Consider the following 72,089-nt stretch of genomic DNA (forward strand, 5'->3'; position numbering starts at 1 on the left):
ACAAATGCATTTTTCCCGTTGGTGTTCTGCTGCCGAAGTCAGTGATTTTGAGGGGTTGTGCAACTTAATTGTTTTGGAACAATTTAAGAATTCGGTTCCTAGTCGTGTTGCAGTCTATGTTAGTGAACAAAAAGCACAGACTGCAACCAAGGCGGCAATGCTTGCAGACGATTATGTGTTAATGCACAAGCATACTTTTGATCAGTACGAGTACCAGCCAAGTTACAGTATGCCAAATGTTAATGTTTCTGATGTTGGTTTGCGCCAGAGTAGAGGATTCCAGTCAGAAAATAGAAATAGTTTGCGTGTCAATATTGTCATAAACGGGGTCATTGGAAAGCAGACTGTTATGTGCTTAAATCTAAGCCTAAATTTTTTTCAGGTGCTTCAGCTAAAGGTACGGGTTTAGCGGCGCCTGTGCGTTCATCTGACGCAAGTTCACTCGATGAGAATACTTCTGGACAAAGTAAAACCTTGTGTTCTGCAGTACTGAATTCATACCAGCCTTTTGTTAGAACAGGGTTTGTGTCTTTGGTAGGCAGTGCTGTAAAAGTGCCTGTAAAAATTCTGAGAGACACAGGAGCATTTGACTCCTTTATTCTGGCCGAAGTACTGCCCTTTTTTTCTTCGGAGTCCGAATTGGGTAGTTTAGTGCCAGTTCGGGGAATGGGGTTAAATGTTTTGCATGTGCCATTGCATAAAGTGATGCTTGATCTGTTTCAGGGTGAGGCCGCACTGGCTGTGCGTCCGGCGTTGCCGATTGAAGGAGTTACTGTTATTCTTGGTAACAAATTAGCAGGTGATCGGGTTTGGTCCGATATTCCATCGTTGGAGACTGTGGAGGAAAAATGCTGGGTAGGTCAAGAGCTGGATGGAGACGGGTTGGATTTTCCTGAAGTTTTTACGGCTTGTGCGGTTACGCGTGCCATGTCGCGCATAAAAATTGATGAGAAATCTACCGCACTATCTAGTGTGAATAAGCCGTTGAAAAGAATGTACTTGCCTTTGGCTGATTTTCCGTTGTCTGTATCTTACAGTGAGTTGGTCTCAGAGCAACAGGGGGATTCCTCTTTATTGAAGCTGTTTCAACTCGTGAAACCCGACGTTGAGATCGAGGATAGTGCCAGCGGATATTTTCTCCAGAACTCATTGTTAGTGAGAAAGTGGGTTGATCATAAAGGTAGAGTCCTTGGGGAACCTGTTTTTCAGGTTGTGCTGCCATTAGGATTTCGTGAGGCGGTTCTGAAAGTGGCACATAATGAGTCTGGGCATGCGGGCGTTAATAAAACATATGACAGAGTGTTGAGGCATTTTTTTTTGGCCTCGTGTAAAAAAGGATGTTGCCGCTTATATTAAAACTTGTCATACATGTCAACTTACAGATAAACCGAATCAAAGTTTGAAACCTGCTCCGCTATTTCCTATTCCTGCGGTGGGCCAGCCGTTTGAACATCTTATAATTGACTGTGTAGGTCCTTTGCCTAGATCGAAATCAGGGGCAAATTATTTACTAACAGTGATGTGTCAGAGCACTCGTTATCCTGCGGCATATCCCTTACGCACGATAACTACTAGGTCTGTGGTTCGTGCACTTTCTCAGTTTATGTCGATTTTCGGCATTCCAAGGGTAGTTCAGTCGGATCAAGGATCTAACTTCTCCTCTCATATGTTCGGTCAAGTTTTAAAACAACTTCGTGTCCGTCATGTCCAAGCCTCGGCCTATCACGCTCAGAGTCAGGGAGCGTTAGAACGTTTCCATCAAACGTTAAAATCCCTGTTACGAGCATATTGCACTGAACTAGGTGGGGACTGGGAGGAAGGTCTTTCCTGGTTAATGCTTTCAGCTAGAGAAGTTACACAAGAGAGCTTGGGGTTTTCTCCGAATGAGCTGGTGTTTGCGCATAAAGTGCGGGGTCCGTTAGGAGCATTGGCAGATGGTTGGAAGGATGTTGAACCTCCTGTAAACCTGATAGATTTCGTTAATGGGTTTCGACATCGCCTTTATACAGCTGGAATGTTAGCGAAAACAAATTTGGCGTCATCTCAGGAGAAAATGAAATCGTGGTATGATAGGCATGCTGAGTTACGCACGTTTAGCCAAGGGGACCAGGTGTTGGCTCTGTTTCCTGAAATTAGTTCTCCGTTTCAGGCAAAGTTTGCAGGCCCCTATACGGTTGTAAAGAAGGTGTCAGAGCAAAATTACATTATTGCAACTCCTGAACGTAGGAAAAGTACACAGCTTTGTCATGTGAATTTACTAAAACCTTATTTTACTGGTGTGCTTCAGCCTTCTGCGTGTAGTGATCCTCCTTCAGTAGTTCAAGCTCATGCGGCATGTGTTGCGGTCTCTACAGGTTCAGTTAAAGCTGACGATAGAGACATTGAAAAAACATTGGATGAGGTAGAAGAAATGTCTATAGGTGGTTTTAATAACTCGCAGACTTTGGCTGAATTGAAAAAACTGTTTGCTCATTTGCCGGTGGCACGTGCGGAGCAGTTGACAGAATTAATTAATCGGTTTTCCTGTTTATTTTCTGATTTGCCTACGTGCACTCATCTGATAGAACATGACATTGAGGTGGTCGATGGGAAACCAATAAAGCAGAGATTCTATCGGGTAAATACAGACAAACAAAAGCAAATGGAGGATCAGGTCAAATATATGTTGGAAAATAACATTGCTGAACCTAGTTTTTCTAGCTGGGCTTCTCCCTGTATACTTGTTCCTAAGTCGGATGGTACTATGCGTTTCTGCACTGATTTTCGTAGAGTTAATTCTGTTACAAAGCCAGATTCGTTTCCCCTGCCGAGAATGGATGACTGCATCGATCAGGTGGGGGCTGCGAAGTTTGTCAGTAAGTTTGATCTCCTTAAAGGCTATTGGCAGGTGCCCTTGTCTAGACGTGCTCGTGAGATTGCTGTGTTTATTACTGCAAAGGGTTTATATTCGTATAAGGTGATGCCGTTTGGGATTCGGAATTCACCAAGCGTGCCGCACAAGCCCTGAAAAGTGAAGCCAAAACGTCTCGATCGCCCCACAGTGACTGGTCCTAGTATAGGTCATAAGCCCCGCCTCCCCGTGTTATTCAACGGGACGTGAGACCAACTAAAAAATTAAATTACACTTCAAATATCTTTTTTCCAAAGATGGTTTCTTTCATTTGCTGTCGTTTTTATCATGCTGATGTAAGTTCAAGTGTTTGTTTCAAAAATAAGTTGTTTTTTAGTTAGTTACATGATGCGGTGGTGTAACGTCATGATTGACAGCTGTGATTGACAGGTTCTCGAGCGAAGTAGTCACTGAAGCACCAACGGACATTTTTTTCGGGATCTTCGGAGGACTGAGGAGATTGTATTTACTTTATTTTAACAAGCCTCTTGTCGTACTGCAATCATTTTTTAAAAAAGTGTGCAGAATCCACTCTCCCTGAGTGCGTTCTGCGAGAGTGAGGGCGGAGCGTTGATTTCGCGGCTTTACTTCCTGCTCACTACTGCGCATGTCTGGTCCCGAGATCGCTACTGCGCAGACTCAAGTTCCAATATGTCAGCGCCATATCAGGACTCTGGCGGCTTCAGTTCTCATCAATGGAAGAGAGCGAAGGGGCGTCGTCCATCTTTTTTTACAGTCTATGGAATTCACCTGTGACCTTTCAGCGTCTAATGAATCACGTTGTAGGTGACATGCAGGGTTGCGCTGTATATCTTGATGATGTAGTCATTTATTCAAACACTTAGGATAGTCACTTAGAACGTATGCAGGAATTGTTTACTCGTTTGGCGGAGGCAAAGCTCACGGTCAACCTTGCAAAGTGTGAGTTTGCGAGGGCGACCGTGACCTATCTTGGCCGAGTAGTTGGGCAGGGTCAGGTGCGTCCGGTGAATGCAAAAATTCAGGCGGTGGAACAGTTTCCAGTTCCAACAACTAAAAAAGAGTTGATGCGTTTTTTAGGCCTGGTAGGTTATTACAGAGCATTCTGTAGAAACTTTTCTAGTGTTGTGGCACCTCTCACTGATTTGTTGAGGCATAAAGTCTATTTTTTTTGGTCTCCTGTTTGTCAAAGTGCCTTCCAACATGTTAAAACGCTTCTATGTACCGCTCCGGTGTTAGCGGCGCCGTGTTTGGACAGATCATTCAAATTGTATGTGGATGCGAGCCAGGTAGGGGCTGGGGCGGTCCTCATGCAGGAGGATGACTGTGGCATCGAGAGGCCGGTTAGTTTCTTTTCGAAGAAATTTAATCGTTACCAGGGGAATTATTCTGTGATCGAAAAGGAGACGCTTGCTTTGATTATGGCTTTAAAACATTTTGATGTTTATGTTAGTGGCAGTGCTCCTGTGGTGGTCTTTACCGATCATAATCCTTTGACCTTCTTAAATTCCTTGCAGTGTCCAAACCAAAGATTGATTCGATGGTCATTGTTTTTGCAGTCCTATTGTTTGGACGTTCGCTATGTGAAAGGAGTTGATAATGTAATTGCGGATGCGGTGTCCAGAGCGCCGCTAGGGTAATTGTTTTTTTGTTCCTACAGTTGTCTGCCTCTTCTGGATTCTTAAAATTGCTTTCTAGGTACATCGATTACTGAACCAGAAGTAGGAATGAAAGATGCTGAGGAATGGAACAGTAATGGCTAGATTAAGTATTTATTCATTTATTTTTGAATGTTGGTTGGGGTAATTGTTTGGGCTTAAGTTGGAGTAATTGTTGTTGTCGGGTTTCCTTTTGGGGACCCCTTTCTTATGGGGGGGAGTGTGACGGCCTGCATACCTGTCTTTGTTATTCTTTGTTTCAGTAGGGTGGAGCTGCGATCCTGAGGGTGAATGGAGGACACCTGTGTTTGGAGTTTAACGTCCTGTTAAAAGCTTCCTACTCCCTGCCTTACAGGGAGAGAGAGTGGTTCTCTCCCCGGCGTGTCTTCTCCTTTATGTTTTTGTTATTGCCGGCATTTTGTGTTTAGTTTTGGTTCTGTTTGGTAAATAAATTGGTTATCTTTTATTTAAGTGTTTCTGTTTTACTTCTTTGTCATAAACTCTGAGCCGGGTTATGACACTATCTAGTGCAAGGATTTCATCAATATGCTGATTGAGGACTGTTGGGACACTCCAGGCACAGGATGGATCTGTCGGGAGAGACGGAGTCGTTTGCAACTCAATGACACGTCTGTACCATTAGCTTCACAGGACATACAGTACTGTAGATACTTTCAACTACATACTGTTTATCTACTAGTGTATTCAAATGTAACTATGCCATGTTTGGTCTCATCTGACAGCTTATAAACTGAACTGAATGGTGATGAATTTAATAGAGGTCTGAAAGTAGTATTGCTTAAACATGCATTGAGGAGAATATGTTAATGTTCTTCTCCCCCTCTTGATCACCACACATTTGCCAGACAGCAACATAGTGTCGGCCCAGATCCGTTGCTGTCCGTGTATCTTTTGGTTTCCTGTCAGTCGTTTATGGTGTTGGTATTCCACATGTTTAACAATGCTTTACTCAGGGTATATGAAGGAAAGATAACTTCATCTGGGAGAAAGGCTTTAACCCAGTCACTCCCGCTCACCGGTACGTAACCTCACACTGAGGTTCTTCTACACAGCATTGCATTATTTGTTACAACTAAGTTTTCTATACAGTAAGTTGTTCCATTCTTCTGTCTGTATTTAAACATGTAACTTAAACAACTTTACCTGCTTTAAAGGCTTTGAGAATCTTTTCTTTTACACTGATAATGTTGAAAGCTAAAATGATTGAAACTTTTGTTAGTGTTCAAGTTAAATCATGTTTTCCTATTAGAAAGACTTTTACCTTTAAAGAATAAAGGTAATTTATTTCCGTTCTTCATTTAGGGGTAAAATGAAGTGAATACGTGAGTGATATACTGTAATCGAGCATCTGACGCCGCTCACACTGCTAAGAGCAAGGGTTAGATGAATATGTAAATATGTGCTGTGCACTTTCCTCTCAATAACAAAATAAACAACAAAATTGAGAAAACAGCAAGCATTTTAATAAAGCATAAGAAGAGCATCTGATCATAGAAACATGGATATGTAACAAGCTCTGCAATTCTACACTCCACTAAAGTCTCGTCACATTTATTTATATATCACTTTATACAATAGACTGCTTAAAATCAAGCAGCTTTACCGTATTTACTAATTTTATAATTATAATGAATAATATTAACATGAAAAACAGTGTCAGTGTCTTGTTTCATCGGAAATACAACTTAATTTTCTATGGCAGTGTTCCAGTGCGCTCATGTTTTCACTCGCAGACGTCTGACCTCGACAGACTGAACAGGAGATATGAACCAGAAATTTTTTTAATATAGAAGGCGGAGCCTCAGCCCACACCTATTACATAATCACCACTGACCAATGGGAGTACAAAGGTGTTTACCAGCCGGAAGTTTTTCCCGGAAGTTCACTTTGGCAAGCTGTTTCAAACTCCCAAAACGAACTTCGTTTTTTAAGCCTGATTTTGTTCGAATTGACATCACATCAGTTCATTCTTCAATTTCACTTGAAGTAGGCCTATATCGAGGCCTCAAATAAGCGTTAGGTGTAGATTAGGCAATCGGCACTGTGATTGACATGACCAATTAAATCTTTAGAATCGGCTGCCGGCGGAGTTTCCACTGTTTTTTGGGGGGTAAAAAAAAATCTCGCCTTTACAGACTACTGTACAGCACTATGCAACGCTTTCAATATTCAATTTAAAAAGTGAAGTGAATATTCAATAAAGTTAGTACATTTCCATGTGATGTTAAGCTAAAAAAACTAAATTTTGTTTCTGGATGCTGTACTATTTGTAAACCACTACATTACAGTACTAATACAGAGCAACACAATATCAGACATCACAATAACAACTTGTAAAAAATAAAACAGATGTGATCAATCAATGTCATAGAAAGATCAAAAGCAAAACAGAGATTCTGTGAGAAAAAGTGGCCACACACTGAAAGTCTATTAAAACATTTTTTTTCTGTAGTGCATAAAGTGCAAAGTGAATTTAAACCAAATGAATAAGAGCAAACGTTTCAGCACACTGCTATCTTCAGTGCTCACTCTGCAACACACATTCACCCTTTTGTTGGTAAATTAGCAATTAGGGGTCATCAGCTGAAATAAAATCAGCTGCTTTTTACAAACCTCACAGTTAATGCCCTCACAGAACAGCTTTACAAAAAAAAAAATATATATATAATACTGAATACATAACACTAAGCCTATCAACAGTCAAGTCAGATTCAGAGGTCAATAGACTCCCACACCGGCTAAAACCCTCTGGCCCTGCCCTGCTTCAGTAGCCACACCCACAGCTCTCACTATAGGCTGAGCTGAAAGAGAACAGATATGACCGAACCGCTCTCAATGGCTGCATCCGAAAACGTAGGCAGTGACTTGTTGACTCGCTGCCCTATCAGGCAATGACTTTGCAGGCAGTGTTTGTGTATGAGGGCCGCTCACGAAATTGATTTCGGACAGACTTCTGAGCCAGCATAGCGGTTTAATGATCAACAGCAAAATAGAGTGAGCTTTGGTGAAAATTAAGTGAATATATAACCTGTCAATCACAGCTGTCAATCATGACGTCACACCACAGTTTTTAAAGCTTCGAGTAAGTAACTAAAAACAAACTTATTTTAAAAACAAACAAAAAATATATTCTTTGGAAAAAGATATTTGAACTGTAATTTAACTGTTTAGTTTGTCTCACGTCCCATTAATTAACATGGAGAGGGCGGGGTTTATGACCTATGCTAGGACCAGTCACCGGGGGGCGATCGAGGCGCTTTGGCTTCACTTTTCAGGGCTTGTGCAGCACGCTTGACTGTCACAGAATGGAAAGCACAGGATTGTGGGAAATCAAAGGCAGTGTAGGCAGGGGCGTAGCAACCGGGGGGGACGGGGGGGACGGGGGGGACACGTCCCCCTCACTTTTAGAAACAGGTGATTCTGTCCCCCGCATTTTTTTTTTTTTTTTTGACCCAGCGCCAATATTTCTGCCCGTGTTCTCTGATTTGTTACTTAGACTTGAGTGAACTAACATTCAGCCAATCACAGCGCGAATCATCTCTTGGGCGTGTCTGCCATGAGCTTCAAATCTCTTGTTGCTCTTGCGAATTTTCGTTCGTTGTGTTTAGTTACTTTGCTGTTTGGCCGTCTGGGGTAAAATGAACCCCAGAAAAAAGCAGCTGCAGAGGACGATTACATCCTTTTTTCAAACACGCACTGTAAGTATGTATGTCGTGATGACATGAATCACACGTAAAGTTATTTCCTTGTTGATTTAATCAACTGTAACGCAGAGTAAGACCGTCTATGAGTAAGACGTGTACGACAACAGAACCCGTATGGACCATAGAGTGTGTCCGGAACACGTGTGTTTTTTTTTTGTTTTTTTTAAGGGAAAAGTGAGAGAGAATTGTAGGCCTACTACTTACCCAATCGGACAAATGCCCTGATTAAAACAATTTTTAATATAAAAAATAACCAGGGAATCACCGAAAACGTGAGGATGATTCTGTTTTATTTAATTTGATGTAAGTGGCGATTGATAGCCCATAGTTGATAATAATATAGGCTAATGTGCGCTGTTGAGGCTCGCGCAGTTATAACATATTTTAGTTAAGAAACAATATATAGCCAAGGCTACACACTACCAGCTGTTTTCCTGAATGCCATCAAAATTGAAACCGTGACTGGTTTCATAACAGTTCAATAAACAAATAGTTAAAATTAAGTCACTTACATTTTAGACGCATTGACTGTTTTTGTTCTGTTTCAGCAGCGAAAAGAGTTCCAAACAAAGATCGCAGCAGAACCATAGCGCATCTCACAGCAACACTTGTTGCATTACTGAATGATTCAGCGTTTTGAACGAATCGGTTGAGTCAAAGATTCAATTACCCATTCATAAACTGCCTCATTCTGAATAAATCAGCCGTTTGAACGAATCGTTTGAATGAATGACTCAATGACTCGCTCATTAAGACGGTCGCCTGCCGCCTCCTACTGGCGGTTTAGTTTCATAATGTATCATTCTTTTCAACATTCCTTATTTGTATATTCAAAAATATTTAAAATAATCTCATTTAATACGTTATAATTTTTCAATGTAAATTATTTAATTTGATTGGTAACAGCCTAGTGTCTTATTATTCTAATTGAATATATTGATCAAATTTAAGAATTTGAAATGAAAGATGGAGCATGCATTTAGGCTAATAAAATTAGGGGGGAAATGCCCTTTATAAAGGTATAAAAAATTAGTGTTTTCAAACAGTGATGTAATGAAACATTGACAATTTAAGTTTGAAGGGAGTAAAGTCTCTGTTTAGGCTATTAAGGAAATGTAATTTTGCCAAAAGAAGAACTTTTATTTTAAATGAATGTTCATTTTAAATCAGCCTACTTCAGTGTGATATGTTACCATATTAGCATGCTTAACACTGAGAATTTGAATAATTGTAATGTGATGATCAGATGCAGATATCTAAATCAGAGAATATCATCGGGCGGTTTGCGGGTGGATTATTTATTTTTAACAGTGGATTTGGGTGACTCAAAGTGCACCAGATTAATGAATTTATCTTTAAAATGTACCAAATTTTCTTCCGGGGGGGCATGCCCCCGAACCCCCCTAGAGGTACTAAGCTCCACCCACAAAAATAATGTGGGAAACACATTAGTGTATATGATGATCTACAAAAAATACAAATTTAATTATCTTATTATTCAAATACATTATTAGGATTTTACCACCTCGGCCTCATTTTGAGCCAGGAAAAACACTGTTATGAAAATCACCTTTGGGTCACAGCTTTTGTCCCCCCCACTTTTATAATGGCTGCTACGCCCCTGAGTGTAGGGGTGCTTCTCAATATCCCTCCTCGTCTCCTCTCTCCTCTGTCCTCCATCCTATGACCCGGAAACCGATCGAGCTCAGCCATCTTGAAGGACATCTCAATTCTCTAATTGCAGTTAATGACGCTGTGGAGTGACGTTCGAGTGATCAAGTATTCCAATGTAAATAAGCTTTCCTTCGATTCCTCCGTCCTCGCTTCTTTTCCTTGCAGCCTTCCCTCGCATCCTACAGGGGGTGGAGCTGAGACGCCAGGAAAGGAAGAGAGGAAAGGAAACGAGGATGCACAAATAAGAATTGAGAAGCACCCCGGGATACATCTATTCTGCCTTCAAAAATCAATCAGATGAATAGAATTGGTGTAATGAACTCTGTACTTTTAATGTCACCAAACAAATTATGTCGGTAGAACCGTGTAAGCCAAATCTGCGCGGATTTAGCAGAAATGCTCAATTTATGTGTCATCGTGTTCTACTAAATTACAGCGTATTGCGCAGAATCTGCGCATTTTTTGGCTTACTTGAACACACACGTCACTAAGCAACAAATAACGGTGCGCTTGTTCACTTGCATTGTAGCAATAGCGAAGATTAAAAAGCATTTGGTTAACAGAAGAGACATTGTTATTTTCCAACATCCTACATGTTCGTTGTACTGTATTGATCTGTCCACCTAAAACTATTTTTTTTTTTTGTAAAAGTAAAGAAAAAGATAATGATTGAGGAGACTGCTGATGACATGATTTTGTATGAATAAGAAATGAATGTATGAAATCCAAATATATATATATATATATATATATATATATATATATATATATATATATATATATATATATATATATATATATATACATACATATATATATATATTAGGGCTGCACGATTTGGGGAAAATGTCAAATTGCGATATTTGAGGTCAATATTGCGATATGCGATATAATAAACAAATAGTTTCATGAGTCAACTTGCTTGGTTCTCAAGGAAAATAAATGCACACACAGATTAGTGATAATCAGCCTAAAGAAAAAAGTTCGTTAGTCAAGAGCAGTGAGTGTTTTTCTCTGTTCCCTTTGTTCTTTGATTAACTTTAGAGACAGATTTTTTTTATTATTGCATTTTAACAAGAACAAAACATAATTTACATACAAGAGTACATATTACCATACATGTCAGGGGTAAAGAAAAATAATAATAATAAAAAAATAGAAAAATAAAAAAGAATAATTTTAGCGACAGATATAATTAGTGGCTACTGTGTACTGTCCCTTTAAGACCAGCCGCTGTCAGAGACGCGGATCTCACACGCGCCTCATTCTTTCACGAGTCATCACAACTCTTCACGTTCATCATAATATTACTCTTATGTTATGAAGACACTCGACAAAAAGACATTTTGGCATAATTGTGTGTGTTATTGTTCGTTCAAGCTCGAAAGAGAACTGTATTCTGTCATGCTGTTTTGTGCGCACGCACGATATTAGCGCGAGTCTTTCTGTCTGTCACAGTCACAGGCAGCGCGTATGGCAAGCCGTTTTAACTTTTATTCATTTCCAGGATATGAATTGTTGATATCAAGAATTACATTTTTGATATCAACAATTACATTTTTTGATATCAAAAATGTAATTGTTGATATCAACAATTTAATTTTTGATATCAACAATTGAATTCTTGATATCAACAATTTAATTGTTGATATCAAAAATGTAATTCTTGATATCAACAATTGAATTCTTGATATCTGTAATTATATTTTCACTAGTGAAATGTCACCATAGGCTGCCATTCAAAATCAATTGTTGATATCAAGAATTGATTTCTTACTAGTAGAAATATAATTTTTGATATCAATAATTACATTGTTACTAGTAAAAATGTGAATTACTGATATCAATAATTCAATTGTCACTAGTTGAAATGTCTATTCTTGATATCAACAATTTAATTGCTACTAGTAAAATGTTTCATTTTTGATATCTGAAAATGTATTTCTGATATCAATATAATTTCAGATATCTAAAATGGCTTTCTTACTAGTAACAATCACATTCATGATATCAGAAATTATCATTGTCACTAGTGAAAATGGAATTATTGATATCAAAAATGAACATTGTTACTAGTAGCAATTAAATTGTTGATATCAAGAATAGACATTTCAACTAGTGACAACTGAATTCTTGATATCAAAAATAAAGGTTTTTACTAGTAAGAATTGTATTTCTGATATGTGTATTCAGAATTTTAACTAGTAAGAAATACATTTTGGATATCTGTAATAGTTTTGTCGCCCTTTTAACATTTAAAACATGTAGGATATGAATTGTTGATATCAACAATTCAATTGTTGATATCAACAATTCAATTCTTGATATCAACAATTCAATTGTTGATATCAAGAATGTAATTGTTGATATCAAAAATACAATTGTTGATATCAACAATTTAATTGTTGATATCAACAATTGTATTTTCACTAGTGAAATGTCACCATAGGCTGCCATTCAAAATCAATTGTTGATATCAAGAATTGATTTCTTACTAGTAGAAATATAATTGTTGATATCAAGAATTACATTGTTACTAGTAAAAATGGCAATTACTGATATCAATAATTCAATCGTCACTAGTTGAAATGTCTATTCTTGATATCAACAATTTAATTGCTACTAGTAAAATGTTTCATTTTTGATATCTGAAAATGTATTTCTGATATCAATATAATTTCAGATATCTAAAATGGCTTTCTTACTAGTAACAATCACATTCATGATATCAGAAATTAACATTGTCACTAGTGAAAATGGAATTATTGATATCAAAAATGAACATTGTTACTAGTAGCAATTAAATTGTTGATATCAAGAATAGACATTTCAACTAGTGACAATTGAATTCTTGATATCAAAAATAAAGGTTTTTACTAGTAAGAATTGTATTTCTGATATGTGAAACTGGAATTTTAACTAGTAAGAAATCAATTCTTGATATCAACAATTGATTTTGAATGGCAGCCTATGGTGACATTTCACTAGTGAAAATACAATTACAGATATCAACAATTATAGTTTTTACTAGTTGAAATTCAATTGTTGATATCAAGAATTATCATTTTAACTAGTGAAAATGTAAATGCTGATATCAAGAATTAGCATTGTTACTAGTGGAAATGTAATTCCTGATATCAAAAATAGCCATTGTTACTAGTAGAAATCTAATTCCTGATATCAATAACAATCATTTTAACTAGTGAAAATTTAGTTGTTGACATCAAGAATTCATATCCTGCAAATGATTAAAAGTCAAAACAGCTTGCCTATTGCCATTCCCAGGATATAAATTGTTAATATCAAGAATTATAGTTTTTACTAGTTGAAATTCAATTGTTAATATCAAGAATTATAGTTTTTACTAATTAAAATTAAATTGTTGATATTAAGAATGAACATTTTTACTAGTTGAAATGTAATTCCTGATATCAAAAATTGCCATTGTTACTAGTAGAAACATTATTCCTGATATCAAGAATTATAATTTTAACTAGTGAAAATTGAATTGTTGATATCAAGGATTCATATCCTGGAAATGAATAAAAGTTAAAACGGCTTGCCATACAGCGCGTTCATTTTGGCATACATGTGTGTTGTTCGTTCTACCGCGAAAGAGAACTTGATTCTGGCACGCGTCTATCTGTGTGTGTGTGTCAGGAGGACATTCACAGGCAGCTCGTTCTTTTATGTCTTATCGCGCATGAATGGTTTAAATGCATTTGCATTAATAATTGTGTTAACAGCGCTAATTTGTTTATTTAATATAAAATCGCAGCATTTTGCGTCATATAATCGCGTAGGCTTGACATCGCGATTGCGATTGCAATACGATTAATCGTGCAGCACTAATATATATATATATATATATATATATATATATATTAGTATATATATATATATATATATATTAGTATATATATATATGCGGTACTAATATATATATATATATATATTAGGGCTGTCAAAAGATTAATCGCGAATAATCGCATCCAAAATAAAAGTTTGTGTTTACATAATATATGTGTGTGTACTGTGTATAATTATTTTGTATATATAAATACACACACATGCATGTATATATTTAAGAAATATTTGCATACATATACTGTTTATATATTTAGATATAATTTATATTATATATAAATATATTTTTTTTATATATAAATTACGCATTTTTCTTAAATATATACAAGCATGTGTGTACGGTGACCGGGAGGGGACATGTTCACTTATTTTTGTCGTGGCCACAACATAAACTCGTGGGAACGTGATATTAAGTCGTGGCCACGAGATCATTTTGTTGAGGTAACGACACCATTATGTCGTGGCCACGCGATGCAAAGTCGTGGCCTCGAGATCATATGTTGAGGGAACGATATATTTTTCTCGTGGCCACGAGATCATTTTGTTGAGGTAACGACATCATTATGTCGTGGCCACGCGTTGAGGGAGCCACAGCGGCCAATACTGTAACCGTACCATAGACTGGGCTACAGCAGAGATGGAGATGACAGAAGAAATAACATTTTACTTTAAATTAGGAATGTCATATAAAGACATAGTGCGGTCTTTGGCATTAAGACATGGGTACGTTATAAGTGAGAGACACATGAAGCGCATTCGTAGACTTTGTCGCACGCATATTTAGGGACCGTCTCAAAATTACATGCGACATTGGCATAAACATTTCTAACTTCAATAGCATTTGAAGACAATGACTTACAGTCATAAGACCAACTGTACACTGTTCACCCAGGTCTCATGTATGATGCACACCTTTTAGATTTTTGATATTTATGACAAACTGCTAAATCATATGCAAATATTGTAGGCCTATTTCACTACTGCCACATACCTGACACCTAGATGAACAATGTACAGTTGGTTTTATGACTGTAAGTCATTATCTTCAAATGCTATTGAGCTTTAAATGTGGTCATATTCTGTATATGATCCCACACAGTAGTGAAATACATAGCATTATTTGCATATGATTTAGCAGTTCACTGTCATACATATGTGACCTTGACCAAATAGCTGTTAGAGATGTCGACCAAATTGACTACGCCACCCCCACTTTTCTGGGATGGGGGACCCTAACAATGATGGTTTTAACACAGGCAGTTCAAATAAATGAACCAGAAGCCGGAGTGCAAAAATTTGATAATTTATTAAAATGACAGATACAATCCTTCATAGATATGGTAGTTGGAATAACATGATTGGTAGCACTGTTGTTCAAAAAAATATTTCACAAACTTACGAAAATAAAACAAACCAAAACCTCAAAAAGAAACAAACACAAATACCACAACAACGCCACTAAATTTAAGAAAACATTAAACAAAAAGCAAAAATGAAAACAATGCACCAAACAATCAGAATTAAATTATTTAAGAAATATGATAAATTAAAGAAACACAAATGGTGTCCCAGATAGCAAACAGTCATTGAAACTATGTTAAATCAACATTCCTTTTTCAACAATAAGTCATTGAATCAACATCGAAATCTGATGTTGATTCTACATCATTTTGCACCCTGTTTTAATATTGAAACAATGTTGAAATCCTGTCCATAGATCAACGGAATTTCAATGGTATTTCAATTATCAGGAATATTGAAACAATGTTGAAATTTCAACTAAACTAAGGATCAACGTGAATTCAATGGAATTTCAATCGTTTTTAAATGTTAATTTTAAATGTAATGCCATAAAATAAATAGCCTGCTTTATCTACAGCCAGTAGTAATAGAACATTTGAAATCTCGTATAAAACACTGAACACACCACACTGAAACAAATTCATTTTTATTAGCCTTTTTATTTAATTATTTGTACTCTTTATTTACACTTCAATGTCCTCTGATGCCGAATATTTTGTCGTCCAGTCCCTCCTGCCCGGTCTGGCCTAGCGCAGCCACTTTTGCACAGCCTGTGGGTGACGGCGGCTGTCCCCATCTGCTGAGTAGAGCATCTAAAACAGAAAATAAAATCACAATGCAAAAAAATAGCATTTAAGTTAAACAGAACACATATTTAAACACTTGGAACAAATTCAAATTCAATATAGGCTAAATAACTGGATACTTATAACTAAGTAAATATGTAGCCTATTGATTAGAGTTACCAGACAAAAGATTTTTTCCGGTTGACTAATTGCACATTTATATTAATTTCTGCTTAAAAGGGATACTCTACCGAGAAATGAAAATTCTGTCATTATTTACTCACCCTCATGTTGTTTCAAACCTGTATGAATTTCTTTCTTCTGCTGAACAGAAGAAACTGGCAGACAGTTTTAGATACCATTGCCTTCCATAGTAGGAAAAACAATTTACTATGGAAGTCAATGGTATAAAACTGTCTGGTTACTGACATTATTCTAAACATCTTCCTTTCTGTTCAGCAGAAGAAAGAAATTCATACAGGTTTGAAACGACATGAGGGTGAGTAAATAATGACAGAATTTTCATTTTTCGGTAGAGTATCCCTTTAAATACTGGGTGCATGGAGGAATAAAGCATACGCCCGAGCACATGCGTAAATCTCACCGCAAATCTCAGGCAAAAACAGGCTAATAATAATAAATAGGCTATGTCATTGAAATTACAGAGGCATTTTAATTGTTTCTATATGAAGTATTTGGGGCTAAGCCCCCCCTTGTCGCCAGGCCTGGTTGGCACTGACAGTGCGCGCGCGCTTCCCCGCGCTCAGAAAAGGTGCAGAACAGAACGCCAATGAAATGTTTTCCTCAAAAGCAGATCTTGGAGAAGATCATCAAAAATCGTGATATCGCATAAGCACTAGTATAAAACGACTGTTATCATTTCTGAAAACAAACAATTGAGTTACAAAACTGTATCGCACGCATATCGCAGCCCTGCTCGAGAATTATTAATATTTTGTATTTGTATATTACGACGAGATGGTCTAATCGGCATTTCGGCGGTGCTGTGTTAATAGATGTCACTAGCAATGGGTACAGACATATATTTTGAGCTATCACAAAAATAGACTGGACTCGGAGGTTTTGCTAACTTTATAACCTAGAAGAGTTTGGCAGATTTTGACACATGGTAAAACAAAAATCTATTTCAGTGACCAGCACTGCGGTTACTACACTAACCATCATGTTAACGATCAGCCTAACAGTATTTGATTAAGTACAATTCATTCATATCGAACATTAAGCAAGCTTACCTGTACGCTTGTGCCAAGGGTCCAGAAATGAGCTGTGTCCGGTGCAGTACGTTGGTGTTGATCTCTCGGTCAACCAAAAATCGATGGATTTTCAATCATATTTCCCGGTCAACTATATATCGATGCATTTTCAATCATATTTCCCGGTCAACTATATGCCGATGACTTTTCAACAATGATCGTTTCCCAGTCAACTATAAATCAATGACTTTTCAACACATTCAGCAATCGCCCGGTAAACCAAATATCAATGCTTAATCAATCATAAAGATAACTATAGATCAATGTTGTTCCAATATTGTTGCCATCAACATTATTAACATCAGGTTTTCATCGATATGGTAATGGTGATTCAACATTTATTTTACATTGAAATTTCAATATCAACCATAATGATGATTCAGATGGAAAAACAATGTTTATTCAATGTTGGCTTGCTGTCTGGGGTATCTAACATTTAAATCAATTAAGCTGAAAAATTATAATGTAAATTAAATTATATAACAGAAGACAATGATAGATATGACACTCGAAATAAAACAAATCAAACTAAAATCATAAACTGGAAAACACACCACATGGGAGGAAACAAAAATAAACCCAATAAAAAAATCAAAACCAATCAACCATATATCACACATATAAATCAATAAGACCTCCCATACAGTGGTACACCAGTAAATAAGACAGAAAGATTTCAAAAAATGAATACCAAACCGCTACAACAATGACATGATTATCCAATTAACGAAAGAAAACAAAATCTCAATTTCAGTGGGAAAAGAAACGATGACCACCACCCAAAGAAGGTTTTGAAACTCAATACACTATAGTTCACTTGGTTGGCTGAGACATAACGGTCTCAATGAGAGGCAAAAGTGAGTTGTAACGGTCTATTCCTTACAGCGTCCGTCAATGCAGGCACCAATGATCGTCGAGCCTTCTCAGATCAACAAGTCATCGGCACAGGAATGATCCTAAAATACATTCACAGGTAGCCAAGCCCAACCGCAGAGTGACACGCACACTGCATTCTCCGATCAACAGGTCATCAGCGCAGGAATAATCACTGAATTCAGGTACAGCATTAACACACAAGCAGTTCTTCCAACGCGCCAGTAAAAGGAGAGACCACGCACACTCGTGCATCAAGCAGAGAATGAGAACAAACGCTCTTTCATTGACACCCGCGAGACTTTAAATGCGGCCGACCTAATCACCTCACCTGCCCACTTAAAGGCATAGCATACTCATTCTGGTTACACATATCAAAAATATTAAAGGTGTGCATCATACATGAGACCTATATGAACAATGTACAGTTGGTTTTATGACTGTAAGTCATTGTCTTCAAATGCTATTGAGCTTTAAATATTGTCATATTCTGTATATGATCCCATACAGTAGTGAAATACATAGCAATATTTGCATATGATTTAGCAGTTTATTGTCATAAATATCAAAAATATTAAAGGTGTGCATCATACATGAGACCTGGGTGAACAGTGTACAATTGGTTTTATGACTGTAAGTCATTGTATTCAAATGCTGTTGAAGTTAGAAACGTTGCATGTAATTTTGAGACGGTCCCTAAATATGCGTGCGACAAAAAAAGTCTAAGAATGCGCTTATCTTTATAACGTACCCATGTCTTAATGCCAAATACCGCACTATATCTTTATGACATTCCTAATTTAAAGTAAAATGTTATTTATTCTGTCATCTCCATCTCTGCTGTAGCCCAGTCTATGGTAGGCTACGGTTACAGTATTGGCCGCTGTGGCTCCCTCAACGCGTGGCCACGACATAATGATGTCGTTACCTCAACAAAATGATCTCGTGGCCACGAGAAAAATATATCGTTCCCTCAACATATGATCTCGAGGCCACGACTTTGCATCGCGTGGCCACGACATAATGATGTCGTTACCTCAACAAAATGATCTCGTGGCCACGACTTAATATGACGTTCCCACGAGATATTTTGACGTTCCCACGACTTAATATCACGTTCCCACGAGTTTATATGTTGTGGCCACGACAAAAATAAGTGAACCGAACATGTCCCCTCCCGGTCACCGTAATGTGTGTGTATTTATATATACAAATTTAATTATACACAGTACACACACATATATTATGTAAACACAAACTTTTATTTTGGTTGCAATTAATCGCGATTAATCTTTTGACAGCCCTAATATATATATATATATATATATATATATATATATATATATATATATATATATATATAAGTTGTGACGTAGTTAATCTGAATAATTTCTTCTTTGTTTGGCTAGTAGAAGTTCTGAATGGTCGGTAACTTAAAAATTTAGTAGCCAAATTGGCCGGTGGGGGACAAAGGTAATTTCAAACCCTGGTTATATCATTAACACACGGAAACTCAAAGGTCTTCACCACAACCTGTCAAAATAAAAGTTTGGTTTAACGTGATAAATTTAATAATAATACTAACACTAATAATAATAAATTATCAAAAATATTTTTTTTAAGGAGTAATTACACTTTTTCTAATTGCTATGTTGTAATTTTAACAGTATAAAGCTCAGTTGTTTGACAAAAAAGTTTAATTTCATATAAGATCAATTAAATGAATGTTTGATTGATTGCTTCACAACACAGAATTTGTGGAAAACAAAAAAATTCATAGATAATATGTATTGTATTGCTAAAATTGTTGTTTTTATTCATATTCAAGGATTATAGACAATGGCAGACAGCGACCAAGGCAGCTCTGGCATAATGCCAATAACACTTCTACAAATGACTTTATTTACAGTTATTGACGTAAAAATTCCTAAAGTACTGAAAAAGGGTACCGTTGGGTACCGGCACAACTTTCAGGTTAAAATGTGAACGGTGCATCATTAATCAAAAAGTTAATGACTAGTGAGGGATTTTTGTCAGAAGAAGAGAAGAAGTGGGACACAGATAACAAAGGGAAACACTATTACAACATACAAAATGTGTTTCTGATAAATGTGACCGTAATGTAGGCCTACCAGAAAATGTTGAGCATGTCATTCATTTTGTAGTGTAATAAATAAAGTGCAGAGAGGATAATTTTACTTGACAAATATATATATTAATATATATATATATATATATATATATATATATATATATATATATATATATATATATATATATATATATATATATATATATATATATACGCCATAGACTGTAAAAAATATGGACAAAGCGTCTGTGACGTCACCCATAGAATTTCTGAAGAACGGTTTTGAGGCGGTTTATGGGGGGTATGGGCGGCGCCATCTTCGACAATCTTATACAGAGCAACCCATTTTATGTACTATATTTCAATACAAATGTTCAGAAAGGATACAGAGGTGGTATGATGCGTTGTGTCAGATCATGGCCGAGACGTCAAATTTCAGGAATTCCACTCGGCGCAGCCTATGCTCGTTATCAGCTGTCAATCAAGCTCATACATTTTATATCTAAATACGATCTAAACTAACGAGTTAGAAAAAAATTCACCCCCCTCACAGTTGTCAGGCACTCGGAACCTATTGAAAAATACAATAAAAGTCCATGGGACCAACCTGTAAAAACATGAATTTATGCTGTGAAAACGGACATTTTAACATGGGGGTCTATGGACATTTGCTCCCTTTTGGGACCTGCCCCTAGCGGATTTTCGATGTAGTGCAGTTTTTCGCACTTCCGGGTAGGCTTCATTTTTCAGATTAGAATGTTGCCGCTTGGTCTGCGCTCGCTGCGGCTGCCTCACAGGGGGGCAGGGTTTAATATTTGATTGAAGGTTCCCCGGGCGCCGCCATTGATTAGCGGACCCCCACCTGCTGTTAGCATTCCATTGACTTTTCATTCCATTCCGAATAACTTTACATCTGAGGCGTTTAAAGACTCCATTTGTCCATTTTTTATTTCTAAACAAACACGAAAATGTATAAAAGGCTCCATTACCTTGTATCTTACGTTATGGCCCCGTAGATGCAGTTTTTGTAAAATAGGCTAACGATTGCGTCATAACCTGCGACTCTCTGTCGCACAGTAGAGAATTACCATATGGACAGGAGGAGAAGCTCGCGCGCAATCGGGGGGACGAGGAGGCAAAATGATTAATCAGAATACTTAGCAAAAGTTGCTCCTGCTCCTAGCTCATGGACAGCTCCTACTCACACTCTCCGTCTCTGCAAGTTTCGGAAGGGAATGATTCAGATTTCTCTTGGCACAGCTACTAGAAGACAGACAGGTTGCTCACGTCACATCTACGTCATCAAGCTCAGTTTGAGTCTGCGCAGTACGCTCAGCCATCAGGAAGTGAGTGCTTCTAATTGACTTCACTTGTCTCCGTTGAATCCAATGGGGTCACTGTGTCCAGTTTATATAATGTCTATGCTGCCTCCTCTCCCCCTCCCTCTCAAACACGACACTGGCTTTGAGCGTGACCGGCTGATGATTGGCTGTTCTGCCTTAAGTCCCGCCTCTCTTGGTGTGTTAGATTTATCGGTCAGCTCGCGCTGAGGCGGCGGGAACTTATGCGGGGAGGTTATGGTTATTTACATCTCCCTTTTCCAGGTAGTTTGAATGAATGTTTATGCTTTCGAGGTTTTTAAATAAGCTTGATATGTTTTTGGGAAGATGTTCTGTTTATGTTTTTGTAAGAATTGATAAATTAGGAAATTCCAGACAGTCTGTTTTGGGGGTGACCAGGCCCTGAGAGGACAAAAGGACCTCTCTGGAGATTACCATTTGAACTGGCCCTCGTGCACCATTGAGACGAAAGTCTCACCTCTGAGTCATCTTAATCTATATCTCCTTCCCTCTCCCTTCACCCCCTCTCTCTCATGCTCAGATGATCACCTGATTTCACCCAAGAAAATGTATAGTTTAATGTGAATGATTATCACAGAGTATTTTCATGTTTGGTATCGTTTAAAATGTCTCAGTGCGACTGGTACAATTCTCTCATTTCGGAATAAGTAAAACAAAAGGTAATAAGGTTTTAAGAGTTTACACACAAAGAGAGGTGGTCTCTCAAGCAAATGGTCTCCCACCCCCATGAAGGTGCGACCTCTGAATGCAAATTTCTTTTGTTAGTACATGTTTCCTTGTGAAAGGTTTGTGTATCCTCCTGGGACCCAAGAATAGACTTTTGTCCACTGTAGTGGACATTATATTTTAGTGAATTTCTCTGACGTCATACATGTCACATGACACAACCTGGGTGTCCTGTAAAGAGCACATTCAGGACTTTTCAGAGACACCAAATGTTTGGAGGTTTCACCATGAAAACAACTTCTCCTTGGTCTTTAAAAATGTCTGACATTAATTTAGTGATCAAATGTAGCATTCTTATGGAAATATGATAATATATTGTAATTATAATTTAAATTGGACTACTTTTCAAATTGTATTTCATAAAACAACATCTCAGGAAAATGTTAAGGGGTTTCAAATAAAAAAAATATTTTCTGTTACAGAACAGGGCGTTGATTTCAAACGTGTCCACTGTAGAGGACACCAGGACTTAAATCATGTTTATCAGGCATTTTGTGAGACACAACAAGTGAATATGGAAATAAATTATACATCAATATTCCTATGAAATATTAGATATTATTATTAAAATGTTGCCAATTATTACTCCAATTATTACACTTCTTTTTTCATTAAATGTTGCTCCAAGAACACATTAAGGTGCAAATAAGATACAGTTTATATATACATTGCATTGAATGGGAATATTAATTTATGGACATTTTACCCACATATTGCATAATGTAAAATGGTGTATCAATTCATTCCATTATTTCTTTCATAACATAGTTGAGAATAATCTTCATACAAATTTTGGTTGAAAAAATCCTGAAACCCCCAACTTTATTGGTGATTGAAAAAAAAATCCCATTGTTTTTGCCTATACATATAATTTCATGTCATTTTATTTTTTAAACAACTTAGTCCTGGCGTCCACTACAGAGGACATGGCATAACTTATGAATAAAATATTATTTTGCAAAAATGTTTTTTTACCATTTGTTTATTGTGATCTAAACAGTGTGATGACATGGAAAAAAACTAAATTCAAAAAACTTTTTTTTTCTGGGTCCCAGGAGGGTATATAAGGAGATGCAGCAGAGAGTTCGGGGCCTTTTCTGTACTTCAGATTGGTCCGTGAGGCTGAGAGAGATAGATCTCTCAGCCTCACGTATTTCTTAAAGTTGGGTTGCATCTTCTCTCTATTCCAGAGCATTTGATGTTTTGTATCGATTATCTTTGAATTGATTATGAAATTGGCATGATACATTTACCTGACATAATAAATCCTAATGTGATTATTCCAACTGATTTTGACATTGTTCATTTAAAGGCAGGGTAGGTAGGATTTTATAAAAACAAAAAATGCAAATTTGTTTAAACTTTCTATATATATCAATACATAATTAAAATGTAAGTACTCTGAAAAAAAGAGTATAAAAATCAAGTGACTCTAGACCGTTTAATCTGCATTAAACACAGCTCATTATTTCCATTCGGGACGAAACAAAGGATTGGCTTAGGCGACTGTCACTCTCTCGCAACCATGGCAACCACCCTTTTGCCACGGGATCTGCCCACTTGCGCGCGCACGTTTGATTTGAGGAATTCAAGAGGCATGGAACCTGGGAATAGCAAAACAATGGCAGAGAAAGAGCAATCAAAATTCACATTACCGGCATGCAGTTAGTGAAGGCAAAAAAAGAAGACAGTACAAGAAAAGGTAATGAACAAAAAGTCTTTGGATAAACAAAGAAATAAAACGCCTGTCAATATCGTCGTGGCTTTCCAGCGACCACCCCGTCCTCGGCCTCTACTTCCTCGGACCCTAGTTGCACGCCACGGCCTCTTGCACGACCTCCTGCTTCGCCCTAAAATTATTTTTATTTTACAAAAGGGCATTTTACAAACCTACGTTTTGCGCATGTGCTCCTGCACGCACTTTTCCAGTCACAACACAGCAATCAAAGGAGGACGCGCTGAAAACTGTAATGCTGTTCTCTTTCTTCATAACTCGTACTGAGAAGGTTTGAGTTGCAAAGGAATTTGTGACTGTTTCACCTGTTCAACCACATCAAAGTTTCGTAATTAGTAAGTCCGTGCTTTTTCTCTTTTTGTTCTTATGTGCTGAAGGGCCGCTGTGCCTTGGTGAAACGGTGTTTGTACGTGAAGAGCTCTTTTCCAAAACGCCATAAACCTAAAAAGCTGCCTCAAAGATCCAGCAAAAGTAATGATTATGAATATGTAAAATATTGCAATAAGACATTTTAATTGTTTATTAATTTCTGTGTCGGCTGCAAAGATGAAGTTGACGATAGACTCGCGATCTTCGCAGTAGGCTAGTGAACGCACCAGAGAAATGCACATTTATTAGGCTACATAGTTTTATTTTGTTTTGGATGGTTTTGTTTAGAACCAGCTTAATGTAAATATATTTCACATTTTTTAGGCCTGTGAGGCGAGGCTACTGTTCGGTTCATGATGATATAATCTCCAGTTCAAGCACCTTGTGTTGTGATTGATAGCCTATATTTATTTTTATGTAGGCTATGTAATCCAGAAAATTGGTTAATGAAAAAAATATTAAAATTAAGATACAATTAATACAAAACGAAATTCGTTTTAAAGAAAGGCTTTGTGCTTTCTGTTTTGAGGTCTCTGTGAAAGTTTGAAAGTCTTAAGTGCCGCTTTTCAGAGCGCTCTCGCGTCCATAATGGAGAACTGTCACGTAATATTGTTTTTTCCTCATAAATGCAAACACGAAAAATAAAAGACAAAAGACGTTTTTAAAAAGACAAACCATACATTTTTGAAAAAAAAAATTATGGATTTATAGCGTTTTGGGGAAAAATGGATGGATTTATACCATTTTGAAAATGTTTTTATTTTTATTTTGAATTGATCATCAACAATATTGTTGTTTGATTTAATAATCACTGTTGCAAGAAGTGCCTAGTTAAGTTTTTTTTTTTTTTTTTTGTAAGTGGAAAAAGTAGGGGCTGCCAAAGATTCTGTTTAGTTAGCTCCTTTTTTGTTTTTTTTCTATAGCCTACAATAATATAGGTCAAATGCAGCAAGTCAAAAGACCAACTGGACCTTCTTTGCCAGTTTGCACACATTTCTTTGAAGGGTGGCAAAAATATCGCCTGAATATCGATATCTAGATATTGGAAAAAAATATCGAGATATTCATTTTTGTCAATATCTCCCACCCCTACATGCAGAACACCATACTGTATATGTTATGAATCTTACACGAAATTCATCTTCATCACAATGTAACTGATGGTAATGTAAAAAAGTGTATCAATGCAACCTGTTTTTATAGCTTATATAACTAGCTCGTTAGCGAATCAAAAAATATATATTTTAAATTTAAACTTTACCAATATCAATATGTTAGGTTGATAGTGAGTACTAAAATACATCTTATTTGTTTATATTCATAAGCAATTAGCATTATATTTTTTTATTACATGTGATTCTGACATGATGTCACTACATGCACTGTGCTCCTTCCTCTCCACTCGTCTTATAATGCGTGTTCAGCTCAGCGGTCAGAGTCGCGCGTTCATGTGTTTTGGGGGCGTGGCTTTGTAAGGAGCCCAGAAGGGAGGGGGTGGAGTGAATGGAAATAATGAGCTGTCTTTAAAACAGTCGTGAGAGGTCTACAGACACTCGATTTTTATACTTTCTTTTTCAGAGTACTTACATTTTAATTATGTATTGATGTATAAATAAAGTTTAAACAAATTTGGAAAATAAGGTTTTTAGACAAATCCTACCTACCCTACCTTTAATGGTTAAAAGGAATAGTCAAACATTCGCTCACTTTTAGTGAGGCACAGGTATTATTAAAACCTTTCATTTATGGAGTCAGATGAAATAAACGAGTAAATATATGATTAATGTATTACAAATTTAACCAACCAATACTTTGCATGAGTGAGGACAGAACACGTGATTCCTTCCCCGTGTATTGGCGAACCGGCAGATTGGACCAATATAGCGGGCCTTACATTTTGTTGACATGTCGAGTGTTTTCGGTTATATATATATATATATATATATATATATATATATATATATATATATATATATATATACACACTACCAGTCAAAAGTAAAATCTTGGTAAGATTTTAATGTTTTTAAAATAAGTATCTTCTGCTCACCAAGGCTGCATTTATTTGATTGAAAACACAAACAAAAACAGTCATGTTATGAAATGTTACAATTTAAAACAGCGGTTTTCTATGTGAATGTATAGTAAAGTGTAATTTATTCCTGTAATCAAAGCTGAATTTTCAGCATCATTACTCCAGTCTTCAGTGTCACATCTTCAGAAATCATTATGATTAAGAAACATTAATGATTATATTATTGTTGAAAACATTTTTTACATTTTTATTTCATGATGTTATGATGAAAAGAAAGTTCAAAAGAACAGCATTTATCTGAAATCTAAACCTTTTGTAACATTAAACACTACCCTTCAAAATTTGGGGGTCAGTAAGAATTTTTATTTTATTTTTGGGGGAAATAAATAAATCAATACTTTTATTCATCGAGGATGAGTTAAACTGATCAAAAGTGACAGTAAATACATTTATAATGTTAGAAAATATTCTATTTTAAATAAATGCTGTTCTTTTGAACTTTATATTCAAAGAATTTTGAAAAAAAAAATGTACACAACTGTTTTCAACGTTGATAATGTTTTTTGAGCATCAAATCATCATAGTAAAGCGATTTCTGAAGGATCACGTGACACTCAAGACTGGAGTAATGATGCTGAAAATTCAGCTTTCATCTGAGGAATAAATTACATTTTAAAATATATTAAAATAGAAAACATTCATTTTAAATTGTCATAATATTTCACAATATTACGGTTTTTTATTTTTTATTATTATTTTTTTTTATCAAATAAATGCAGCCTTAGCAAAACTTATTTTAAAATGCACGAGTCACAACACAAGCTGTAAATACTTCAGGAAAATTTATGCAAATCGTCGGAGTTCTCTGAGACTGGAATGGGCACCTCAGGAGGTGGGATCACCTCTCGCCAGACTCTACCTCCAGCCAAATTGTTACCCAGGATGACAGTAACCCCATCCACTGGCAAAGACGGACAAATTCCCAAAGATACTTCTCCACAAATCAGGTCGGAAGTCAAGTGTACTCTATGTAGAGGAACAGAAAGAGTGTTTAATCCAATGCCCCTGTCGCAACAAAGTTAAGGGAGTCACCACACACCACAGCAAATTAATAAATGAATTTATGAATTCGTGTAAGACAAAACGACATTAAGGATCAGTATAAATGACAATCAGTGTGTCAGTAGTTGTGTGCAAATGTATATCACTCATGAAAAGTAACAGTCCAACCACCCCACAGGAGATGGAACAAAAGTCTCCATATACCTGACATCTCTTCAGTTCTTCAAGCCAACAAGAGTTCCAATACAGCGCAAACGAAACCAGCCCAAGCTCAGCCCAAGCCCGCTCTCATCTCTGTCCCAGTCTTAAATAGAGCGTCATGATTACGTCCAGGTGTACAACCATACACTTCAGCCAATCATCTGCAACTCAGAGATAACAGGTTAATCACTGAAACGGTCACACATAATATATTAGGCTACTTAGGCCTATATATTAAAGATTATTAAAGTATTTCTGATTCTTTAGCAAGTCTGTTGTGTATTTTCACAACAGAGTTTTAACTTATTTTTTCTAGTATCACTCATTTAAATGGGAAGCTTTTTATATCTTGTATGTTATACCTTTTGTACCTGTCATTGTATTCATCGTTTTTATTGTTAATAAACAAACCACATCCATCCCCCGCACTTTTGAAAAGCTTGCTACGGCCCTGCATATATATATATATATATATATATATATATATATATATATATATATATATATATATATATATATATATATATATATATATATATATATAGAATACTTATTATTATTTTAAAAAAAAATTCTTCACCTGAAGTCTGTAAAACCCTGATATTACACACTCATGTACAGTAGGTGGCGGTATGCTCCTATAAATAGCCTATTGGTTCAATAGAATCTGTCTGCACCCCGCAAGACTTCAAGTTACGCCCACTTCAAGTTACGCCCCTTCAAGTTACGTCACTTCAAGTTACGCCCCTTCAAGTTGCGTTACGCCCCTTCAGGTTACGTCACGTCACAAGTCACGCCCCTTCAAGTTACGTCACGTCACTTCAAGTTACGCCCACTTCCGCGATATGACGAGATGACATCAAATGACCGCGAGATTGATTAAAGTATGCGATTAGTTCCGTATGCTTTTTAATCGATCTCGCACACGTTTAACTGAACATATTCAAATAAACTAAACTGACTCTTACCTGTTCATGAACATAAACCTTTGAGATGACATCTTCAAAATGCCTGTTTTTGTCTGTATTCAGTAAAGCAAGTTTCAATATGCATTAATGCCAAGGTATTGATAGCCTAATGTATTGCTAGAAAACATATTGCAATGTATTGTTTTTTTCTAATTGTCCCACCTCAACTACTGTGGAGTAAGTACTAATATAGCTATTCTTTTGAAATTGTGCTTTGTCTAAAACATTTTTTTTTTAATAAATATTGTTAAACATCTTTTCATGTTTTAAATAAATAATTTTAAACATCTGTTCATGTCATATTGCCTGATGTGCTGACAAATGAATTTTTGACAACAGTAATAAACCGCTAAATGCACTACTGTCAAATATCTTATGATACTTTGAGACAAATTAACTACAAGAAAACTTATCACAATTTTTTTTTTTATTGAAAGGCAACACAATTGTGGCAATCCACAATTTCTGGCACTAATATTGTCATAGAAAATCATATTGTGCCTCCAGCCACATAAAAACAGTCCATGCAGCAGTATCCAGCAAAATCATTTTCAGAGTAGAACCCTTGAAGTTTTCCTCTTTGTCCACTTGCCCAGTATCCTTCACAGTCTTTGTACAAATCATCGCATTGAATGCAACGGGAGATCAGGGGCCTGTTTCAGAAAGGAGGTTCAACCAACTCTGAGTCAAAACTTAAACTCTGAGTTGACTTACCCTGAGATGAGAAACTCTGAGTTTTCGGTTACAGAACAGCTGAAATTAGTTAGTTTAATCAACTCTGAGTTGAACTACTCTGAGTTAGGCGCGTGCACCACAACTATAAAAAGCCATTATCAATGGAGCGCAGATATTATGAGTCACCATGGCAACAGCGCCAGACAAAAAGAGGTCTTCATATTTCTCACCAGTACAAACATTATTACTGTAATTTTACAGTATTAGAACATTAATACTGTAATTTAATGAAAGGGATTACTCTTAATTCTTCTGTAATTTAAAGTAAAATCTGATGTAATTGCATTAGACTATAGAACAATTCTGTATATTTAACACACATTTTTAAAAGGTATATTTTTAATGTAAAATACAAAGATGGTGTGCACATCCCAAACACCCAAATTGGGCGCAGGTGCAGGACAACTAAATGATATAAACAAAATAAAGAAGTGTGAAGTCCACACACTGAAAATTACTGCTCCAAAAGAGTTTATTCAAGCTATTCAAGCTCAAGCAACGTTTCGACCCTCAGGTCTTCATCAGGCTCAATGTTAATGTAATAGTGAAGTCAACTTTAAATAGATACAGGTGATCACCTTAATCAGGCACACCCAAGAAATCATGTGACAAATACAAGTCTATATTAATATATAATATTATGTGTCTACACATCAAACAATCTACACATTCTGATTATTTCACATTTTTATGTGGAGTAGCCGACATAATCAAAGTTTAAATCTAAGTATAAACAGGTATTCTTATTTGTTTAGAATGTAAATAATCTACTACTGTATTTTCAGTTGCCAGTTAAGGAGTTATATAGACTTCATCTTATTTATTTTTTAAAACTGCAGTAAAAATAGCAACATTTTATTTATTAATAAAAGATTAATTGTATTAATAAAAATGTACTGAAAGAATGAATGAGGTGTTTAAACACCACTTCCTCTTTAAAAAGGGGGAGGAGACCAAAAGAAACTCTGGGTTTACAGAAGAAAACCTGCTCCCGACCAGGTTAGGTTCACGGAGTCAGTTACCATGGTAACTGACTCTGTGTATAAGTTACCTCTCTTTCAGAAACGGGCTTGACTTACTCTGCTTTCTCAGGTTTGACATACCTCCCATTCTGAAACAGAAAACTCAGAGTTTCCCTCATTTCAGGGTTAACATACTCAGAGTTTTCACTTAACCTCCTTTCTGAAACAGGCCCCAGATAGGGAATGCGGTAGGTCCTTTTATACTCCTCTGAAAAGGAGTTCCAGTTTACCACACCTGTTGACAAAAAAAAAGAAAGGTTTAAGTGTAAAACATGTTTGCATTTCTTTCTTTTTTTTAATATGAACTTTTTCCTCAATATTAATTTTAGTAGTGGTGTGCCACCCCACAACAAGACAATTCAGAAATGAAAAGAAACACTTATTGCCTAAAACAAAAAGCATTAGTCTAATGTAGAAGTGAATGTTATATTATGATGATTAAAATAATTTTAGCACTAGAACCTTGACTTGAATCATAACTGTGGCCCACACAAATGTAGAATCGTCACTCAAAAGCACAACAGCTGCACACAAATCACAGAGGAAACTTCACTGGTCATAAACTTATACAGAAAATAATATATTAGGAAACATCTATGTACAACATGCATTTACATTTTAATAATGGCAAGTGACCACTCCAGGGTCCATCTTATGTGTTGTGTTGCTGGCATCTTCAGGACACAGATTGACAAGTGGCACTCAAGTAATCACCACTAAGAAACGTGTATTATTCTGAATGCAGCGATGTGTGAGGAGAAATAAATAACATTACACGTTGCATGTTACAGAGTGAGCTCCCAAATTACCCTAATGTTTACCCTGACTAGCTAGCTTATTCTTATAGATAGATTAATAGATAGATTATCAACTCCAGAAACAGTAGAAAAATGTGTTACTGTATGAACATTTCTTATACAGTTCAATTTAAACAGTTATCTGTGGAAAATATTCTTACCGTGGTCTCTGAACGATCTGCCATCTTGCCAACAAAATCTCGTTCTACTGACATCTCGTGTGATTCGGTTGTGATTTGGACAACTTCAAGTTACGCCTACTTCAAGTTACGCCCCTTTCAAGTTACGCCCCCAGTCTTGCAGTCCGCAGACAGACCCATCTCTATTGGTTTGCGATCCGCCATTACACTGAGAGAAGAAGAAGACAAGCCCCTTTTTCGTTTTCTCTCTCTCTCTCTCTCTCTCTCTCTCTCTCTCTCTCTCTCTCTCTCTCTCTCTCTCTCTCTCTCACACACACACCACCCCCCCGGCCTGTATGCACTGTCATCTGCTCAAATTGTGATTGTCACTAGTAAAAAATAGTAGCCTACACTCTACTTCCATTATGGAGGCTCCCATCATGTTATTTTCACTGCGTCGCCTTCAATGGACAGGAACAGAATGATTTTACGATCAGAATCAAAAAGTGCTGCAAATGAACGTCCTTCTCTTTAATTCGCTCTTGATGATCTTGATTTTACTCGACAATGGTAAGAACCCACTTCACATCTTCACATAAAATATTGATAACATTTTTTTTTTACCAGTGATTTTAATTGTTTGAAATTTAATGTTTGAAATACGATTTGAAGTGAAAAAATAAACTGTTAATAACTGCGGAGTATAAGTAAGGAATAATTAACGACAGGCCGTTGAATTATTAGAAAAATAATGCACACCTGAGGTGGTAATGCGTCACGACCATCCGAGGAAGGTCCCAAAAGGGGGCAAATGTCCATAGCCCCCATGTTAAAATGTCCGTTTTCACAGCATAAATTCATGTTTTTACAGGTTGGTCCCATGGACTTTTATTGTATTTTTCGATAGGTTCCGAGTGCTTGACAACCATGAGGGCTGTGAATTTTTTTCTAACTCGTTAGTTTAGATCGTATTTAGATATAAAATGTATGACAATAAGGGCGTGGTTAACTTTGATTGACAGCTTGACAAGGCAGCGCCACGGAGAATGACAACATAAGAAGCGCCATTTTTTAATACAGTTGACATATAATACTACTGTTTCTGTATCATGAAATGTAGTTTTAAGAGTTTTTCAGGCGAGAATGTAGTTGTTTAAAGCTCAAATCTGTGGTTTATTTATAAAGATTTATGAAAATTGTATTCAGTTGTGAGATCCCGCGATGACCGGGCGCTCGGCGCTCATGTAACGTTACCCCGCCTGGAACAGCCTTTCCTTGGGTTATGAGGTTTGCCACTGACTCTGGCGTCTCTGTAGTGGTTAAACATGAGATATAATCCGTCTTGTGTATATCTAACGGGCGATTTTTGGTTTCGTGAATCTATAATTTGTTCCCTGGCCAATCGTTTTGGGCTGAGGGGAAGTTTCATAACTTTATAAGCTATTTAATTTTACCGTTGTATGGGTAGACTAGAGCGCTGACTTTGTATGTTTGACTGAATTGTTTGCTTTATTTGTATAGCTTCTTGTAACTTTACCTTTTACTTTTATAATGGCTAATATTGATAAAAGTGAAATTGAACAAAAAGAGACTGGGTTGAGTTTTGTCATTTTAAATTTTATTACAACGAATATGATCTGTAATGTTGTTTACTGCAACATCTGTTGTTTAGTACAAACGCACATATTGCCTGGACCATATTAAAATGTTTAATATTTTTATATTTTTATATTATATTTAAAACGAAAAGAGGCAGGTTTGTGTTTTATATTTTGTTTTTTTATAAATAGGCAAACGTTATGTGCAGTGAATATAATCAATACGCGTTGCCTGAACCACATTTGTGTGGCTATAATGTTTAAAATTTCTTTAAATGAAAACGAAAAGAGTTAGTATGGTGTTTGTTTTATAACATATTTCGTTGCCTAAAATATACACAGAGATAACCGGAGTAGCAGAGCGAGCTGAGTGACGCGCGCTGCGTCAGAAGGTGGGCGGGGTTAGGATTTCCCAAGATTTTCCAAGATGGCGCCGCCCATACCCCCCATAAACGGCTTCAAACCAAGCGGGAAGGAAGTCGACCGGAAGTTGAAGCCGGCCGCGTGCCACCATCTTGTAGCAAAACTTCACCTGCTGTTAGCATCCCATTGACTCCCATTCATTTTGGCGTCACTTTGACAGTGAATAACTTTACATCTGAGGCGTTTGAAGACTCCATTTGTCCATTATTTATTTCTAAAGAAACACGACAATGTATAAAATGCTCCATTACCCTGTAGCTTATGTTATGGCCCCGTAGAAGCAGTTTTTGTAAAAGTAGGTTAACGATTGCGTCATAACCACACGACTCTCTGTCGCACAGTAGAGAGATTACCGTATAGACGGGAGGAGAAGCTCGCGGGCAATCGGGGGGACGTGGAGGCAAAATGACAAAATAATTAATCAGAATACCTAGCAAAAGTTGCTCCTGCTCTTAGCTCATGGACACCTCCTACTCACGCTCTCCGTCTCTGCACGTTTCGGAAGGGAATGATTCAGATTTCTATTGGCACAGCTACTAGAAGACAGACGGGTTGCTCACGTGGTTCGTGTAACGCTTTGCTCTGTTTGAGTCTGCGCGTCAGGAAAGGAAGTGCTAAGAAATCGCTAAAAATGGGCTTCACTTGTCTCAATTGAGATCCAATGAGATGGCTCTGTCCACTTCTTATACTGTCTATGCTTCGAACCCGTTCTTCAGAAAGTCTATGGGTGACGTCACAGACGCTTTGTCCATATTTTTTACAGTCTATGGTCACGACGCGAAGCGGAATTACTACAGTTACCACACCTCGAAACGTTGTTCACTGGCTGCGTGGCGTGTCCGTTTTTATTTTGGCTCCAGGTTGAACGCGCACACTGCCTGCGTGACACGCGCGTCTCAGGCGCGGCTCGTGCCGCGCGGAAAACGCGTGCATGCTAGAAATAGAATCGACGCCTATTTTTCACGCGACACGCAAGCGTGTTGGAAGCGTTTCCAGGCAAAATAGAATAGGAAAAGATTTTTGTATGTCATTTTGACATGAATACATATTAATAAATTACATTTTGATGTTTGAAAGTTTAGGTTTTGACAAATGCAGATATAAATGCAATGGAAAAAAAAATATTATCGATTTTCTAATATTGCACCTGTCAATACAGAACGAAATATTCTGTAGCCTATTTTGCCGTCAACACTGCCGACGTTGTCTTTGCTGCTATATATTTATGTTTACATTAAGTATAGGCTTTCCACAACTCTCTCCCCATTATGTCGAATATATCACCAATGAGGCTTATCGTCACGTTTCTGGTGTGCAAAGACATGTAACACGCCACGCAGCCAGTGTGTCACCGGTCGTAAGGCGCCTGATTAAAATGTCAATGATTTCAATGATTAAAACACTCCTGCTCCAAGTAAATCTTTCTTTTGTACCAGTTATTGACAACCTCTAACTGCACAAACAATCCCGGTCTTCCTCGAAGCCATAACGATGAGTTAGTTGTTAGGAACGCTTGTTTGATTAACCGCTACGGTGAAAAGTGAGTTAGCGCGCCAGTGACCGGAAGTGCCTGACCGGAAGTCTCGCACAAAATACCGTCAACTGGCTGCGTCCGTATTTCCGTTAAAAATAAGGTGAATACACGATGTGATTGGCCTGACCCAATTTAGGTTTTTACAGCTCGAAAGTCAACGGAGAGTTGCTAGACTACCCTGGCTGCAAAATACATTTTGCTGCCGCTAGGGTGTGTTGGATTACAATTTTATTAAATGTTTAATTTAGTTTGCAACAGTAAAAGTTGAGTATATTGAAGTTAGCATTTTAAAGTTAGGTTAGGATAATGGTATTAACAGTTCCTGCCAGTCCTGTTTTCTCTATTGTGTTTTAAATGAGTCTTTAATGGCTCTAGCCAGTAGCCCCAAGACGCACCTTTTGTCTTTAATGGCTCTGGGATGGCCAGTTCCTGGCCAGTATCAGCATTTGAATAGGTATGCTGATTAAATTGATACTGGTAACACTCTGGGGTCTGGGGCGGGTTTCCTTAACCTGTATACTCATTTACATGCTTTGTTTGAATTTGTCTCCACCTTCAAAAGTCCCTCCTCCTAAAATGCCTATAAGACACCATGTAAATTTATGTACGTTAGACTTGGAAGAACACTACAGACGACACACAGCGAAGATCCAAATAAATCACTTCTGCTTATCCCAACGTCTCCTGGTTTGCTTTGAAGAAAGAAAAACTTTACAACAGGTGCGTCTAGATTTCTAGGCTAGATGCTTTCAGGAGCCCAGAACAATCCTTGTCAGATGACAGAGAAGCACTGGACTCATGACTTATTTCACAATAAACAAATGGAAAGTGAACGTTACGTTTCTTATAATTAGTTTATGCAATTCAATTTTATTTGACTTATTGAAACTCATTAAACTTTAGAAGTACACATGGATCATGCTATGTTCTGTAGTCTAATTGTTATTAATTATAAACTGTCAGGAAAAAAAAAGTGCAATCTTGTACCTAATATCCAACAACAGCCTGTCACTAGCTTTTTTACAGTCTATCACTGGCAGTCCCTTTGGAAAATGAACCATCTGATTTACTACAGTTAAACTATTTACTGTAAAACTGCAGTAACCAAATTTTAACCATGATATTATTTGTAGTAAAACCATGGTAATAATAATGATAATCAATCAATAAAAAAAGGAAAGAAAAAAAAACTTGGTTACAACAGTTTTACTTATGTAACACCATGGATATTTTTCATAAGGGATGACGTCCTCCCTGAACCATACACGGACACAAAAATAATATTATAAATTATATAAATATGTTAGAAAATCATCTGTGTAAAATATATGCGTTCCCCAAATGTCCCTTCTGACTGTCTGTACATCTCAAGTTCGGCTGTAGGGTGAGCTCCCAGGAGGCGGGACTTTTAAGAAGTTTAGCCAATTGCTGATTCAAGATATAAATGTAGGCTATTCAAGACATGACATAAAATTTAGTCAATTAGCGTTCTCTAATATAATCTGACAAGGGTGCTTATTTCATCGCCCATGACAAGCCACTGCTAAAATCAGGACTGATCTGTAGGCGCAATTTTAATTAGGCTACATGACAAAGGTGGACGCAGTAAAGTCATGTTTATCTGTATAGTCCTTTTTACAATACAGATTGTTTCAAAGCAGCTTTACAGTGAAAACAGGAAAATAATGCAACAAAGTTTGTTTCTGCTGTAAAGCAGATCTAGAAGAAAATAGCTTCATAGTCCAGCTTAAGTAAGTTCAGTGATGGTTCATTTTTCTAGTAAAAAAAAAGATTAATTTAGTTCATTTATCTATACAGCCGCTCTGGAGAAAACTGTGATGTCATCCTCTAGCTCAGTTCAGTTCTCATTTAAAGGTTTCAATGCAGGCACAACATATTATTGTTGAATATTAAATGTCCTCAACTAAGCAAACCAAAAGCAAAAGTCGACAGTCATCAAACTTGACTTGTAAAATCAATACTCTAATGTCCATTTGAGAACTTTGCAGAAAAACTAAAGGTAAAAGAGCTGAGCCCAGACCAACATGCAGTTTTTTTCACCACATTGATTTATTTATTTATTTTGGTAACATTTTACAGAATAAGGTCTCATTTTTCAACATTTGATAATGTATTAACTATCATGAACTAATAATTAGCAATATACATTTGTTAAAGAATTTATTATTGTTTAATAAAAATCCAGCTGTTAATTGTTTGTTACTTCACTGTGCATTAATGTTGAAATAAGATTATAAATGCTGAAGTATTGTTCATTCTTAGTTCATGTTAACTAAAGTAGTTTACTAATGTTAACTAATAAAACTTTATTGTAAAGTGTTACTGGTTTCATGTACATATTGTTCTGTCTCATTTGTTTAAATCGGTCATGGAGGTATCTAAAATGTCATTGAAACTGGTAAATTAACTCACCATAGCTGTTTTTATGAATAACCATAAGTCAAGGTCAAGCAGATGTTCTCTAACTTTGCCTGTTCTGCAACTGAAATTGTTTGATATGCCACAGCCCCACCTATACAATTATTCACCAGCCGCCACTGCGTCAAAGACACATTTGTACCATATCTGAGTCTAAAGGGTACTACAAGGGTCCCATGGTACTAATATGCACGAGAACATACAAAGGTGTGTTCCTATGAGGTTACTGCCCCAGTGAGTTGTTAACAGTGTTAACAATAACATAATGTAATAATTTTCAGTTAAGGCTTATTGAATGTTAAAAAATGGCTTTCAAGTATAATGCTAAGTGGGCATAATAACCCATTTTATTCTTACAAGTAATTTTTAAAGGTCAGTTTGCAAGTTCAAAGGTATGCAAGTTCTAGTGCATGCTTTTAAATGTGAAAAGTATCCGTATCAATTAGGGATGGGGCCGATCCGATCCAGTATCGGTATCGGGACCGATACCAGCGTAATTCACGTATCGGATCGATCCAACCTGCGGAGATATCCGATATCCATGAGTCTGCACTTTAACGTTGTCTGCTGAAATGACCACAGTATATAAACTGGACACAGCGACCCCATTGGATTTAACGGAGACAAATTAAGTTTTTTTTTTTTTTTTTTTTTTTTTAACTTTATTGACAAATTTCCATTTACAAAACAAAGTGGCATGAAGCTTCAGTAGTAGCATAGTCCTTGAAACAGAACGGGTGCAACAAATAAAAGACAATACAAAAAAAGTGCATCTTTAAACAATCATAAGGAACACTGTAGGAAAACATTCTAAGGAAACATTCTAGGGGCTAGGGCTTGTTCAGCAAGCCATATTTATCAATTAAATTATCAAGTTTGATTGCATATTTGCATTTCATTCTCTTTAAAGCTTTAGTAAAAGAAATAAACTCATTGTGAAAAACAGGAAACTTAGGATTAATCGACCTGAATTTACATTTCTGTATGTAAAATTTACTAAGAATCAGGACATTGTTAATCAAAAAATATAAATCATTGTTTTGTAAGATAATACCATAAATAATATCATTCTGAGTAAAGGGATCTAGGGGGATATTAGAATGGAGCCAGCCATGAATGTCAGTCCACAAAGCATCTATCAAAGGGCATTGGAAGAATAAGTGTTCTGTGGTTTCTATATCTTTACAAAAAACACAGCTATTTGTGTCAAAGCCAAATCGTAGATGTAGAAATTCATTTGAAGGATATATACCATTTAGAATTTTAAAATGCATTTCTTTAGATTTTGGAAAGATGGGGAATTTAAGATATTTGGTTCTTAGAGAATATATAATGTCCTTTGAAAAGAAGTTAGTTATAGAGTTTCGGAAGGAAAACATTGGATAAGAGATTTCATTAAAAAGACTTCTGATTATTTTATTGGGAAATTTGGTGGATGCAAAGTCACAACCGCCCATTAAAAGACGTGGAAGACAGGGAGTGACAGTCACAGAGTTTAAAAGGTCTCCCTTAATTAGGCCCAGAATGGTGGCAGGAATTGCTTTAGTTATAGAATGGAATAATTTCGGGCAAATATTCAAGTTGTATTTCAAACAAAAATTTTCATGGGACATTATACAACCTTCTCCATCAATAAAGTTTAACACAGACCAGATGTCTTTATCCATTAATTCCTTATTGTAAATTGATTTGTTTTTAATCAGGATGTATCTGTTGTTCCAAATTGGTGTACTGTGTGGAGTGAAATTATGACTGTACAACATTTTCCAATATAAAAGCACTTGCTGGTGAAAAAGGGATAGCTTAATAGGCAATTTTTGAATGGTGAAGTCACATCTTAATAACATATCAATACCACCTACTTTCTTAAAAAATTCTCTAGGAATATGAAACCAAAAATGTTCATTACTTAAAAGGGACTTTAACCAGTTTATTTTCAAGGTTCCATTTATAAAATCAAAATCTATGGCTTGTAAACCTCCATGTTTATATTCTTTGGTCATTACAGCTTTTTTAATATAATGGGTTTTCCTTTTCCAAATATAAGCAAAATTAATTTGGTTAATCTTTTTCCCGGCTCTGTTAGAAATAGCTAAAGAATATGCAGGATAAATACACCTCGAGATACTTTCCATCTTAGTCAAAAAAACTCGGCCCAGTAAACTGATATCTCTTAACAACCAGGAATTAAGTTTAGCTTGGCAATTCTTCAATACCTCATTTATATTCTTGCTTTCTCTTACAGTGACATCTTTGGAAATATGTATACCTAAATATTTGACAACTGTCCTTATGGGAATGTTGTATGCATTTGTTAATACACAATGATGGATTGGCATTAGTTCACATTTGTTTAGATTGAGTTTGAGTCCTGAGGCTTTGGAAAAAATATCAATGGTTTTTATAATCTTTGGGACCTCTGTTAAATGTTTCATAAAAACAGTTGTATCGTCCGCTAATTGGCTTATGATTATGGGTTTACCCAACACATTTAAAGGAGCAATATTCGAGGTCTTGACAAAAATAGATAGCATCTCAGTGGCAATAATAAACAGAAAAGGAGATATTGGGCATCCTTGTTTGATTCCCCGTTTGATAGAGAACCTCGGCGTAGTGCCACCTGGTAATGAGACCGAGCTGTTTGCATTATCATATAAAGATTCAATGATGTTACGAAATTTGTCCCTGAATCCAAAATATTTAAGGCATTGGAAAATGAAAGGATGTTCAATCGAGTCGAAAGCCTTGTAAAAATCAAGAAAAAGAATAAACCCATCATCTTCTATTAAGTGACTATAATCTAAAAGGTCTAAAACTAAGCGAATGTTGTTGTGAATCGATCTATTTTTCATAAAGCCAGATTGAGAGTCACTAATAATTTTGTCTAAATTGGATTTTAATCTGTTAGTATAAACATGCGTAATAATTTTATAATCCGTGTTCAGTAAAGTAATAGGTCTAAGATTATCTAAAATTTTTGTGACAGTGACATCAGAATCACACAACCTTGCAAAGTCCTCATCTATATGCGGAATATAATTTTCAATATGTTTGAAAAAAGTGTCAGAGTCATTCTTAGAAAACATAGTGGAGTACAGCTTACTATAAAAGGAGACAATTTCTTCAGCAATGTTTATCGGGTCAAAGCATAACTGATTATTAATCAATAAAGTTTTAATTGAGTTCCTCTCCTGTCTTCTTTTTTCTAAGCGGCAAAAATATGACGTGCTCTTCTCACCATCCTCCATCCATTTGGCCCTGGATCTAACATAGGCCCCTTCCGCCTTTATGAGAAAAACTTCATCAAGTTTATTTTGCAAGGTTGATAAATTCTGCTTATCCCCGTCAGATAATGATGCTTTCAGACAATAGTTGTTAATTTCTTTAATCAAATTTAGCTCAGTTTCTCTGTTACTTTTATTAAAGGATTTGCCAAATTGAATAGAAAATTCCCGAATTTTGAATTTTAAAAACTTCCATCTCGAAACGTATGAGGTTAAGGAACATTCAGATTTAGTTTCTGCAATTAAACGTTTTATACCATCACAGTATGTTTTATTATTCAATAACCTAGAGTTACATTTCCAGTAGCCTTTGTTTCTATAGTTGAGTCCAGGTGGTGAGAAAAGAATTTTTAAAACAGAATGATCCGTAAGGGGAGCGGCTGACGAGAAACAGCTAGTGACCATCTGCAACATAGTAGCAGAAATTAGCCAAAAGTCAATTCTGGACTTTGTCACATCGTTTGGTTTGAACCAGGAGTACTGTTTGGTGTCAGGGTATTTAAGACGCCATGGATCTAATAAGTTGTGAGTACTGCAGAAGTTAGATAGAATAGGGTTTTGAGAATTGCAGTTACCCCTGGGAGGGTATCTATCCAGATATTCATTAAAAAACATATTAAAATCCCCCCCCCATAATTATATTGGCAGATGGATAAGTGCACCTAAAATTTTTAATAACCTCTGAGGCCTTCAAGATCAATTGTTTGTTATGTGTGAGATTATTATACCCATAGATGTTGACTAAAATTATGTACTGTTCATCAAATTTAAGAACGCAGATTAGCCATCTACCAATGTTGCTGCATTTAGATGCTATTAAATTGCCAGGAGAGTTATGAAACAAAATTGCAAGACCTGCTGATTTAGTGGAACCATGATCATAAAGGATCTTATCCCCCCGCTGGTTAATCCAAAACTTTTCATCTTCTGGTGTGGAATGTGTTTCCTGTAACAGAACAAAGTTAGTTTTTTCGCCCTTACAAAACAAAAAAATAGCTTTCCTGTTGGTGCTGTCTCTTAAGCCCCTAGCATTCAACGATAAACAAGAAAAGGAAACAGAGTTCAACATAAAAGAAAAAAGAAAAAATGTATATCTAGCAACTGCTAAACCAAGAACCCAGACAAGAGTTTGAGAGGTAAGTAAAAAGGCCCAGCTGTAGGCAATGTCCCTTTAATGTGATAACATATGTAACTGTTAAACTTAACTCACCGACCTGTTTAGGTTAAGAACATTTGAACCCCTATGACGTACAAAAATAAGCTACACTCAACCTGTAACCCTTCTCAGGTAATTCTTTGTCCGTCAATGTAAGCATCTCCTCCTCTGAAGTAGGCTCTCTTCCCTGCGGCCCGTGCCTGTTGGATTTTTGGCCACGCCGCTGCGCGCGTGTCTCGGTCGGCTTTGCAGAGGTCTTCCATGAAGCCAATCCCCAGGTCCCTGCAGATGGGTGAATCTTTGGTCAACCTCCACAGCGCGTCGCGGTGTACTCTCCGGGTAAATTGGATGATGACGTGCCTCGTCCTGTTTTCTTCCCGTCGACCCAGCCGGTGCACCGAGTCCACAATGTAATTAATGTTCGGGGACCATGGTGGGGAGATTTTGATCAGCAAGCTGGTCACGGTATCACGAAGGTTTTCTCCTTCTTTCTCTTTTATTCCGCGAATTCGTAAATTCCAGCGTCTCTTATATCTTTCCAATTCCAGGACTCTTTCTTTCAGTTCTGCAGTATCTTTCTTATTAGTAGCTGCAACCTTGTCCATCACTTGCAGTAGGGTTTTGCAGTCTTTAATCTCTGCCGCATTAAATTCGACCGCCTTCGCCATGTTAGCAAGCATTACAGAGTTTTGTTGAATCTGAGTGCTGAGAGACTCGACCTTGTTAGTTAGCATTGAAGTTTGGTTTGAAAGTTGTTTTATTGCGTCCAGGATAGCACTTACACTTTCTTCCGACACCAGATCCTTCTTTTTGGGATTCGGTTGGGTTTTGACCGGAGAAAACGGGTCTTTTCGCTCGGCGCTGTCGTTCGAGACCTCCATTTTGGTAGCGTAGTCATGTCCTCCAGCTGACACACTTCCTCGTCTTGTTGTAGAGGGTTTCATGAGTCGGGAGGTATTTGTGTTGAGTTCTTTTCACGGGGTATATAAAAAATTAGTCAGAGAGTAAGTTTGAATAAAAAAAAATTCTGGGACATGCAGACGGAGCTCAAGCCTTCACGTGCACCCGCCTCGCCATCTTGCCGGAAGTCCACGGAGACAAATGAAGTCAATTAGAATCACTAACTTCCTGATGGTCGAGCGTACTGCGCAGACTCGAACTGAGCTTGACGACGTAGATGTGACGTGAGCAACCCGTCTGTCTTCTAGTAGCTGTGCCAAGAGAAATCTGAATCATTCCCTTCCGAATCTTGCAGAGATGGAGAGTGTGAGTAGGAGGTGTCCATGCGCTAGGAGCAGGAGTAACTTTTACTAAGTATTTTGATTAAATACTTTGTCACTTTGCCTCCACGTCCCCCCGAATGCGCGCGAGCTTCTCCTCCTGTCCATACGGTAATTCTTTACTGTGCGACAGAGAGTCGCGTGGTTATGACATAATCGTTAGCCTATTTTTACAAAAACTGCATCTACGGGGCCATAACGTAAGATACAAGGTAATGGAGCCTTTTATACATTTTCGTGTTTCTTTAGAAATAAATAATGGACAAATGGAGTCTTTAAATGCCTCAGATGTAAAGTTATTCGCTGTCAAAGTGACGCCAAAATGAATGGGAGTCAATGGGATGCTAACAGCAGGTGATGGTCTGCTAGCCAATGGCGGCGCCCGGGGAAGCTTCAATGTTTTCCGAAACATTGGGGCCTCAGAAATGACTCCGAAAGTGATTCCCGCCGGCGAGTCTGCTAGCTGGCTGCAAACTGCGGAATGGATTTCCTGAACAGAGTTATGAGACACGCCCCCGCTCAGGAAATCCGTTCTGCAGTTTGCGGCTAGCCAACATGTCGCTTTGTGCAAATACTTCACACTGGAAACGCAAAGACAGCAAAATGCAATGTTTGCAAAGCCGTAATTCAGATATATTTAAAGCTCCCTCGCGTCGTACAACACAACGAACGCAATCAAACATTTAAAAAAGCAACACATTACTGTGCGTTCTCACCAAACTCGAATAGTGCGTCAAATTCGCGTCTACCGCGTCTAGTTGAAGGCTTGAATATTTTGAATCCATTCGCGCGTCTGAGGCGAAATCCGCTTGTCTGTTTGCAAGATGCTGATGTTGATCGAGCAATCATCGAGAGAGTTACCGCATCGGAGCGAGGATCACCCTTCATATAGTGTGTGTGTAAGATGTTTACACTTGCACTTTTCTTATATTTCAAGACTCAAGTATTTGATTTTTACATTTTGGGAATGTAATAAATATTGACATGACAATAGGATGTTAACAGGATTTCCTGTTTTTCTGACTTCCTTATGATAACAAAAATATTAAAGCAAACACAGCTCTGGTATCGGAATAGTATCGGTATCGGCCGATATCCAAATTCAGGTATCGGGATCGGATCGGAAGTGAAAAAATGTGGATCGGTGCATCCCTAATATCAATACCTGCGATACTGGCCCTGTATTTACATTCGATTTCGGATTTCGCCCCTAAAATACAGACTGAACCTCACAGCGATTGGCTGCCACCCACGTTTTTCGCTTGATTTTTGCATAAAATTGAGAACTGCCCAACTCAACTTCCATATGAATGAATTGAAAACCTACAGAAACTGAATAATCAAACACTTGCTTCACTGTGTAATTTCTAAACTGAATATGTATCCTTATTAAAGCTACAAAAGTGATTCAGTCAAGTGGTGTGAGTGATTTTTACTTTTATTGTTCTTTGGTGGTCTTTGCGTGTTGGTTAAAAATTATTATTATATATTTTTTTAATGAAATGAATGTAGTTTATTTTAGTATATTTTGTATTTTTAGGGGATTTCACAGTACTAAATTACATTTACGCTGTATTTATAATCCATGCATTTATTCAGTTAACGCATAGACCTGAAAATTCAATTTCCAAATTAAACTGTTGTAAATCTTGAATGCTTTAGAGCACAGACTTAAGTTTGATCTCTTTTCAAAGACAACGATTATTGCTGAAGTGAATTTTTTTTTTAAGTTAACTGTTTCTTATTTTGAACATTTATTGTTATGAAAAATGTGCAAAAATACTATTTTCAATTTTTATATGAAATATATATTTTCAAAAACATGTTTTACTCTAAAACTGTGAGAAAACCAAATCCATAAATCTAAACAAATTGTTTTCCAAATTTTAGCTTGATTTCTCAAAAAATTTGCTTACAGTAAGATTTTGTTTGGCTGCAGTAAAGGTTTCATTAGATGGAATGTGTCTCCCATTCATTTCCCACAAGGAGCTCGCCCTCGATCGGCCCAAAGCCGGCATCCTACCAGCGCGGAAGGTCTCTACGTGTTACTGTCTTTTCTCGAGGCAAAGTATATTTTGATTAAATGCAATACATTTGAATATGTATTATCTCGTTATTTCATCTGACTCCATAAATGAAAAGGTTTTAATGATATCTGTGGATCATTAATTATGAGCGAATGTTTGACTATTCCTTTTAACTCTTAATGAAAACAATGTCCAAATCAGTTAGAATAATCAAATATAACAATTTATTATGTCAGGTAAATGTATCATGCCAATTTTATAATCAGTTCAAAGATAATCGATACAAAACATCAAATGCTCTGGAATAGAGAGAAGATGCAAACTCAACATTAAGAAATACATGAGGCTGAGAGATCTCTCTCTCAGCCTTATGGGCGAATCTGAGTTACAGAAAAGGCCCCGAACTCTCTGCGGCATTTCATTATATAGACAAACCTTTCACAAGGAAACATGTACTAACAAAAGAAATTTGCATTCAGAGGTCGCACGTTTTGGGGGTGTGACCATTTGTCAGGAGATCATCTTTCTTTGTCTGCCAGTTATCTTTAAACTCTTAAAACCTTATTACCTTCTGTTTTACTTATTTGGAAATGAGACATTTGTACCAGTCGCACTGAGACATTTTAAATGATACCAAACATGAAAAATACTCTGTGATAATCATTCACATTAAACTCTACATTTTCTTGGGTGTTTTACATGTGGTCTCAGCATGAGAGAGGGGGAGTGGGGAAGAGGGGGAGAGACGTAGAGGTGAGACTTTGCCTCACAAATGGTGAGTTTAAATGCTAATTTCGAGAGAGGTCTTTTGTCCTCTCTCAGGGTCTGGTCGCTCTTCAGCCAGACTGTCTGGCATTTCCTAATTTCTCAATTCTTACAGACAGAGCACAAGTGTGACTATTTTTTTCAGTACCATTTAACCTGTTTGAATCATGTCCATGATTTTTTTTTTCACTTCATAGCAAGTGCCAAAACCTTTACCAAGTTTCGTACCATTCCGATGAAGAAAAAAAATCAAATAAAAATTGACCGAAGAGCACCAGCTGTATGTAATACTATACTATAGGCTACTAAAGAATAAAAGTACTGTGATATGCTTGCAGATTTGTATAGAAAACATGCTGTTCACAGTTTTGCTAATAATAATAATGCAACAGCTATTTATTCTTCTTTGAAATGTGGGTTCCGTGTCAGAATGTCTGTTTATGTTTTGGTCTGTAAGATTCCATCCCAAGGCGTCATATACTGACGCTTTTGACATTTCATCTACATCCGACGCACATGGCACCCTTTAGCGTCAATATGAGACGCAGATAAATATGGGCACCAAGGCGCCTCCTAGCGGTCTAACCCTACCCCAGACCTAAACCTACCCATAATCTTTGTCTCATAATTGACGCTAAAGAGTGCCATGTGCGTCGGATGTAGACGAAATGTCAAAAGCGTCAATATATGACGCCCTAGGATGAGAATGCGTTGGAGATTCTGACTGTTACCAATTTACCCAATAGTATCTATTTAGACACCTCGGGTTGCCAGTTGGTGGAAAACATCATATATTGCAGCCATGGAAGCCATGAACAAACCGGGTCAGACATCACACCCGACCCTTAAAAAGCCTTTTTATCCATAGAGAGCCGCTTCACAGATGTGCCAGTACATATTTGTGTTTTTTTTTTTTTTATCTTAGCGTGCTTGAATGAATTATAGCATTGTCATATATAACGCTAGACAAAGGATGCCAGAAAAAAACAGATGTTGCAATTATTGCGTTAAAATATTTGTAACGAGTTAAACTGACCAATTAATCGCATACTTTAAAGTGTTGATTTTGAGAGCCTTAATTGATGTATTTTACATCAGCTGATCAAATGTAACTTGAATGTAATGTGAGAAAATCTTCTGCCAAATTAAAATGTAATGTAGCTAAACACTATTTATGTGGGAGATTCAAACCGCAAGATTAAAAATATATTGTAGTAAAAAATGTTAATTTCTTCTCCAGGTGTTTTCGGTGTTGGATCAGAAGATGTGTCAGTGATGGAGGGAGATTCAGTCACTTTATACACTGGTGTTCAAACAAACCAAGAAGAAGATATTAAATGGTATTTTAATGACATTCGCATCGCTCAAATCAATGGAGATCTCAACCAGACCTGTACAGATGTTCAGTGTAATGAAGGTACTGAGAGATTCAGAGACAGACTGAAGCTGGATCATCAGACTGGATCTCTTACCATCACAAACATCACAACTGAAGACTCTGGACTTTATGAACTGAAGATCATCAGCAGAAGCAGCATTAGTGGAAATATCTTCAATGTTACTGTTCATGGTGAGTTAGTGAATGTTTATATTGTTAGTTTGCCTTATTTTACCCCCCAATAATATTCAGTTATTTTCTTAATTTTTTTTCTCAGTTTTTTTCTTGTCCACTGACAAGTTGTTAGTTTTAACAGTTAATTTTTTCATAGGAATCTGCAGTTGAGCTCATAGGGAGTCGACAGTGTTTAATCACACAATCTCTGATCAGCTTCTGTTATTATCTGTTTAAATTATGATTTTATATAAAATATATAAAATGGGTTTGAGTACAAAACAAATAGTTTATTTTCAGATTGAAAGTTAAGAAAGGGTTTATGCAATTGCATTCGTGATTACACAGGTCACCTTTCGGCGAAACCTACGCTCACTCTCACCCTCTCGCCTATCCTCTCTGGTCTCATCCACACTTCCTCCACCTGATCAGCTTTTAACACTATACTAACAGTGCAACTGATAATCTTTTCTCCACTTTAACATCCTGCTTGGACAACTTCTGCCCCCTTTCCTCCAGGCCAGCCCACGCCACACCCTCTGCCCCCTTGGTTTTCTCTGCGAAGATTGTTTTAAACTCTGGGGTGCAGAGAGGAAGTGGCGCAAATTGAAAGATCCTACTGACCTTGGTCTTTATCAATCCCTCCTCTCTTCCTTCTCTGCTAATATCTCTACTGCTAAAGTGACTTACTATCACAACAAAATTAACAATTCTTCAGACTCTCGCATGTTTTTCAAAACCTTCTCCTCTCTTCTCAACCCTCCTCTTCCTTCATCAACACTAACAGCTGACGATTTTGCTACATTCTTTATAAATAAAACAACCACCATCAGCAGCCAATTTACCAATCCACAAACTGACACACACATTTTACCAGCTAACACACACATTCTACCCTCCTTCTCACTACTTTCAGAGGCAGAAGTCTCCAATCTCCTCCTTTCCAATCGCTCGTCCGCTTGATCCTATTCCCACTAACCTACTTCAAGCCATTTCATCCTCAGTTGTACCCGCACTCACACACATCATAAACACCTCTTATCACGCTGGTACTTTTCCCACAGCATTTAAGGAGGCTCGTGTAACCCCACTGCTTAAGAAACCCACTCTAAATCCAGCACATCTGGAAAATTACGGACTGGTAGGCTATCTCCTCTTCCATTCGTCGCGAAAATACTTGAATGAGTTGTTTTCAACCAGATCTCTTCCTTCCTTACACAGAACAACCTCTTGGAGAACAACCAGTCTGGTTTCAAAAGCGGACACTCAACTGAGACTGCCCTGCTCTCAGTAATTGAAGCTCTGAGACTGGCAAGAGCAGCTTCCAAATCCTCAGTTCTCATCCTGCTGGATCTGTCTGCTGCCTTTGACACAGTTAACCACCAGATCCTCCTGTCAATCCTAAAGACGAAGGGCATCTCGGGAAACGCACTCCAATGGTTCAAGTCTTACCTCTCAGGTAGGTCCTTTAGGATATCATGGAGGGGTGTCTAAGACCCAACATCTAGCTACTGGAGTGCCTCAGGGCTCAGTGCTGGGACCACTTCTCTTTTCCATCTACATGACATCACTAGGATCTGTGATTCAGAAACATGGCTTTTCCTATTACTGCTACGCTGATGACACACAACTCTACCTCTCATTCGTATGATCGTATCTTGGCCTGCCTGACAGACATTTCTGGCTGGATGAAGGACCTTCAACTAAACCTTGCGAAGACAGAGCTACTCGTGGTCCCGGCCAACCCAACACTTTATCACAACTTCACCATTCAGCTAGACTCGTCATCCATAACTCCATCAAGGTCAGCCAGGAACCTTGGTGTGGTAATTGATTAACAATTGAACTTCACAGACCACATTGCTAGAACTTGCCCGGTCATGCAGATTTGCCTTGTACAACATTAGGAGGATCAGGCCCTTCCTATCAGAGCTACACAACTCCTTGTCCAAGCGCTAGTTTTATCCAGACTGGACTATTGTAACACTCTCCTGACTGGCCTTCCAGCTTGCACAGTCAAACCTCTGCAACTGATCCAGAATGCCGCAGCTAGAGTGGTCTTTAACGAGCCGAAGAGAGCACACGTCACTCCTCTCCTCACAAAATTGCACTGGTTGCCAGTTGCTGCTCGCATCAAATTCAAGTCACTGATGTTTGCCTACAGAACAACCACTGGCTCTGCTCCCTGTTACTTAAACTCATTACTTTGGACTTATGTGCCATCCAGAAACTTGTGCTCTGCAAGCGAACAACATCTTGTGGTGCCATCTCAAAGAGGCACAAAATATATTTCTCGGACCTTTACCATGACTGTGTCACAATCACGCCAGACTCCACCCTCACTCAATCACAGCGCACTCCCTCTCCTGAATACTGATTACACGCACCTGCACGTCATCATCCAACAATCACCTCCAGCACTTAAAACCCGATCTCACTCTCAGTCATTGTCCGGTATTGTTTGCATCAAGATGCTAATGCTGTGCTTACCTCTAGGACTCCTATGCTGTTTACCTGTCTCCTTGTTGTCTCACCAAGTCTCCATCGTTGTTCCTCGTCTCCAGTGTGTTCTCCCGAGTCTGTTTCATTCCGCTGTGTCTCCATCCGATCTCCATCTACAAGAAAACGAACTGAGTCATTCAAGTCTGTGTCATCTGGATATTCTACTCACCCACTTACCTTCACTGCCGATCACTCATCTGGTTGTTCAATAAACTATCATTACCTGCATCCATGTGTCTGACCCTTCTGTCTTGTAACAGACTGTTCCCTGCTGGTGGAATGATCTGCCTAACTCAACCAGAGCTGCTGAGTCCATAGCCACTTTCAAAAAACGTCTGAAGACGCTTCTTTTTCGACAGCACTTTATCCAGTAATACTAACACTTTCTCTACTATTCTATTCTATTCTGTTCTTTAATAATAATTTTTTTTTTTTTTTTTTTTTTTTTTTTTTTTACTGCGTTAGATTAAACTGAGAAGCGTCATAGCACTTGCATATTGTTGTCCTACTGTTAGTTTAACTGCTTCTATTGTTCTCATTTGTAAGTCGCTTTGGATAAAAGCGTCTGCAAAATGAATAAATGTAAATGTGATCACAGTTCTCTCATGTTGTGGCGTTTGTTGTTTTCATCTAGAAATGTAATAATCTGTTGGTTTGTGTTTCAGGTGTTTCTGCTGCTAAACGAGATGAAGTGAATAGAAAGACAATGAAGGAAGGAGAATTTCTTACTTTAGATCCTAGTGTAATAATAAACACACATGATTTAATTATGTGGCATTTTTATGACATTGTCATCGCTGAAATCACTGGAAATCAGAGTAAGACCTGTACAGATGTTCAGTGTAAAGAGAGATTCAGAGACAGACTGAAGCTGGATCATCAGACTGGATCTCTGATCATCACAAACACCAGAAACACAGACTCTGGAGAATATGAACTACAGATCATCATCATCAACAGCAGCTTCAGCATCACTAGAGTGAAGAGATTCAGTGTTTCTGTTATTGGTGAGTGTCTAATTCTTTTTGACTAATAATAAATAAATAAAAAAAGTTCAATATTTTTAAATCAACCCAATAACTGATGGGTATGGACAGTTTAAAAAAGCGAACTTTGACTCACTGACACTTTGACTAAAGTTATTAACTTGAAAAATGCAGTTTTCCTGTGAATAGTGTTTTTATAAGGTGCCATTTATAAGTTAAATCAATATCATACTACTGATGACCAGAAAGGTGTATGTATAAGGTAGAAAGGTGTAAATATGAGTCAAAGATATTGTTAAATACTGAGTGTATTATCAGTCGGTGACATGTAACATTGTCTGTCTGTCTGTCTGTCTGTCTGTAGCTGTTCCAGGTTCAGGTCTGTCTTCAGGAGCTGTAGCAGGAATAGTTGTTGCTGTTCTGCTGGTTTCTGCAGCTGCTGCTGTGATTTACTTCTGTCACCATAAGATCTATACAGCAGTACAGAACTTAATTATTACATATAGCTGATTTAACAAGAAATAGGAATAGCAATCCGTCTAGATATTCATTTTTGTTGCTTCATCTTTAGATGAGTGTGATTTGAACTTGAATAACATACCTTAGTCCAGCAACTTCCTTTCAGTAAAGTTTAATAACAAAATTAACTGGAAAATGTTACACGGTCAAAAAACTGTATCGCTCCAACATTGCATCACAAGAAAAAACAACCGTCATTGCCGTAAATGACACCATCGTCAATACGAAATTGATTGCTTGATGCACACAATTATTTATTCCACATCTATATAAAGAAATGTGACTTTTGGCTCTTACAAGGAATTTAATTCTAAATACAAACATAAATGTAAACTGTGAATAAATAGTAATTTTTTGTCCTTTATTTTTAACACCACTGTTCACCAGTGAGGCAGTCAAAACGATCAAAAACACAAATAACGCCAAAATTAACTAAACAACAATTCATATAAAAACATAAAGTGTGACTTTTGTCAGATAGCAAGTCTTGTAAGAAAATGCCAATACAACAGTTTAAGCATTTTTGAAAAATCTTGTGAGTATTCACTCTAATTGCTAGTTCAGGTTTGTCTGAAGGCTACAGGTTGTCCAGTCAGAATAATGATGTCTCACTCCAAATCGTTGTTTTATTAAATGTGCATAGATGTGTGGTTCTACAAAATACAGATATGAATATGGATATAAACATTAAACACAAGAACAATATGAATAAAGCTTATTTGGTAAATTACTGACGAATAAAGGTAAAAAAAATAAAACACAACAATCTCTATGATGAAATACTTGAATAAGTGGGAATGGATGTGTGTGGGCTAACGCTATACACGAGCTGTGCATGCGAGCATGGCTACTGCTGCATGTGCCGTCAAACCGAGATGTAAACTGAGCGCATGTGCGCGACCTGAGATACAACGTGCATTGGTAGGCTACTGATTTATACTTCTGCGTTGGACCTACGCCGGAGCTTCTACGCTGCAACGCATTGGTTTTCATTTATACTTCTGCGTCGTTGTCCGCGTTGACGCGCATTACACATGCAGAGGGAGCATGTGAAACCTGAGGGAGCGGTCCTAGCAGACCAATCACAGCGCTTGCGTCCACGTAGAGTTGACGCGTTGTTACATTTTTGTAGAGGTGCACGTCAGGTTACGCCGAAGGGTACGCGCGCTACACACAGCCTACGACGTAGCTACGGCGTGAGTTTGAGAAGTATAAATAGGCCTTGACAACGAATGACATAAATATACGTGGAATGGCAGTAATGTCACAGCAGCCGAATATGATTAAGTAAACAACATTAAATGGATAGGCTACACGGTTACAGGCGGATTAGCGTTCGTTGAGACTTAAGGCCTCATTATACTTCTGCGTCGAAACTACGCCGGAGCCTCTACGCTGTAGGCAACGTGTTGGTTTTCATTTATACTTCTGCGTCCTTGTCCGCGTTGACGCGCAGAGGGAGCATGTGAAACCCGAGGGAGCGGTCCTAGCAGACCAATCACAGCGCTTGTGTCCGTGTAGAGTTGACGCGTTGTTACATTTTTGGAGAGGTGCACGTCAAGTTACGCCGAAGGGTACGCCCCAGCCAACATGTCCATGTGGGCCCCACATGGGTTTTCTCTGGGTTATATGGGTGTCATGTGGGCATGGGCTCAGAGTGGGCACTTTGATGGGGTTATTATGGGCCCCAGTTTGGTTTAGGTTGTGGGCTCCATCTAGGCTGCCCATTATTGTTTATTTGCGGGTCTTGTTTGGGCCCCAATTGGGCTATATTAGACTAAATTTTTATTACTAAATTTTGTTTGTATTTGTTTAAAAAGTACCTGCCATAATTGTGTATTGAAAATGAAAAACATTTTACAATATTTAACTAAGTTTTTTTTTTATTTGATATAATACAAAATGCACATCATGTTTGTCAAATATTTTTTGTGTGTGTAAATTTCATGGCCTTATAAAACACTTATTTTGTATATGTGCAAAAAATGTGCTTAAAACTATATTTTCTAAAAGAGTAAAGCACTTGCATCATACTGTCCCCTCCCCCACAAGCTATGATGATTGCCTCCTCCCGCCTTTACATTCAAACAAAAACCAACGGTCTTCTCTCCTGACAAGTTTCTCGACCATCACCGTCAAATATCTCCGGTTTAACACTACCAAGGTAAGATATGTACTGTATACGTTTTATTTTGTATTAACTGTGTTTTACTTAAGAACTAGATATTTTGGAATCAATAGAGCTAACATTTAACGAACATTAACGAAGGTTAGCCAGCCGAGCTCAAACAACTAGATAAGCAAACTAAAATGAAGTTGGTTAACCAGCAAATTTTATATAATATGTTCGCACCGACTTATCACCCTTTTACACGCTTACCGTATTTTTCATAATCGTTCGGTCTCATAATAATGTCCGAGGCAGTAACGTTATATCGTGCAAGAATGCGTCATTGCGCTTCTAACGTTAGGCCTTTCTGTGCTTCGCAGCCGGTGTAAACCCGGCTTAAAGTCCCATAAAATAATGCATACTACCCGTTCACTCAGTTTAAGTATTCAGGAAAGTTTTATTTGAGGGACAGATCAAAATTGTTCGTCGTAGTTCAAGAAACATTAATAATTTGTGCCCATTCATGAACGATTCGTTTTTTGAATCGGTTCTTTTGTGAACCTGTTGAATAAAATCACAAAACTGTCAAAATGACTCATTTGAAGTCAATCAATTGACTAGCTGAATAAGTGATCCGGTTTGCTAATGCGGTGTCTCCATACAGAATGGATTGATAGATGTAATTATCTTAATTATGTTATCTCTATTAATCAGTAGGCCTATGTCGGTATTGATCGTTTAAAATTTATCCTAAACTAGCAGTAATGTCATGTGCCTTTAGGTTAATCAGGTAAAAAGAGATGAGAAGTAATTTATTTTAATCTTTTCATTTTTGTACATTATTAACAATGGTCATGCATGAATAAACATTACGCTGATGTACAGTACAGGTCAAAAGTTTGGAAACATTACGATTTTTTATATTTTTGAAAGAAGTCTCTAATGCTTACAGTATCAAGGCAGCGTTTATTTGATCAAAAATACAAACAAAAAACTGTAATATTGTGAAATATTATTACAACTTAAAATAATAGTTTTCTATTTGAATATACTTTAAAAAATAATTTATTCCTGTGATGCAAAGTCTTCAGTGTCACATGTGACATCCAGTCTATCACATGATCCTTTAGAAATCATTATCATTCTAATATTCTGGAGTGTTGGAAACAGTTCTGCTGCCTAATATATTTGATGAATAAAAGGTTAAAAAGAACTGCATTTATTAAAAAATATATATATATTTTCTTATAATATAAATCTTCTTTACTATCACTTTTTATCAATTTAACACATCCTTGCTGAATAAAAGTATTGATTTATTTCAAAAAAAGAAAGAAAAAAATTACTGACCCCAAATTACTTACCAGTAATGTATATTGTTGTTACAAAAGATTTCTATTTTTAAAACATTTTTTTTTACTTTTTATTTATCAAAGTATCCTAAAAAAGTATCACAGGTTATGAAAAAATATTAAGCAGCAGAACTGTTTCCAACTTTGATAATGAATTATCATATTAGTATGATTTCTAGAGGATCATGTGATAGACTGGATGTCACATGTGACACTGAAGACTGGAGTAATGATTATGAAAATTCAGCTTTGCATCACAGGAATAAATGATAATTTAAAGTATAATAAATTGAAAACCAATTATTTTAAATTGTAATAATATATCACAATATTATTTTTTATTTTTTTGTATTTTTGATCAAATAAATGCAGGCTTGATGAGCAGAAGAAACTTCTTTCAAAAACATTAAAAATAGTAATGTTTACAAACTTTTGACCTGTACTGTACATTTTCATGTAATAATAACAACAGGGAATTAACTATTACACATATGCAAAGAACTATATGAATATATTAATGACTGTAAACATATTAATGACTGGCCCTCATTATAGTACAATTATAACAAGCTCACTCTTCACTTGTTCCTGAAAAAGAGAAAATAAATGGGGAAATTTTTTAGCTGAATTGCTCTGTAAATTGCAAAATAGTCTTAAACACCATAAAAAAAAAAAAAGGGAGGAGCCTTGATGAGTGTGTCCGTAGAACTATGCCATTTTTGATGACAAATGACCTTGCCCGTCAATTGAACCTCACAGGGCGCCATGGAAAACGCTCATTCAGGACCCTACGTCTGTTTGAGACTTTGCATGGTATATACATTTCAACATCCTTCATTTACATACTATAGTAAAACACAAACGGTTCTTCAGAACAACCCCTTTTAGATTTTGAGATTCACCCACTAAGTTACTTGTTTCACACTTGATACTTGCGTTTCAGATCGTTAAAATAGGGCCCTAGACGTCAGGTTTATTTTTATAAAAATATATTTTTGTTTGATGTTTGAATGCACAATATTAAAAAAAAAAAGACGTAAAAAACATCACCAAATGTTTATGAAAATCAATAAAAACTGAGTTTTATCTATCTTGAACTTTTCATATATTAGCTGTATTGCTCTCAGTATAGTGGTGTATTGCTGCAGTAGCACCCTTTAATAAAAAATAAATTCATTATTTTGGTTCACAGGTAGCCTGAAACAGAACACTTTCTTGAGAACGGTCAGCAAGAAAGAGGTGGAGACAGCCCTCGGTAAATGGTTCACAGAGGCTAGGGATAGAGATGGCAACCGTGCATTGAGAGCTCAGCCAAACCTTGTGCGGAGAGCAGCACAGTCAGAGGTGTAAGTTACATCATTTATAACAAATAAAGGGAAAGCTAAGTTGTTTATTTTTCATTCAATTAGTAGTAATTTTTAACATCTGTTAAGTTAACAATCAGAATCAAATATTCAACAGCACTGATTTTTAGGGGTCAAACTGCAAAGAAAGACCCTTATTGTATTTGTTAGGGGCCAATCATTGAGGGTGCATAGGCACCTATTAATTTTGGTAGTGTTCTTATTGTTATTAATGATCTTTATTATATTCCAATTTTCTTATTAGGGGTTCAAGCACCAAAATCTGGAATATCTATTGTATTTGCTCAGATTATTTTGGGGGGTATGAGCGTGAAGCTTGATTATAATTTAGATTATACTCATGCATTTCTTTAATAAATGTTCATGTAAAACTGATTTTTTGAAGTTCTGCTAAGATTTTTAAAGTATGTATTTGTCTTTTCTTTCTTTACTCTTTAGGTTTCTGTACTGGCACAGGACTGATCACTTTTATGTGAGGTTTTATCTTCAATAAAAGAAACCTTGATTTACACATTCTGAATTGAAGTCATTTTCTTTCCTGCAATTCAAATATTTTGTAATTTCTTAGATATTAAAATGTTAAAGTCAAACAAATTGGTGCATTTTTGGTTTGGGCTGGTACTGGTTAACAAAACAGTAACAAATTTGGACTCACAGTGATTTGAAAGTTAATTTTGTAGTATAGCACATTTACTTGAACTACGGGAATCAGGTTTACTTAATAAATGGGGCCCACTGTGGTCCAGTGAGATCACCCATAAGGGCCCCATAAGGGTGATGTATGGGACCCACTTTCAGCCCATTAATATTATATAATTTGGGACCCAAGTGGGCCCATAAAATGAACTCCTACATGGGCCCAACTTGGAGCCCACTGTGTACCCACCATTAACCCATATGGGCTAACACACATGGGGCCCATGTGGAGCCGATGGACAAATTTATCTGGGCCCCATTTGGGTGGCCCATGCAGGGCCCAAGTTACAGCCCATCAAAAGCCCACATGGGGCCCACATGGACATGTTGGCTGGGGCGCGCTACACACAGCCTACGTTGGAGAATTTCCCCTTGATTCATGTCTAAGTATGATGCAATGAAAATGACAAGCATGAAAAAATAGTTCTGAAAAGGATGAGAGAATGGAAAAGTACCCAGTATGCATAAGAAATGCAAAGTGTCAAAATACTGTATGAAACAAAGCACCATTATGTGAGGTTTGACCAATAGAGAAGACATGTCTAACTGTTTTAAGGTCGCCAGGCGTGACAGAGAAGAAGAGATAGACATGAGGGTGCCCATTGGGCACCTAGCAATAAGAAAAAAGTATAAGACATGAACACTGGCCAATGTAACTTTAGATGTCCGGATGGCCAGCCGGCTTCTCACTTTGTTGCTTGTCAATAAAGTTAATTCTTCTGACCTGGAACCTCGACTCTAAAAAAACTTCTTTGAGACCTGAACCAAAAAGAACTATGAATTTGCCACAACATTAGCAAGATGGTAGAAAACTGCACATTTCTTGTCTATTCCACCCACTGCCACTTATACCAACGAAGGAAATAAGTGCAGTTACAATAGCTTAATAAATATGTGGGAGAACGTTGCTAGAGAGTGACGATATTGTATTGCAATAGGTAGAACTTCAAAGTCAATACAAAATCAAAACTATTTAGCACATAGTTGTAATTGAAAAGGGTTAATGACAAAATATGGTTATGGTTACACTTAAAATAGTTACAAAATAGATGTATGAGATGATGATAACTTAGAGAGAGAGGGAGGAGGAGGTAAAGAGAGAGAGCCCCAATAAAGGGACCCATGGAAGAAGAGAACCAGAGCACCAAAGAGACAGAGCAACAGTTTCAATCCTCTTTTATCCTTTCCTGACCATGTGACTAAAACCCAGATGTGAGACATTCAAACTGACAAATCAGATAATTACACTTCCCCCACTGTGCTAAAGGTGTGACAATTCATCAACCCCCAAAGTACAAACATGTTGGCCTACAGGCCTAGATCACTATCAGAAACCTCTGTGCCTTTTGGAACTCCAAATGGTCCTTGTGGTGGAAAGAGGGGGTAGAAACAGTAAAGCAAATATCTTTGTTAATTTAAAATATCTTGGATTATTTTCAATCCTGCAATGCTTTAATGTCAAGTTACTGAAAACACAAACAAACATAAAAACACATTTTTACATTCTCAGACTGGATCTCTGATCATCACAAACACCAGAAACACAGACTCTGGACTCAATAAACATCAACCGCAGAATCAGAAAGAGCTTCAGTGTTTCTGTCGTAATTTATTTATTCACTGCATTTTTCTTTAAGGAATGTTAAAATACACTTTTTAATTAAATACTCTTTTGTATTTTGAAATCGGTGCTGTCTTCGCTGAAATTGGCTTTGAAACTATTTTCACTCAGAAATTGCTACCAAATTTCACTTACAAATAGACCAATAGGTGAGTAACATATTGGATTAATGTGAAATTTTGAAATAGAAAGAATGAAATATTTTCTGGCACTCAAAATCTTACTTTGAATAATAATTTTTACGCTGTAGAGCCAAAGCCCTGACTTCCAGCCTTAAACTGTGTAAATATAGTGTTAGATGCTCATCCTGATCAGTCACACATATCTTCAGTATAATAGTGTTTCCAAACTGAGCTCACAGTGATGATGCTGTTCTTCAAAAACACACCAGATGGAGCCATTAATCAGTTCAATCAATATCGTTCAACTGATAATCAACGCAGAAAAGTATAAATATCAAAGGATTCACCTTTTGACTTTTACTCAAGCCAACTAGCTGTTCAACTCAGATATTTATTTAATACATACTTATATTGGATGGTGGAGGGGATTCTTGGCTATAATAAGATGCTGTTCTAGTATGCATAAGACTTGAATACTGTATATTATCATCCATTGTGTACATCTCAGATGCACTATTTTCACTTGCTGGACAATAAATAGGTGAAACAATCCCACAGACGCACATTGAAGGAGGGACCCGAGCCATAGAGTGCAGAAGATATGAGGTGGGCTCTTTTGACAGATAAACAAGCACGAGACCACCCTATTGTTAGACGTAAAGTCTTATTTTGGGCACAAGATGGAGCTCTGCAGCGGAAAAAACAGTTTAACCCCCTGCTGTTAAATTTAAGTAGCATAGTCACTGAGGGGGACAAGTCCCCCCAATAATTAGAAATAGACAAATTGTCCTCCCAATATTTTAAATTTAAATGTTGTTAGGATGAGAAAAAGTTTTAAAAGTTAAATTTTTAGTCTGGTCTGCCTCAGCGGTCTAACAGTGCTCATCAATGTGAAAATGGTTGAGATGAAAATGTCTCTCCCCTGTGAAGGCCTCCTTCCCTTCCCTCTACTTCTCCACGTGACAGAGTCACCACATGGATATGCGGAAGCGATAAATAATTCTGTATAATAAATATTTAAGGCCAGACAAGTAGTTTGTTGAGGGTTGGTTTGCAAAGAAAGATACATGCCTGCGTTCTCGAGACACCAGACACTGTTTTGTGCGAATGAGCGGGCCGGAGCGCATTAAGGATTTTCTGTTAGAACGGTGTTGTGTCAGCGGCAGATGCGGCCATACCTATGTTTCACCCGTTTCAATTGAAACAGGCCCCGCCCTCCAAAGGGGGCCCCAACAGACCAGCAAAATCCGATTAATTTTCTCCGCAGGATATTGATTTTTAGTCGTAATGTCTAAACCATCCAAGGTAGATTGACCACGAGGCTACGAGGTTGTGAAACGAATGTTTCTGCTCCTATAAAAGCCACAAGGTATGAAATCGACCTTGTTATTTGCGGTCTTCTGGAGAAATACTACACTACCCACAATTCTAAGCAAAACACTGACGTCTCTGATTGGTCGAACTCGCGCCGCGGTTACCATGGCGACGTTTACTGCCCCGTGAACGGCTTAAGCGATCTGAAGTATATATTTTTCTGCTCTATTAGTTATTGAAACGGGCCCCCAGATGCTTAAGGCCGCCGCTGGTCAGCGGCCCCTAAGTTAATAACTAATGATCTTTACAACGAAAGTGAATCGATCAAAACTAACTTTAGCTGGACAATAACTTTATTCTAGAGCTGCTATAAAACCAAAACTATCTGTAATTTCCAATTATCACTGTAAAGCTGCTTTGAAACAATTCATATTGTTAAATGAAGGTGACTTGACTTAACTTGACATGTCCAATCAAATCAATGTAGGCGGGTTAGCAGAGCATGAATTTCCATCAGTTTAAAGGAATAGTTCACCCAAAAATGTTCCATAATTTACTCAGCCTCAAGCATCCTTTCTTCTTTTAGCCAAACACAATCAGAGTTAAAGGGGAGCGCAGGGCAAAACCTAACACATTTTGGTTTTGGTTCAATTATTAAAAGAAGAATTAAGTTAGATTGATCTTTTTTTTTTCTTTTTTTTTACACAAGCAACATACACATCTCTGCTAAAAATGAACACTTAAAGGTTTTTTTCTAGGACCTACCATTTTCGTACAGTTGCACTGAAAGTGACAGAAGTGCAAATGTTACAACTTACCCCATATGTGAGATAAAGTATAATCACTGGTAACGTTACACCTCTCCACACTCTCCAAGAACTGAACTCATCCAGAGTGAGTAAAAGGGCTGGCAACATCACTCTGGTCATTTAGAAGTGTATCGTGATGCCTGTGTCTGTCATGTAAATGTTTTGTCATGTCAGAGCCAAAATACTGTCATTTGCCAAACCCCTCCACAGCTTGAAAGATACATGTTCATGAGATAAATGACATTAAAAACATCAAATGAACATCCTTTTAATGGTGAATTCCTAGTTTTGACACTAGATGGTGGTCTAACACAGTATGCGTACTTCTTGTAGTACACACTTTTTGTATGAATGAAATATCAATTTAACCACCTTATTTTTTAACGTGGAAGTATCATGTTTTCTGTGAATGTGTGAGACTTCTTTTATTAGCCTCTATAGTGAAATAATGAGAAGAATATATCAAAGTTTAGTAAACTTTTAAACTGTTTGCTACAAACCAGTTTGTTTGTAATTACTAAGACAATACATTCAAATAATATGGAAAGAAACACCAGTTTGTACTTTCAAGGAGCATAACGAGCTGTTTTATACAGCTAAAAATAACTGGAAGCGAATGACACTGGAAGTCAGACACATTAAAATTACAAATTAAAATGACAAATTGGTGCGCTCGTTCTCACCTGAAAAATAAAGTGATTATAAGGGCACATTGTGTGAGATTATTCTTACAGATAATGATAATAATAATAATAATAATTAAAGCTGCAAGCAGCATTTATCGGGGTTCAAGCAGTTAAGGCCTTTAAGGCATTTAAGCACAAAAGCATCAAAAGTCATTAAGATTTATTTAGCAAGCATGTAACCACTGACATAATAGATGGAAAAGACCATTTACAGCCAATACAGGCAAATTGCCATGGGATATATATGGTTTTAAAGCTTTTTAACAGTTATAGCGCCACCTATGGTCCGATCTCCATAAAATTGTTTATTGTGACCTCAAATTGAACCCATACACATGTGTACTGATTTTGGTGAAGATATCTCATTTACTTCTTGAGTTATAGCCATTTGAGTAAAATAGGCTCCTCCCACAACGATTTGCCACATTCAAGAATTATTTAATATGATTCTAGCATGATTTACTATCATATACCATGTTCCAGAATGATTTATTAGGATTCTAGCATGATTTACCTTGATACACCTCATTTCAGTATTATTTACTATGATTTACAATGTTTCTAGCATGATTAACCACATTACTAGCAATTATGTGAAGTGTCAGTGCAAATGAGGTGATGAACACTGACAAAATATTATTGTGTTATAATAGTTAGTTATATACGTGATTTTTAGTGTGTGTCCAAGTATGAATGCAAAAGCACATGTAAAATATTTCATTATTAAGTAGAATGGCCAGCAGAGGGCACTAGAAGACCACTTATTGGCTCACTTTCACTTTAAACCAGTTTTCTGCACTAAAGCAAACCAGTTTTTCCATGTTAACTCAATGCATGCTTACACACACACACACACACACACACACACACACACACACACACAGCATAGTTAACCATGATTTACCATGATATACCACGTTCTAGTATTATTTACCAGGAGATAAACGACAATCTAGTATTATTTACTTTGATTTACCATGTTTCTAGCCTGATTTATCACATTACTAGCAATTATTTGAAGTGTCAGTGCAAATAAAGTGATTAACACTGACAAAATATGATTGTGTTATAATAGTTATTGCTATATATTTTTAGTGTGTATTCAAGTATAAATGCAAGCACATGTGGAAATATTTAATTAATAAGTAGAATGGCCAGCAGAGGGCACTAGAAGACCACTTATTGGCTCACTTTCACTTTAAACCTCATGATTTTGACCAGTTTTCTGCACTAAAGCAAACCAGTGTTTCCATGTTAACTCAATAATGCATACTTGCTACATATGCTACACACAATAATGCCACACACACACACACACACACACACACACACACACAAATGTTTCAGTGATATTGGTGTCACATTCACCTTCATCACATTCACCTTCTGTCTTCATCACATTCACCATCTGTCGTCATCACCTGCACCTGCTCCTCATCACCCTCCTCATCATCACCTGCTCCTCATCATCATAACCGTCACCTGTTGTCCTTGTCTTGATCTGTGTATTTAAGTTCCCCTCTCATCCATTATCATTGTCGGTTATTGTTTGTGCACTAGCACTCTGTTATGTTTGTTTTCATGTTGGAAAATAAAACCTTTGTTATATTTGTACCACACACACACACACACACACACACACACACACACACACACACACACACACACACACACACACACCATCATTTATCATGATTTACCATGGCTGATACCAATACCAATATGAGAAAATGACTATTTTAAACAGCAGGGGGCAGTAAAATACCACTTATTGGCTTAACATGCCATTAATTCATATCATTTTCACCTTTTTAACTGTTATAGAGGCAAATTTTGTCCGATCTGTCTGAAAATTTTCATGCTTGTTCAGGGTGATATTTCACACGTTCTGACTTGTTTTTAAGAAGGTCTGAGCATTGATTAAAGAGATATAGGCTTTCGGGGACACTTGGTAAAGGCCAGATTTTGAAGTGAACCTATTATAGCTATCCAAATGAAGTAGTTCAACTTTTTCTGACAATTATTGATCTAGTGAGTCCAGAGAATTGTATTGCACTAGTTTTGAACATTATGATATGAAAATTATATGATCAGAGATGGAAAAGACCATTTACAGCCAATACAGGCAGTTTACCATAGGAAATATATGATTTTAAAGCTTTTTAACAGTTATAGCGCCACCTATCGTCCGATCTCCATAGAATTTTTCATGCTTGTTAATGATGTTATGTCACATATGCTGACCAATTTTTGTGAAGTTCTGAGTTTTTATTTAGGATTTATAGGCTTTTTAATGTATTTTGACACGCCCATTTTATAAATTACCCTATTACAGCCATCCAAATGCAAAAGTTCAACTTTTTTTTGATAATTATTGATCTAGAGAGTCCAGAGAATTGTCCTAGACTGGTCTGGTTCCGATCGGGCAAAAAACCTAGGACTAGTTCGCAAAAGTAGGTTTTTAACATATTAATGAATAATTAATGAACAGTTTGATTGACAGCAATGGTTCTTGAGGCAAAGTTGTTCAGGATGAGGAGATCTATCAAATGATATGCATATTGTGTGGATATTTGTAACACCACGTGATTACAGAGCCGTAAAACTCGTTAGCGCCAACTAGTGGCCGATTTCTTTCAAAATTCTTACAGACCTTTAGGGCCATGAGCCGAACATGCGCATTGAGTTTCGTTCCGATCGGCCTCCGTTAACCTTGTCTAATAGGTGCTCAAACTTCGTTGGCCGATGGCGGCCATGTTTTTTGAGATACGCCAATGTCCTCATACACATACATGGCACCTTGGACCAAGACACTGCATACCAATTTTCAAGTCAATCGGACTAACGGTCAGGTGGTTATAGCCTGTTTTATGTTTTTTTCATTTTATAGCGCCACCATGAGGCCAATCGTCGCGATTTTTTTACTGTGACCCCAGAGTAAGCTCATACACATGTGTACCAAGTTTGGTGAAGATACCTCATTTACATCGGGAGTTATAGCCATTTTAGTAAAATAGGCCCCTCCCACAACGTACGTTTTGGCGCCCCTTAGCGACCGTGAATCGAAATTTCCACTTTTTTTCGATAATTATTGATATTCAGTCTCCAGAGAACATTTCTGCACTAGTTTGGTTCCAATCGGGCAAAAAACCAGGGACTAGTTCGCAAAAGTAGATTTTTGACAAAATTCAAAATGGCGGAAAATCTATCATGGCGGAAATGAAATCGGAGATATACATTTTGTTCGTCAGGCGTCCAGCTTTCCAATGATATAAGACACTTGAGTCTACGACATACGGTCTAGGAGTTATGAGCAGTTTCGCGCTTTTGGTTGTTATAGCGCCACCTATGGGCCAATCGGGGTCATAATCTCTGAACCTTTCCTCGATTTTTGTACTACCATCTGTCAAAGTTTCAAAGTTCCAGCTCTTACGGTTTGGGCTGCACGATGCGTTTTACGGCGGAATAATAATAATAATAATAATTAAAGCTGCAAGCAGCATTTAGCGGGGTTCAAGCATTTAGGGTCTTTAAGCACAGAAGGCAGTTTAGTGAGTTGTCTGAGTTTTCGTTTAGGATTTACAGGCTTTTGAGTGTTTTTTGCCATACACATTTTCTAAATGATCCTATTATGGCTACCCAATGGGTAAAGTTTAAGTTTTTTATATAATTATTGATCTAGAGAGTCCAGAGAATTGTACTGCACTGGTATATTTCCGATCGGGTGAAAAACATAGGACTAGTTCGCAAAAGTAGGTTTTTAACATAATCGCAAGTATTTAATGAACAAATTAATTGACAGCAGTAGTTTTTGAGGCAAAGTTGTTCAGTATGAGGAGATCTATCAAATGACATGCATCACGTGATTACAAAGCCGTAAAACCTGTTAGCGTCAACTAGTGGCTGATTTCTTTCAAAATTCTTACAGACCTCTAGGGCCACGAGTCGAACATGCCCACCGAGTTTCGTTCCGATCGGCCTTCGTTAACCTTGTCTAAGAGGTGCACAAACTTTATTGGCCTATGGCGGCATAGACATACATGGCACCTTGGACCAAGACACTGCATGCCAATTTTAAAGTCAATCGAACTAATGGTCAGGTGGTTATAGCCCTTTTCATGTTTTTGTGATGTTATGGCCTGATCTCCATTTTAAATAATTATTTTAAAGGTGCCGTAGAATGCATTGATATATTTTAAATTGTTCTCTGATATCTCTGAAACAGAAATGTCTTCAACAGTCAAGTAGTGGATAAAATCAGTAACGTTACTTTCTGCTTGCGGTAGGGGTTGTAATGGAAATATAACATTAGTTGGAACTGCCCCCTTCTTCAGTATCAAACGATGAGCGAAACCTGCTTGATATTGTCCCAGGTTAGAAAAACTGTCAGTGGTGAAATGGGCAGAGCAAACTAACAGCTTTGAATTAAAATGGTAAGGTATCCTGTTGTAAAAATCAACCATGCCTGTTGGCAGTTCTCTTTTGTGGGAAGGGAATGAAAAGTTCTGAAATCCGCAGCACAGCCTCGAACATAACATTTATATCCATGATCTGACATTTTCACTATTGTCCTTGCTTGCTTCTTCACAATACCTGCAGAACTTCTGATGATTCGGCTGTGCAGGTCCACGTTAACACTGCCTGGCCTAGAACATGGGCTGGTATATGCAAATTGGGGGGGTATAAATATGAATGATCCCGACTCCAACGTCACAGTCAGTGTTATGCTGTAATTCACTCATTTTTCAGCGGTCTTTTGCAAACAGGAGATTTACACATGAAGGAGGAAACAATGGTGTTTGAGGCTCACGGTGTGTCAGTTCCATGTCCAGAACTCTTACCATTCAACTATGCCAAGATAAATACAGTTTTCAATTGTATGGCACCTTTAAAATAGTTGATTAGTAATATAATGCTTACTTGTAGTCTGAAGTGGCTTTAACAAAAGAAGAAAAATATTCTTAGATGTCTGTTCATTCTAATCATGTACAAATAAAGTAGCACAGTAAGATTACATTTATTTGAATGCATTAGTGGGTGTGTGATTGCGCTGTGTGTGCAGCTTATCAATATTAAAAGTGAAGGTGTAGTTGATATCTTTGTTGATAATATCTGTAGTAATCAGAAAAAAACAATTAAGAAATAAAGAATTAAAATTACAAATAATATTCTGTTAAGATATGAGTTACAATAACATGATTTGCAATAGTAATAATATCAATACTATATGCACAATACACAAAGATTAGACTATCAGGTCTGTGTCTTTCAAAAACATTAGTATTGCAGCCAATGTGAGTCTGTGGGATTTATAAACAGACAAAATATGATTTGAAATGTTATTTTAATGATTTTATAAAGTTTAAACAATATTTCAAATGGAAACTAAATGGAAAATAATATTTTAGTAAGCAGAATGAAGCAATGAGTGGTCTTCTGGTGGTTAAAATGTAAATGAAAACAATAATACTTAAACAATAATACTTAATACACTAACCATGCTTCAACACACACATGCAAACACATTTGGTTGTAGATGTAGATATTTTAAACAAAAGATAGGTAACAAAATGATAATTGCAAATCTCCTCTGTATAACACCATTTTCAGATTTCAAATTAATCACTGAGAGGCAGAATTGTTCAAACTGAGAGCTCAGTACAAATGAAGTGATAAACTGACAAAACATGATTGTGTTATAATAGGTGATTTTCATGCAAGCAATTTTATATAGTCTAAAAATGTATGCAAAAGCACAGGTAAAAATATTTTAATAAGTAGAATGTCCTGCAGAGGGCAGTAGAAGACCACTAATTGACTCACTTTCATTTGAAAGACTTTTTTATCCACCAGTAAAACAAAGCAGTTTCTCCATGTTCTTTCCATTAAGCATGCTTACACACACAGACACACACAGACACACACACACACAAAGACAAATATGTTTTCAATGTTTTTGGGATGTTATTGTGAAAATATCTTTTAATGGTCTAACCATTTCACATATTTCTTTGTGATCTGTATTATCAGTCCATAATAATAATAATAAATAGCTTTAAGCATTTGCTTGTTGGCCAAAGCTGAAAGCTGATAAAAAGATTAATACTATGTCTAATACTGCTGCTCCCTCTAGTTGACAACAGTGGAATTACAGCCTCCATCTTACAATTGAAGTGAATGAATGGGAATTAGTTTTTTCACTTATATCTCGGGAACCAGATGGCGAAAAATTCTAAACCTCAGAGCATAGATAGTGCTTGAGGAGCCCTGTTGAATGAGATCATCACAGTGTTTTTGGGCGATTGGGGCCGGGAGCTACGTTTCGATCAAGAGCCCGGAGAGGTCCTTACCATCAAAATTTGAGCGCGCGGCGACTTTCCGTTTTCGAGTTATGAGTGAATTTGTACTGGGGGGGGCGTGGCCTAAATGGCGGACAAGGTTTTACTTTCGTTTTCTAAATGTAAAACAATTGTCAATAGTAACACTCCAATAGATGCATTTTGACAAAATGTGATTGTAAATGTTAAAATAATGATTTTATAAAGTCTAAATATGAATTATATAACAATATTAGGGAGTAGTATGATTAAATGACAGCAGGGGGCAGTACAATACCACTTATTGGCTTAATATGCCATGTTATATCATTTTTACCTTTTTAACTGTTATAGAGGCAAATTTTGTCCGATCTGTCTGAAATTTTTCATGCTTGTTAAGAGTAACATGTTCTGACTAGATCTGAAAGATATTTAAAAGATATAGGCTTTTGGGGACACTTGGTCAAGGCTACATATTGAAGTGACTCTATTATAGCCATCCAAATGAAGAAGTTATACTTTTTCTGATAATTATTGATCTAGAGAGTCCAGAGAATTGTACTGCACTAGATTTGAACATTATGATTTGAAAATTATAAGATCATAAATGGAAAACACCATTTACAGCCAATACAGGCAATTTACCATAGAATATATATTGTTTTAAAGCTTTTTAACAGTTATAGCGCCACCTATGGTCCAATCTCCATAAAAATTCCCATGCTTCTTTAGCATGTTATGTCACATGTGCTCATCAATTTTTGTAAAGTTCTGAGTTTTTATTTATGATTTATAAACGTTTGAGTGTATTTTGACACGCCCATTTTCTAAATGATCATGTTATAGCCAAACAAAAGCAAAATTTCTACTTTTTTTCGATAATTATTGATCTAGAGAGTCCAGAGAATTGCCCTAGACTGGTCTGGTTCCGATCGGGCGAAAAACCTATGACTAGTTCGCAAAAGTAGGTTTTTAACATGTTCACGAATATTTAATGAACGGTTTGATTGACAGCAATGGTTCTTGAGGCAAAGTTGTTCAGCATGAGTAGATCTATCAAATGATATGCATAATGTGACTATAAGTGTAACACCACGTGATTACAGAGCCATAAAACTCGTTAGCGCCAACTAGTGGCCGATTTCTTTCAAAATTCTTACAGACCTCTAGGGCCATGAGCCGAACATGCCCATCGAGTTTCGTTCCGATCAGCCTCCGTTAACCTTGTCTAATAGGTGCTCAAACTTCATTGGCCGATGGCGGCCATGTTTTTTGAGATACGTCAATGTCCTCATAGACATACATGGCACCTTGGACCAAGACACTGCATACCAATTTTCAAGTCAATCGGACAAACGGTCAGGTGGTTATAGCCCTTTCCATGTTTTTTTCAAGTTATAGCGCCACCTACTTTTCAATTGTCGCGATTTTTTCACTGTGACCTCAAATTGAACTATTACACATGTGTACCGAGTTTGGTGAAGATAACTCATTTATTTCTCGAGTTATAGCCGTTTTAGTAAAATAGGCTCCTCCCACAACGTACGTTTTGACGCCCCCTAACGTCCATGAATCGAAATTTCAACATTTTTTCGATAATTATTGATATTCAGACTCCAAAGAACATTTCTGCACTGGTTTGGTTCCAATCGGACGAAAAACCTAGGACTAGTTCGCAAAAGTAGGTTTTTGAGAAAATTCAAAATGGCGGAAAATTTTCCCAGGCGGAAATGAAATCGGAGATATACGTTTTGACCGTCTTGAGCCAAGGATTACAGTGATATAAGACACTTGATTCTATGACAAACCGTCTAGGAGTTATGGCTGATTTCATACTTTTGCTTGCTATAGCGCCACCTATTGACCAATCGGGGCCATACTTTGATAGGTTCTCCCCAAATTGAGGACTACCATTTGGCTGAGTTTCAAGTCTCCAGCATTTACGGTTTGGGCTGCACGATGCGTTTTAGGGGAAAATAATAATAATAAAAATCAGAGCAATTACAATAGGGTTTCAGCACTTCGTGCTTGAACCCCTAATTAAAGCTGCAAGCAGCATTTATCGGGGTTCAAGCATTTAAGGCCTTTAAGCACATAAGCATTTAAGACATTAAGATTTGTTTAGAAAGCTTTTAACCACTGAAATAATAGATGGAAAAGTCCATTTACAGCCAATACAGGCAAGCTTTTTAACAGTTATAGCGCCACCTATAGTCCGATCTCCATGATATTTTGCATGCTTGTTAATGATGTTGTGGCACATATGCTCACCAATTTTCGTGAAGTTCTGAGTTTTCGTTTAGGATTTATAGGCTTTTGAGTGCATTTTGCCACGCCCATTTTCTTTATGACCCAATTATACCCATGCGAAAAATGCAAAAGTTCAACTTTTTTTCGATAATTATTGATCTAGAGAGTCCAGAGAATTGTCCTAGACTGGTCTGGTTCTGATCGGGCGAAAAACCAGGGACTAGTTCGCAAAAGTAGGTTTTTAACATATTCATGAATATTTAATGAACAGTTTGATTGACAGTGATGGTTCTTGAGGCAAAGTTGTTCAGCATGAGCAGATCTATCAAATGATATGCATTTTGTGATGATAAGTGTAACACCACGTGATTACAGAGCCTTAAAACTCGTTAGCGCCAACTAGTGGCCGATTTCTTTCAAAATTCTTACAGACCTCTAGGGGCTTGAGCCGAACATGCCCATCGAGTTTCGCTCCGATCGGACTTCGTTAACGATGCTCAAACCTCATTGGCCAATGGCAGCCATGTTTTTCGAGATACGCCAATATCCTTTTAGACATACATGGCCCCTTGGGCCAAGACACTGCATACCAAATTTCAAGTCATTCGGAAAAACGGTCAGTTGTCTATATGTTTTTATTTGTTTTATAGCGCCACCATGTGGCCAATCGACGCAATTTTTTTACTGTGACCTCAGATTGACCTCTTACACATGTGTTCCAAGTTTGGTGAAGTTTACTTAATTACTTCTTGAGTTATAGCCATTTTAGTAAAATAGGCTCCTCCCACAACGTTAATTTTGCACCCCCTAGCGACCATTAATCGAAATTTCAACTTTTTTCGATAATTATTGATCTTCAGACTCCAGAGAACAATTCCGCACTGGTTTGGTTCCGATCGGGCGAAAAACCAGGGACTAGTTCGCAAAAGTAGGTTTTTGACAAAATTCAAAATGGCGAAAAATCTATCATGGCGGAAATGAAATCGGAGATATACGTTTTTTTCTTCAGGAGCTCTGGATTTCAATGATATAAGACACTTGAAGCTACGCCTTACGGTCTGGGAGTTCTGAGCAGTTTTGCGCTTTTGATTGCTATAGCGCCACCTATGGGCCGATTGGGCTGAGTCCGTGTATCTGAGTAGCGAGCAATAGTACTACCATCTGGCAAAGTTTCAAGTCTCTAGGTCTTACGGTTTGGGCTGCACGATGCGTTTTATGGCGGAAAAATAATAATAATAAAAATCAGGACGATTACAATAGGGTTTCAGCACTTCGTGCTTGAACCCCTAATTAAAGCTGCAAGCAGCATTTATCGGGGTTCAAGCAGTTAAGGCCTTTAAGGCCTTTAAGCACAAAAGCATCAAAAGTTATTAGTTTTATTTAGCAAGCATCTAACCACTGACATAATAGATGAAAAAGACTATTTACAGCCAATACAGGCAATGTACCATAGGAAATATATGGTTTTAAAGCTTTTTAACAGTTATAGCGCCACCTATGGTCCAGTCTCCATAAAATTGTTTACTGTGACCTCAAATTGAACCCATACACATGTGTACTGAGTTTGGTGAAGATATCTCATTTACTTCTTGACTTATAGCCATTTTAGTAAAATAGGCTCCTCCCACAACAATTTACCACATTCTAGTATTATTTACTATGATTCTAGCACGATTGTGCTACAATAGTAATTGTTATATAAGTGATTTTTTAGTGTCTTATTGTTATATAAGTGATTTTTAGTGTCTAATAAATGTAAAAGCATATGTGAGTAGACTTCATTAATAAGTAGAATGGCCAGCAGAGGGCAGTAGAAGACCACATATTGGCACACTTTCACTTTAAACTTCTTGTTTTTCACCATTTTTCTGCACTAAAGCAAACCAGTTTTTCCATTTTAACTCCATAATGCATGTTTACACACACACACACACACACACACACACACACACACACACACACACACAAAGACAAATGTTTTTATTTTTTCAATGCTATTGGGATATGTCATTATGAAAATATATTTGAATGGTCTATAAACAGTTCACAAAGACTTTGTAAGCTATTAATCAGATGATTCAGAATTTATTTAGAAACCTAAGACTACACACACACATTATGTTGTAGATGCAGA

At 37.1% G+C, this 72,089-nt stretch overlaps 1 protein-coding gene and 1 long non-coding RNA gene across 3 annotated transcripts; one reads left to right on the forward strand and one right to left on the reverse strand.

Annotated features, from left to right (window-relative positions):
- Positions 1–28,985: 28,985 nt before the first annotated feature.
- LOC311084832 lies at positions 28,986–31,387 on the reverse strand. Its single transcript, XR_014606630.1, has 2 exons — positions 31,292–31,387; positions 28,986–30,568 (listed from the first exon to the last, which is right to left on the reverse strand). It is a non-coding gene; the product is annotated as an uncharacterized lncRNA (long non-coding RNA).
- A 51-nt stretch (positions 31,388–31,438) lies between these two features.
- Positions 31,439–52,241, forward strand: LOC311084803 (uncharacterized protein). Of its 2 annotated transcripts, XM_084117100.1 has the most exons (5): positions 31,473–31,819; positions 46,996–47,325; positions 48,529–48,766; positions 50,475–50,816; positions 51,160–52,241. In XM_084117100.1, exons 2-5 carry the CDS (start codon positions 47,311–47,313, stop codon positions 51,303–51,305), a joined length of 741 nt encoding a protein of 246 aa, XP_083973226.1. In that variant the 5' UTR covers positions 31,473–31,819; positions 46,996–47,310; the 3' UTR covers positions 51,306–52,241. The 2 variants fall into 2 exon arrangements, with proteins under 2 accessions (XP_083973225.1, XP_083973226.1); XM_084117099.1 differs by lacking the exon at positions 48,529–48,766 and having other exon boundaries at positions 31,439–31,819.
- Positions 52,242–72,089: the final 19,848 nt, after the last annotated feature.

Source organism: Abramis brama (genome assembly GCF_963993115.1).
Source record: "Abramis brama genome assembly, chromosome: 6".
In the NCBI taxonomy this organism is placed as follows: Eukaryota; Metazoa; Chordata; class Actinopteri; order Cypriniformes; family Leuciscidae; genus Abramis; species Abramis brama.

Bases quoted from the DNA above. Each gene is read 5' to 3' on its own strand.
- LOC311084803 (XM_084117099.1), top strand. From the start codon at position 31,765: ATGAACGTCCTTCTCTTTAATTCGCTCTTGATGATCTTGATTTTACTC. The intron at 31,820-46,995 runs GTAAGAACCCAC...TTTCTTCTCCAG, and splicing joins CTTGATTTTACTCGACAATG to GTGTTTTCGGTGTTGGATCA. The intron at 47,326-50,474 runs GTGAGTTAGTGA...TTTGTGTTTCAG, and splicing joins CTTCAATGTTACTGTTCATG to GTGTTTCTGCTGCTAAACGA.